The 72,089-nt window shown below is 33.3% G+C and overlaps 5 protein-coding genes and 1 long non-coding RNA gene across 8 annotated transcripts; 4 read left to right on the top strand and 2 right to left on the bottom strand.

The window, feature by feature from the left end:
• The first annotated feature begins 6,381 nt into the window (after positions 1–6,381).
• Positions 6,382–6,927, top strand: LOC104884472 (zinc finger protein 3). Its single transcript, XM_010669121.1, has one exon. The coding sequence runs from the start codon at positions 6,382–6,384 to the stop codon at positions 6,925–6,927; it is 546 nt and encodes a 181-aa protein (XP_010667423.1).
• A 13,107-nt stretch (positions 6,928–20,034) lies between these two features.
• On the top strand, positions 20,035–27,655 carry LOC104884471 (uncharacterized). Its single transcript, XR_008969830.1, has 2 exons — positions 20,035–20,402; positions 22,792–27,655. It is a non-coding gene; the product is annotated as an uncharacterized LOC104884471 (long non-coding RNA).
• A 10,707-nt stretch (positions 27,656–38,362) lies between these two features.
• LOC104884469 (hypothetical protein) lies at positions 38,363–43,404 on the bottom strand. 2 transcript variants are annotated; one of them, XM_010669118.4, is made up of 11 exons: positions 43,169–43,395; positions 40,868–40,951; positions 40,674–40,748; positions 40,242–40,284; positions 40,095–40,152; positions 39,845–40,009; positions 39,689–39,751; positions 39,502–39,596; positions 39,309–39,390; positions 39,112–39,222; positions 38,363–39,006 (listed from the first exon to the last, which is right to left on the bottom strand). In XM_010669118.4, the coding sequence occupies exons 1-11, from the start codon at positions 43,272–43,274 to the stop codon at positions 38,866–38,868; spliced, it is 1,023 nt and encodes a 340-aa protein (XP_010667420.1). In that variant the 5' UTR covers positions 43,275–43,395; the 3' UTR covers positions 38,363–38,865. The 2 variants fall into 2 exon arrangements, 1 of the variants encoding a protein (XP_010667420.1); XR_008969914.1 differs by lacking the exon at positions 38,363–39,006 and having other exon boundaries at positions 39,169–39,222; positions 39,466–39,596; positions 43,169–43,404.
• A 2,478-nt stretch (positions 43,405–45,882) lies between these two features.
• Positions 45,883–50,935, top strand: LOC104884468 (PI-PLC X domain-containing protein At5g67130). The gene is made up of 9 exons (XM_010669117.4): positions 45,883–46,183; positions 46,294–46,416; positions 46,661–46,798; positions 46,895–46,993; positions 47,086–47,389; positions 47,638–47,861; positions 47,952–48,038; positions 49,672–50,116; positions 50,665–50,935. The coding sequence occupies exons 1-8, from the start codon at positions 46,082–46,084 to the stop codon at positions 49,858–49,860; spliced, it is 1,266 nt and encodes a 421-aa protein (XP_010667419.1). The 5' UTR covers positions 45,883–46,081; the 3' UTR covers positions 49,861–50,116; positions 50,665–50,935.
• A 500-nt stretch (positions 50,936–51,435) lies between these two features.
• Positions 51,436–54,475, bottom strand: LOC104884467 (F-box protein At5g67140). Its single transcript, XM_010669116.3, has 5 exons — positions 54,167–54,475; positions 53,893–54,039; positions 53,286–53,421; positions 52,268–52,366; positions 51,436–51,886 (listed from the first exon to the last, which is right to left on the bottom strand). Exons 1-5 carry the CDS (start codon positions 54,289–54,291, stop codon positions 51,686–51,688), a joined length of 708 nt encoding a protein of 235 aa, XP_010667418.1. The 5' UTR covers positions 54,292–54,475; the 3' UTR covers positions 51,436–51,685.
• Positions 54,476–60,801: 6,326 nt separating this feature from the next.
• Positions 60,802–66,905, top strand: LOC104884466 (hypothetical protein). 2 transcript variants are annotated; one of them, XM_010669115.4, is made up of 10 exons: positions 60,802–61,014; positions 62,961–63,019; positions 63,498–63,890; positions 64,096–64,350; positions 64,470–64,520; positions 64,606–64,689; positions 65,091–65,141; positions 65,223–65,327; positions 65,710–65,844; positions 66,566–66,905. In XM_010669115.4, exons 3-10 carry the CDS (start codon positions 63,498–63,500, stop codon positions 66,701–66,703), a joined length of 1,212 nt encoding a protein of 403 aa, XP_010667417.2. In that variant the 5' UTR covers positions 60,802–61,014; positions 62,961–63,019; the 3' UTR covers positions 66,704–66,905. The 2 variants fall into 2 exon arrangements, with proteins under 2 accessions (XP_010667417.2, XP_048503462.1); XM_048647505.2 differs by having other exon boundaries at positions 62,958–63,019.
• Positions 66,906–72,089: the final 5,184 nt, after the last annotated feature.

Genomic DNA, 72,089 nt, shown 5'->3' with positions numbered 1-72,089 from the left:
AATCTTCATCCCTTTCTCACTCATGTGACCAAGTCTAGTATGTCATAACTTAATCTCATCCACCATAGCTGCAACAATCATGTTTGTACCTCTGCAATAGTGTATAAAGTTCATATCTTAGTACCTTTAGCCAAGATCATGGAACTTTTGGATATTTTCCATCTCCCCTCAAAAAACACAATCTTGTAGCCACACGAGTCCAGTTAACTCACAGAAATTAGATTCTTTGCTACGGCTGGAATGTACCTAACATCTTACAGATTTGAAGTCTCCTTCGCAGTCCTAACAATAACCACATCTCCTTTTCCCATGATGTCTAAGGTATTGTCATCAGCAAGATAGACCTTTCCCAACTGTTTTGCTTTGAAGTCATGAAACAACTTCCTCATAGGTGAAGAGTGAAACGATGCCCCCGAATCTAGGATCCACGACTCTATGAGACTATCAACACTTAGAACCAAAGCATCCTCAACCTCATTGGATGCTGAATAAATCAATGAGTTATCACTATCCTATTGTTTATCATTATGGTCAGACTTTCCACCCTTCTTCTTGGGATGTAGGACACTCCCTCTTTGGATGACCTTTCTCACCACAATTTCAACAGGTAATACCAACCCCACCTTTTGACTTACTCTTACCCCTTAACCTTGATCTTCCCTGAAAATTCTTCCCTTTTCCCTTTTGTTTTCCCCTCCCTCTACCCTCAGCGCTGTATGCTCCAAATTATTCTCCATTCTCTTTCCTTTGAATACTCTCACTCAAAATCAGATCACGGACAACATCATAAGCCAATTTTTCTTTACCACAAGAATTACTTACAGCAGTTACTACAGTTTTCCAAGCAACAAGTAAGGAGGACAACAAAATAAGGGATTTCACTTCATCATCCAAGAGAATCTTTACCGAATATAATTGACTTATTATTGAATTAAATTCATTAATATGTTCAGCAACATAACTACCATTATTCATCTGTAACTCAAACATATGGCGCATCAGATATACCTTATTCATAGCCGAGGGTTTTCATACATATCTGAAAGGGCTTTGATCAATCCCACCGTTGTTTTGATGTCCTTGACATTGAAGGCCACAACCTGAGCCAATGTCAATCGCACCACCGCTAGTGCTTGCCTATCGAGTACCTTCCACTTTGCCTCTTCAATGTCATCCCGCTTCGTCTCAGACAAGGATTGATACAGATTTTGCTGATATACGAAGTCTTCAATCTACATCTTCCAATACCCAAAATTTGTGCCATCAAAGTTCTCAATTATGATCTTCACATCCTCCATTGTTAATTACTTCTAGATCTAGACAATAATCGAACCTGGCTCTTGATACCACTTGTAAGTCCTATTGAATATCAATCTAGCAAGTAATGGCAAACTATAATAGAACAACAAAATAAGAAAAGCAATAAAAGACACGAGAGAACTTTTACATGGAAACCCAAGAACTGGGAGAAAAACCGCAAATATACACTAGGAATCAATCATATCGATGAATGTTCAATAAAAAAAACTCTCCAAGATCTCTTTCAAGCTTTTTCTCTCTTGAATATGAGAATAATAACGAATAATATACTTATAAATGCATTAGGAATCTATTTATAACCCCACTCGAAAAAAACGTGTTTCCGCCTCGAAATTTACCACCTTTAATCGGGTAGGGAGGCAATTCGCCATACAACTTTAGTCTCGAACCCGATCGGGTGGGGATCTCCCGATCGTAGTTCACTACAGGGCTCGATCGGGGGTACCCTCCCAACGCCATCGGGCGCACTACCTTTTACCCCTGTACTTTCGTCTTGGGCCCGATCAGGCGAAGTCTCAAACAACATTATTTGACGAATTTTCTTCAACACAACCTCATCTCCACACCCATCCACCACCTTGAGAGCCTCATGTGACAATATACCCAACATTATGTGTATAAAAATTTCACCACCCAGGCACCCACTAATGTTAATAACTCATTTTTTTGTATTCTTGTAAAAAATAGAACATACTTTGGAGTTTGGAGGCCCTTAGTAATATTCCCGAAATGTATTTTTCTGCTGAAGCTAATAAAATGTATTCAATTGGATTTGTACTGGTGTCTTCCATGAAATCCCCAATTCATTTTCACAAATTTGGCGAATTCTGCAATTTCGTGCTTAAAAGCCCCAATTCCTTCAGTTGTTGTAGATTCAAATGAATCATACAATATGGAAAGAAAAGTTAGAATTTTTGGTTTCTAAAGCTGGTATTAGATACATGATTATTTGGTTCAATAAGAAATATATGCATTTGTATAGCTGATATACGGTCCTTCACCTTTATTTAGGCTATGTTCAGTTCAACTTATTTTTGCTTATTTCATATCTAATTAGATCAGATCAGAAAAAATAAGTTCAGATCAGTTCAGATCCTGCTTATATTTAAAAATCATTATTACTATTAAATATCTTTCATTACATATTAGTAAAAATTATACTAATTGAATATTAATAAAATACTCATTAAGACGACTCAAACAAGACCCCACATGACTATATTTTTTTCTTATATATTGAGAAAAATCTAAAAGATAAGATCTTGTAAATCAGATAAGTTCAGATCAGATCAGAAAAAATAAGTTCAGATCAGATTAGATAAGTTCAGATCAGAAAATTTCAGGTGAACTAAACATAGTCTTAGCCTTCTATTTTAATCTATGATAGGGAAAGTCGGAGAGACATGATGATGGTTTTTTTAGGGAAAAGGGATGGAGGGTTTTAAATTAGGGTAATTAACTAGGAGGTAGTTTAGTAAATTTACTTTAAATGATGGGCTAGCTAGATTTTAAATGAATTAAGGCTACTACTTATAATTAGTCAAAGTAAGAGGTCACTTGATATACAATATTTTTGAACATCTCACCAAGTAGAAAAATCCAAAATAGGAGACCACCATGTAAAATTTTCCCAATATTTGACCATACATACGAGTGTACCGTGAGTATGATACACCCAAGACTATATTTTTTCTTATTATTTATTTAAAATCATTCAAATGAACAAAAATGTATTAAATAGAAGAGTTCAAAATGAGCAAAAGAGCAAAAACTTATACTTCCTCCGTTTCTAAATAAGTGCAACATTTCTTGTTTTCACGTTTGCCAACGCATTATTTTAACCATAAATATCTTCAATTATCAATAAGTAAAAATTAGAAAAAGTTGATATTAAAAAAATTCACATTCAGACGAATCTAACAAGATCCCACATAACTATATTTTTCCTAAAATGTAAATCACCAAAGCTAATTAAAGTTTAAACTGTGAATAGTAAACACTATGCAAATGTTGCACTTATTTAGAAACGGAGGAAGTACTAAATATACCATGCATAGATGCATATAGTACATTTGTCGGGTTTATGATGAATATTTGCTTTTTGTTTCTTTGCGTTATAATTTGCGAGAAGAGATGTTGAGTGCGGAGAGAGACACAGAGAAGTGCCCAAAGACTAAAAAAAAGAAAATGATGAGTGAAATGGGTAAGAGACAAACCATATCTGGTGGAGATTGGAGAATAGAGCGACGTTAAAGTTTTATCAACCTCATATATTTTTGATGTGACAACTGCCCCCACCACAGCAACACCCCTTTCGGATAATTCTAGCAAGCTTCTGCAGCTTAGCTTGTTTTACCTCAATTGGGATATGTAATTTATGTCAAAGTGCTCTCAGTTTTTTTTGTCCATACCCTTCTTTATCGCAATCATAATCATAATCCATAACCCCACCAATAATAATACTGCCAACAAACTTGCCAATAGTAGTAGTGTAGTACTAGTGTCTAAACAATCCCAAGCATTACCAGTTACACATGAAGAAAGCTCTCTGTTAAGCAATGAGTAGACAAAATTTTCTGTGCTGAGGAGACTTCAAACCACCCAAAATACTCCATTTGTAAGGTTCTAGCTTATCTAGGCATATGTACTGTAACTTAAAGCTAAAGTGAATCATATGAGCACTTAATAAGGGAGTAGTAGCTCATAACTCCAAATAGTGAGACAAGAAGTCCGAGCTTCATCTAAGTTTCTCAATCCTTTGCCTTAGGGTATGCAGTAAAGGATATAAAGTATGGCAATCCTTTATAATTATATAGAAGGATTTGATGGTACCATTAATAATATATAATATCTTTATTTGAGTGAGCTCGTAAACTGAAGCCTAAAAGAATCGTACGTGTTAGTTTATGGATCAATCAGTTGACTGTCCTAAATTTACATTTAAATAATAACTCACAATGTATGAGGAGTCAAAGTGTTACAACTACAAGTAGAGTTTTACCTTGACATGATGATAATTTTATCTCAATAGATTATTATAGCTTATTTAGGTAATAGTTAAATTTTAAACATCATAATTAATATAATGTTCTTAAAATAGTATCAGACCATTAAAACACTATTATAAAGTAAAGATAATTTTTGTGTTTGTAAGGGTTTTGAATTAATTGACATTATATCTAAAGATAAAGGAGTTCAAATCATGGTATTTTCATTAGCGAAAAAGAATATTTTATTCAATATTTCATTTAATTTACTAAAATCAACACAATTATATATGCTTATTTATCTATTATATACTTTCAACCTAAAGATTTGGAGAATTCAGGGAGAAACTGTTGTGGATTTAGGAGAGAAGTCGAGGTTACTGGTTTTTTTTTCCTATTCTATACAAAAAATTATATAATGTACGCGAATAGATTAGTAAAAATATTACCATGTGGGAATTAACAGTCAAAGGTTTGTCAATGCGCAACTTTGAGGTATACCCCCTCTGTTTTTTATCATTCTCACTTAGAATCTTGATATTATTCATAAATAGAGAGAATCTTCTCAATTTTTTTTAATTTATAAGAAAAAATATAGTAATGTGAGGTCTTGTTTGATTCGTCTCAATTAGTACATTATTGATATTCAATCGTTATAATTTTTACTAATAGATAATGAAAGATATTCAAGTTCAAAGGTTTGCATTGGGAGATGCGCACATGAAAGTGAGAAAGATAAAAAAAACAGAGGGAATCTTGTCTAGAGTCTAGACCTAAGTATTAAGCATGTCGAAGCCATACATGAAAATTATTTCTAGAGCACTTAATTAAGACTATAACCAATCAAATTCTTTTTTTAAAATTTAATCCATACTTACCGTTTTTGGATACTATGCTCATGACCCATGCCTATTTGTCTATATCCTCGCGTCAATCTCTCTTTCATATTTGTTTACCAAAAGCAACTCTAGTTCACTATTTCGCCTTAGAACACTATTATTCATGATTGAAAAATAAAATCATCTACCTCTCTTTCTAACTTTCTTTTTCTAAAAAAGTACTCTTCATAATCTTTTCTCAATTTCTTCTTAACAATGACAAAAAAAAATCATCACAACTACTTTTGCCTACCCAACTATTTTTTTACCCCACTCAACTATTTTTCCTCTCTCATCACCACATCGCCATTATACAATATTTTTATTTTTTTTTAATAATATGAAATATTTATTACTAATTGATAAAAAATTAATTAAATAAATACATAATTAGCGTTTTTAGCATTAAATATATTAAATGTACAAAAATATTGTTTATTTTTTTAGAGTGTAAAAGTGGAAGATTTTTTCATAAAAATAAGCAAAATTATAGAAAATTAGTATAGATAGAAAAAAAATTGTCCAAAATATTACAAAATGCGTCTTTATTTATAGATCTCGAAAAAATAGACTCATTGATAATTTTTTGGCTTTGTATGTTTTAAGATATTGCATTGTTAGTATTTGTAATTTTATTATTTCTCTCTCCTATCAAAATTTGACAAGTATTAAATTCTGACACACGCATCAGAAATCCGATGATTTTTTTTTTTTGCTTTTCTCTCAGTCAAAACGCATCGTTTTGGCTAAGCTCCAGCCAAAACACTGAGTTTTGACTAGAAGAAAAGCAAAAAAAAAAAATTTTACCAAATCAGGCGGTGGGTCCTACTCTCACACCTAATCATAATTTCACTTGTCCCATGCTATTTTTTTTTTAATCATCATTAAGATGACCATTTTAAGATCAAGTACTTGATCTTATTTTTTCAATTATCATTAAAGATGCTCTTATGCAAATAGCATAAAAGTAGTAAGTATCTTTTGTTTTCACTATACCAAATGGATCCAAGCTTAGGACAACCACATATATCGTTCTAATTATTACTACTTTCATGCATGGAGCAACACTTTATAAGCACCTAGGTTGTTTGTGTTTTTGACCTAGGCTAGCTGAGGGAATATATATTTTCAGCTCATATTATAGTATCTAGCTTATAACACATTATCACACTATTCATCTCTTGTTAAAGTGCGCAATGAATAATATGCAAGGTTCCAAAGATTATGATAGCTACTCTTCAAGGCCAAATTCTGTTCCTTTTAAGATATTTATATGTAAATATTGTGGAAGAAAATTCTATAACTCACAAGCCTTAGGCGGCCATCAAAATGCTCATAAAAAGGAAAGAAAAGAAGCTCAAAATCACAAACAAGTGATGAGATCAATGATGATGATGGCGAGTTCTTCATCAACACCGTTGATTCCGGAAGCCTTCATGCAGCCCCGTGGTATGAGCTCGCATCAGATCACAGCAGATCACTACTCTTTTAACGGGAACTTATCCTATGTTAACTGCAATAATAATGGCATGAGTGAGTACCCTGTAAGTAGTAATTATTGGGTTGGGAATAATTGCCTGGATGATGGAGCTCGGTATTCTAATGTGCCTGCGGCAGGGATCACCAACCAATTTCATCATGATGATGGTGCAGAGCATCACAAGGTTGAGAAAGGAAGTAGAAGATTATCACAAGCGTTAGAACTACAGCTGCCTGACCTCAACTTAGATCCCCTTCATTGAAATATGTATATATATATATAATAATGTTCCTATTTTTCAATCTTTTTGACTTGCTCCTACGAAACCAAGATCGAAAAGATTGAAAAATCGGTCATTCGCAATCACTAATGAAAAAATCTTCAAAAAGTTAAGGATTAGTTATCTTTTTAATAAATCGAACGGATTCGATTTTATAAATAATAAATATGCGAGGAAGGTACACATAAAAAGAAGAAGAACTCATCTTTTTCTTTTATCACTTAGGAACCCTGCCAATATATATCTATATATATATATATATAAGGATAGGAGTTAGCTCAAGTGGGTAGAACGCTCCCCCTTGGCACTTGAGATCAGGGGTTCGATCCTTACTCCCAATGCTAATAGCTTTGTAGGGGTTAGTCTTTGGGCTAACTTAATTTTCTAAGTATATATATATATATATATATATATATATATGCGCCTTTGTTTTGATATAGGATTTATATAGCTAAGTTTTATTATTATTGTTATTTTCGTTTAATAATTATTTTGGGTATATTGGTGGGTCCCGCCTTTATTTGCGTATCTTAGGAAATAGGGGAAATGAAGGGTGATTCGAGAATCGGCCGGCACAAATGGTAAATATGCAAGGTAAATCCTTATTCCCTTACCATCCCACTTCGGCCTCATCCTCATTTTAGTGTATGTAAGTTATGTTATATATAAAATTAAGTTTTTGCTTGTTTCTGTAATATGTATTTTTTCTTTTCAAAATAGGGCAAATTGTTTTTGTTTGATGTTATATAAATTAAAGTATCTAAATGCTAGTCATTTGATGTACGGTAGATTTAATATAAAGGTGGTCGATGATTAAAAAAAGCTTAAGCAATACAACAATATTTTTCCTATTTCAATTTTTCTTTTTTGAGTTAGACTTGTACTCATATGGCCATATCTACATCAATATAAAGGAGACCTTTACGTTGCAGGTTGATCAACGAAGTACTTGGTAAAGAGATAGATATGCCTTTTCAACCATTAAAGCAAGTACTTGTTGGCTATTGCATAATTTGCATTACCTCTTAGGCTCTTATATACGAGGGTGTGCATGTTTACTAGCTAGGAATAAAAACACTATCCTTTTCTATACCAACAGTGATAACTACCACTTCTACCAACGATAACTATCGGTTCTTTTTATTTTTTATGTGTAATACTTTGATTTTGCTAGCTACTATTCACATATATACTTTGACTCTAATTTTTTAATATAAAAAACAGAAAAATGACGATATAAAGTTATTCGATTTGTTTTAATAAATATATTCACAATATCAATTTTGTATAACTTTTACATAAATTACCTAATTAGATATATTAATGGTCAAAGTTGTGTATTGACAACCACGAAAGTCAAACCGTTGTAGTGGTTTAGAAACAGAAGAATTATATATTTTGGTGGAAGCTCTTACCCCTGACTCCCTGGTGATAGTTGTATTGTTGGGCGTTAAAAAAATAGATAAATTTGTGTTTTTTTTCCCATAATCTAATACTTTGAGTATAATCTAAATTATCGAGTAATTTCATAATAAAAGTATACGTACTTTGAGTTTTGAATATAATAAATAATTATAGTATTTGCTTTCCAATAAAACACGAGTTACTTTCTATATATATTATCTATAACTCTAATTATTATAATTCAAATATTATAATATCCATGCCATTGAACTCAGCTCAAAATATACTTTTATACAATACCTATTTCCATTATATTGTTCGAAATTTCATATTTCCTTTGTTTTTTTTTACATGTTACACTTTCCTTAAATGGAATGGTGCAAAATACATGTTACACTTTTTTCCCAAAATGGAAAGTTTTATGTTGCAGAATTACCAACTTACCCTTATTTATAACAATTAACCAAAAAAAAACCTACTTAATTTAATCTCATTATATACGAATCTCAATTAATTAAACCTTCCCTTTCTCTCCCACCACCCCTCCCCCACCCACTCCAACAGCACAACCCCTTCCACCACCCCTTCCACCTTCCCTCCACCCTAGCCAAACCCCCTCCCCCTCCCCCTCCCTCTCCCCTTCCTGTGATTTTCCCTTTCCCTTCCACTGCCGCAGCCCAAAAGATAGAGAAGAAAGAAAGAATAAAATTAGGAGATATCACATTAGAAGATTTGGACCATTTGTAAAAGATAAAATTCAACTTAAATGTGAAAAATATCACATCAGGAAACTGAGACCATTAGAGCATTCTTATCAATGAACCCAAATAAATGGTTCATCCTTCTCTCTCCTCTTTTCTCTCTCCTCCACATCATTCTCACAAACCATTTTCAATTTCACTCTTAACCATAAATCTAAAAATAATGATTCATCACTATTTCTCATTCTTTTTTCCTACCCCACCACATTTCTCTCTCTTTAAATAATTCTATGAAGTTGTATTAATTAATATAAAATGAATTAAAAAATATAGCAAAATTGATGTCTATTTATAGAGAATAAAAAAATATGAATTTTGATATATATATATATATATATATATATATATATATATATATATATATATATATATATATATATATATTTCAAATTGTATTTTTTGAAATATTAACGTTACAAAAATTGTAACATTTAGAAAAAAAAAAGCCAATAAAAACCTGCCACATGGCGTGAGGTAATTGGGCCGCAAGAATTCTGACGCGCGTCAGAATTTCTGCAGGCGTCCAATTTTTTTTTTTTTTGCCTTTCCAGCACCCTTTCTTCCAATCAACTAGTGACATGTGGCATGTTTTAGTTTTTTTGCTTTTTTATTTTCTCTATCCACATACAACATGCTGTGATGAATTTAACACACGAACCATTCAGAAAACCGAATAGGTTCGCCTCGATCCATGCACGAATCATTTACCAGTTCATGATTAAGCAAAAAAAAAAAAAAAGATTCATCCTCATAAACCATTTTTTTTTCATTGTTAAGAGTGCTCTTAGCCTCTTAGGCATTAGTTGTATACAACGCTATGTGAAAGATTGAGAATTACTAGAAACAGGAAAAATATCTAAGATATTTACAAGATAATATTAAAAAAATATAAAGAGAGCTTTTCTTCGGTTTCCTTAAAGTTTTATCAAACACTGTATCGTAGAGCATTATTAATAGACTTGATTTTCATAGGCTTAATCACAACTCCTTCTCCTACTGCCCCCACAAAAGATCACTAGTCTAGGCTTTTGTTTGTGAGCTTTTTTTTTTTTTTTTAAGTAATTATATTGTGAGGGTTGCATTATCTTTGCTCCTCATTGATGTAATTTTACTTTCTTACCTATTCATGTTTGCTAAAAGGGCTATTCCAAGTTCCAACAAAATACAAATTATTCAATTATTGTATTATTTTTGTTTTGTTTTTTTGTGAACTCCTTGATGTTATGTTAACAAGAGGTCATCTGATTACTTCGTTTGGTTTAATAACTAGTTTTTATTGCCCGGGCTACACTCCGGGTAAGAAAAAAATCATTTAACAATATAATGCTTTATTTATGATAATAACACTAAATACAACTTAGCCTAGTGGTTAAAACTTTAGTATATGTACTTGAGGTCTTGGGATCAAACTCTATACTCTACAATTTCTTAATTTTTTATTGTACATGGATTACATGGACTAAAACTCCCTAGGGAAAGCGTCACGTGGCACAGTTTCTTGTTTTCGCACGCCTTTTAATATATTTGTATAGATTATTGAAAATATAAGATTTTTAATACAATATTCCTCCCAACTTCCTCCAACCTTATAAATAATATACTTTTCTTTAAGGAGAAATTTTGATAAGTTGGAGAAATAAAAGGAAATAAGAGATTTCAATTTGCCAAGAGTGAGAATCGATCCCAATACTTCTTGACATCGAGAGAAATACTCTAACCACTTAGTTATCCCTCACTCTCACCTTAATAATACACTTAATTGCTATCCCCTCATAGAAATGTATATGTACTTAATTACTACTATTTTGTATACGACTAACATAATATATAGAAGATTAAAAGAAACTCAAGAAATGGGAAAATAATATATTGTGTAATTGAATAATTATAAATCGACTTTTATATTATTTATGTTGTACTTTTCAAGATTCAATCTATAAGCCCTTTTTGGCAAACAGGGTTTAGAGTTTAGCTGTTAAAGTTAGAGTTAGCTTATTAGAGCTTTAACTTTTTACAAAGAGATTTGACTGCGAAGTTGATAGCTTTTTATATAAATGCGTTTGCTAATATTTAGCTATTTGATAAATATTTTATGGTGTAAATGACTTTTAGCGTGTTTTTATTCTCGTGCGCGGGATGAGCACGTATTTGACTACCTCATTGTAAATGTTTTTATTGAAAATACTTTGAAATAGAGAGAAGTCATCAACAAGTCTTTAAATGAAGACTCATAAACCAAATTGGATATTGAAAAATCTAAAGAACAACTTTGGGACTTATCCAATGTAAATTTCCCCATCATGACTCCAATAATAGTCAACGAACCATAGATTGAGTTCAGGGATGACGGTACAAACACGATCAGGAATCACGTTTTCCCATTGTTAGCCTCTAACGAATTACGATTCATGTCAAATTTTATGCAAAGAATAACCAGGGGATATTTTCAGGCACGTTAAAAATTTTAGTCTAAATTGGTTGATTAAACACGTCAAGATGAAAGTTTTTGATGATACGTTACTAATAAGCAATTAAAATTACTGGGTTTCTAATAAATTGTTCAAATTATATGATTAATATTAGAACAACTTCTTAGGTCTTGATTAACAATAATAACATGTGGGTGATGAAAGCATAAACAGGACAATCATAACAATATATACATGTATGAAAAATAAATAAATAAAGAGGTTAGAATGTACAAAAGAACGGATTTTATATTAAAGATCTACATCATAGAAAGAAATAGTTAGTAACTTTAATATCAAGATAAAAAAATTACACCCTCAGAAGTATACCGGTGCGACTTGAGTCTCAGATAGTGAAAACCATCGGCACGACTAATCGTGAAGCCTAAAGATCAACCGAAATACGAGCTTATGTATATGTTTGAAAGTATGTGTCTCAAAGTAGGAGAATGTGAGAGAATTCGTAAGTATTCGGTGCAAAGAATGCGTAAAGTCCAGTTATAAATCTGGGAAATCGAGGCATATTTATAGGAAAATATTTGATAAAAAAGCAGAGTATGCGTTGGGCCGAGAGTGTGTTATGCACACGTCTCTGTGTGACGCACAAAGACATGTGTTAGGCGCAGATTGGTGCGCCAGGCGCACCGCCTGCGTCATACATGTTTTGACAGCCTTTTCCTTAAACGCGTTTTTGAACGATTTTTTTATCCTTAAATTCCATGAATCAATTTTACTAGATAAAATATGATTTTAAAATATTTTTGAAAATATTTATATATTTATGAAAATAATAAATAAAAACAGCTAATTATTATGAGTAATTTAATTGGGAATCTTTAAAGGATTGGGCTTAAAATATTTTTAATAGGATCAAAATACAATTAACTATCAGGAAAAATTAATTGGACTTTAAAATAAGATTTGGATCATTAGATTCAGCTTTTACACATTAAAATAGTTTTGGGTCTGGCTCTTCGGAATGCTCTCCTCTTGGGTCGGAATAATTAAGACCGCGATATGTTTCATCGTTAGGATCTTAAATGGAGAGACATGATTATGTGTCTATAGGAATCCCCAACTTTGATTGAGTTTCAGGAAACTAAAATTCAAAGTATACAGTATTGGGACGAAGAACGATTCTAAATGCTCTGCAGTTTAGAACTGATTTATGTATCGTTGGTCTATGAAAAATGAAGTTAGTATACCGAACAATAACTACAAGCAATTTGATTACCTGCAGAAGAATATTTTAGCAGATCGGTGCAATCAACTTAGGTAAGGCACATAACGATGCAAAGATGCAAACTTAGACGCTCTAAGGATGCATGAGACGCATCACAGGATCATATTTCATGTTAGGAACTCATTGCTCCATAGAAAAATGTTAGTTCGACATAAAAACCATCTTTAACCTGTTTACTAGGAACAAAAGTTAGTTTTAATAAGAATAATATGCTCACTCATTACTACGCACATTGTTCTCTTTGTTGTAAACTTGGTATGCTTTATAATTGAAGGCGCATCATAGGATCATCACCTCTCCACTTATATCATCAAAATTTCCTAGTAGAATATTCTACTTTTTGAGTTCGTGGTGTATCTTGTGGATCAAAGATATAACCATATCCTTGTTGATGATTAGGAGTAGTGACGACTTCCCAAAAGTTCCTTTCTGGTTATAATTTTTCTTCACTTTGAAAACCTGTAGTAAATACTTTGTTCCTGCAAAATCATCAAACTTGTTTGAAACTTGGTTCCATTGTTAGATCTCGAATAAAATATTTAATGATCGCTCAAACGTTTAATCTTCTTAGCAATGATTACACATAATGTGGAGTATATTCCACCTTTTCTATTGAATAAAAGAATCAAGTGTCCCTTAAATAAACATCAACTATAATCAAGACAAATCTCTTTTACAATTTTAATCTAAACAGTTAACATGCCACACAAATTCACACATGAAAAAGTTTTCAAATAATTTGTGGTGCATACCAAATTTTATGAAATTTGAAAAGAAGATAAGATCACATAGTTTTTTCATGCACATGGTTTACAAACTTTATCCTTAAAGAACTACATGTGAGATATACCTACAATCAAGTTCCTTGACGTAAGTTTGTCAACCATGATAAAGTTAGGTTATCATTTCGAAAGATATAAGTAGATCATCTTCAATAATACCTAGTCATGTCATGTTGTTGTTAGGAACCAAAGATCCACAAAGTATGTGTTCTCTTTGACTCCCTTCAAGTATGACATTTTTATTTGTTATTGATGACACAATTTTGTTTGAAAACAACCACAGTTAGCGAACGTTAAAAACTTTTAACAAAATGTGATTCATTAACTCGACAATAAAAATATATACAATGGAACGAGAGCTTAACTTACCAACATTTGATTATTAAACAATCTTATCATTTTACGTTGGTCTATGAAGCGAAAGTTCCTTCATCATAAGCATATAGCGAGAGTAATTTTGATTTGTTTATCACCATATGCTTGGAACACTCGTTGTCGAGCTATACATTACGAGTTTTTCCCCCTTACTAAATATTGTTTGTTCCTTTGTGTTCTAACCAGCTTGAGTGACTCAGATCTATCAAATATAATATCTATAACTCTCGTTTTAATTTCAGAAACTTGTTCCTAATGTGTTCATTCTTTTGATGGCAGAACATGAACTTGTTCCTTCATTTTGGGTTATCATAAACTAAGAAATATAATCTGTCACAACAAGAATATCACTCTTTTCCGTCCGCCAAAATCGGACGCTAAAAATGCGGGATCGGATGGTAAAGAGGTTAGCGTCCGTCGACGGACACTAAAAGGCTGATGCAAAACCCCTGGTCGCTAATTCTCCATTTAGTGTCCGTTTGGCGGACGGTAAATATTTAGCGTCCGACTTTTTGATTTAGCGTCTGAAATTTCAGACGGCAATTAGTGTCCGAAATTTCGGACGCTAAATCAAAAAGTCAGACGGAAATTGCACAGTATAGTAAAATAAAAATTCAAAAATTACTTTATTATTTTTTTTCTCTCTTAATGCTGTAAGGTTTTGGTAAATATTTTAGTGAACACAAAAATGAAAAGAAACATTGAAATTGAAACATAAAAATGAATCTTTATAGAAGTACTTCATATTAATTATAATGGTAAATACAACATATTTTACATGCCAATTGAAATTCCAGTAATATCTAGAACAAAATTACTTGAACTAAAATGTTAAATAAAAAAAATACATCTATTCAACTAATATCTGGAATCAATCTCTTCAAATAATCCTTGAACACATCTGATCATGATCTGCAACCACCAAGATTGAACAAAAATTAATATAACCCCAACATTAAAATAAACATTTAACCATATAATTAAAACCACAACGCAAGCAGTACCAAAATTTAACCCAAGCATAGTTAAATGAGAATAACCAAATAAATTAATCAAATCCGCACCCCATAACCCGCAAACCCGAAACTCACAATCAAAAAACAGAATGACGAAAAATCAAAATAGAAAAAAAAAATTTAAAAACCAGAAAACGAAATTCAAATAAAAAAACGAAATTAAAATACCACAAAACCAAAAAACATTTTTTAAAAAATCAAACTGAAATCTATGCAGAAATTTTTTTAAAAAAAAGGACAAAGATGTTTCGAAAAAAAAAACTCAGATCTACCACAATACTAATAGCCGCATAAAAACAAAAAAAATATTGAAAAATATAAAAAAAAACAATTGAAATAAAAACCCCAGCCCAGACGACCCTTGCGAAAACCTAACCGCCGCCACCCAGAAGCCCTCAGCACCGCCGACCAAAAAACCCTAACCCTAACCGCCGCCGACACAAAAACCCTAAAAACAGCGCAAATCCAACTAATAAACCTAACTTTAAGAAAACAAATTTTTAAAAAATGAATTTTAAAAAGTTTGAAGAAAACCAATTTTAAAAAACGAATTTGAAGGAAACCAACCATCAAAACGGAAAACTATCCAAAAAAAAGGAAATTATGAAAAAAAAAAAACTAGATCTAACCTTAAAATATGGCGAAGGCGTTTTTTCAACTGTTTTCGTGGAGCCTGTGATGTTGGGGATGGATGGCGACGACAAAAAGACGATGAGAGAGAGTGAGAGAAACATAAGGAGATAGAGTGAGAGAATTGGGATGAGAGAGAGTGAGAGAATTGAGATGAGAGAGCAAGACTGAGAGAATTGGGAGATGAGAGAGAAAGAGAATGTTTTTGTTATTGTGTGGATGAAACAAAAGTAGGGTTGGACGTAAAAACAGACGGTAAATAGTGTCGGGCAGCATAACAGACGGTAAATTTCCAAAATCGGACGGTATTTAGCGTCTGGTTTAATTCGTACGGTAATTTTAACTTTACTGTCTGCAAATTTAGACGGACGGTAAATCCGGACGGTAAAATGGCGGATTCTTGTTGTGTGTAAAACAAATCGAAAAAGAAATATTTTGTGCATTTCAATATTAGTAGGTTAGTCAAAAGGGATAATATAATTTTAAAAAAAATTGAAATAAAAATAAAGTTTCTCAAAAAAATTATAATCTCATGTGAAAAGGAACTTCTGCTTTGTTCCTTTGAACCAAGATCAATTTCAAAAGATTTAGAAACTCGATCCAAATTTTGGATTCTTCCTATACCATTTGTTCATTTCAGCGTTCTTGGAACACTATTAATTCCTCCAAATCAAAGTTTGAGTTTCTTGATCTAAAACTAATATTTATGCTTTTGATATTTTAGTTACCTCAATATGAAACCTACAAAATAAACATTAATAACCTGCACAACATATAAAGAGAAGATAATATATACTCCTTCCGTTTCATTTTAATTGTTACACTTTGATATTTTACACTATTCACAAATTTCATTTTAACCATCATTTGTGATTTGTACGCGGATGAAAATATAGTCATGTGGGATCTTGTTAGATTCATCATAACATGTTTACTAATAAGTACTTCTAATGATTTTTCAAATACAAAACTAAAGATATACTTCCTCCGTTCTATAATAAGTGAAACACTTACTATTTTAGAACGTTTCAAAAAAAGTGAAACATACCTTAAATGGATAAAAGAAAGTAACAAAATGACAAGAGTGCCCATCCCAAACTTGTGTGGTTTGCTTTTCTCTCTCCTCCTTTTGATAATAATAAGGGTATTTTATGACTTTTTGGCTTTTGAAAGTGATGTTTATTAAATCTTGTCTCCAATTTCTATGTTTCACTTATTATGGAACGGAGGAAGTATGTCTTCAAAGTTTTGCATGGGCATGCGTGAAAAGTGTAAGTGTGTAGATTAAAATGAAAAGGAGGGAGTATATACTTGTAAAATAACTTCTCTTTTCCAACCTTCTACAAATTTGCATTAGTGACAAGGAACATCAAGAAGCAAATAAACTTGTGAAATATATATACATATTATATAAAAGACCAAGATCTGCACGATGTTGTAAAGGCGTCTTACCCATTTACTTAAGCAAATGTATCACCTTCTACATACCTCTTTTGAAGGCTTTTATTGGGAGGAGCTCATATATGTGTCCAAGTGTTCAAATAACCATTTTGTCATCATTTACTAGTTATCTCCTCTTACAAAGCCTGCAAAATTAGTTACTACTTGGTCTTTGCTACCCAATATATATTGGGTCCTTTCTTGTTAGTAAGATAAGACAAAAATCTATTTTTTCAACTAAAATAGATTTATACAACTATCTGTAGTAGTAAAAATCATGCATCCACATAATAAATGTTCAATATATTCAAAATCCATAAAAAACTATTTGGCAAATAAATGAAATAACAATAAATTACACTACCTACAGAATAAAGTTCTCTTTCGTACAAAAATCAAGTTTCAAGAGTGACAATATGCATTGCTCCATGACTTGTTCCTTGAACCATTTCTAGCATATTGATTCTTTGATATTTAAAAACAATTTGGAAAACTGAATTATGTCTTTAAAAACAGTTTCAATGTTGTCCAATTCAAGATTGCAAAAATAAAACATCATAGCCATAAAGATAGATTTACTAGAAATAATATAAGCCACAAGTTCTAATTTAATGTATGCGTATAAAGAACAGCTCAAGAAAGAGATACTTACACCAAAGGGGTTGTTGATAATCCTTGAGTGGCTTTTAATTGATAATAAAGAGTCAGCATCTAATTGTTCCTTCGAATGACTTAAGGTGGAGTTCCTTTCTCGTACGAGTTCCTTCTTCTTGCAGGAACTTAACTCAACAGAGTTTCCTGCTTATCACCGAGTTTCGGCTCTGATACCAATTGTTAACTCGGAAGGAATACTACAAGAGGGGGTGAATTGTAGTGCGGAACTTATTGTCCAAATTAAAATATTGCGGAATTTAAAACAGAAGATATAAGGAACTCAACGTGCAAGAGAGATTTTTATGTGGAAACTCCTTGTCTTAATACAAGAAGAAAAACCACGACCTTCTCAGGATTTAGACTTTTCACTATAATAGGGAACCTCCTCCATTTAAATCTATTACATGTGCAAGTTCCACTCGAAACTCCAATTCTCTCACAAGTTCCACTAGGAACTTTAACTCTCTAGATAACTCTAAGTCCCTTAAGAGTTCCAACAACTCTTTACAACATGTTTACTCAAACCCTTCAGCCCTGGATAGACATCACCCCAAGTCTACGCATAAACAACAAGAACTTACCCAAGTTCCTAACTCAAACTTGACACAAGAATTCTCTCAAGCTCTTCAACAAGTCCCCATTACGGGAGTTCACTCAAACCCTTTAACCCCAACCTCAAATATAGACGTTTGATGATTTGGTTTAACTCTAGTATATATATAGAAACGGAATAATTGTAAAGGAACATATATAGCAGTCGTATGAACTTGGAACTCACAAGAAATGACTCAAACAATAAAATAGAATTTTTTTTTTATAACACTATTACTTAAGCCAAACCTTATGGAATAATATAAGTTAGACACTACAGAAAGACACCAATCAGACACTATGGATTCAAGACATAAGCCTCTAATTATAGTACGCTCCAGACTTAACCATAATCCCACTAATTCCTCCACTAACAATAAGTTTCCTAATTTTTAGGCACTTAAACATGATCAACTTTTTGGGAGAAACTTGGGGAGAAAGAAGTTAAAGACTTGGACATTACTTAAATCACGTTTACAATAAAAGCAGTTAAAGTAAAATAGGAAACAAAAAGAAAATAAGTACTTGGAGAAAAAAGCAACGTTTTATGAAAATATAATCCAAGAGATATTTTTCCAGAACTCACTTTTTATTTATTTTCTTGTGCAAAAATATTTTACTAAAAACTTTTTTCATAAACTTAAAATAAGTACATGAGTTCCTGTGCGTACAGGAACTCGCGTCGAATTCCTGCACTCACAAAAATCATTATAAGTACTATAAATCTAGGCTTCTTATATTTCAATAACTAATAAGATAAGATTAAATAAACTAAAGATATAAAATTAGAATCCTAAATTAAAATAGATTATATTTAAAACTAATCTTTTATTTAGAAACTAAAATTTATCTTTTATTTAAAAACTAAAACTCAGCATAAAACAACTAATGCATATTATTTGAAAACAATTAATCAAGTAGAGATTTATTAAGAAACAAACTGTAAATAAGTCCTACAGATTAAGATAATAATATGCAATAGACTAACTGACTCTTAAATACTTTTGACTCTAAGTTGCACAAGTTCATTTTGAAACCTTGTTCCATTACCTTTCATGTTTCCAGATACTTACACGAATCTTAGAAAATGAACTCATTCTGCCTTCATGCTCCATGTTGTTCCAAATCAAGAACCGCATGTTGATAGCTCTGATCTACCTCTAAAACTTTTCGACGTGCTAGTTCCTTTTTAAGGAACTTCGCACTTATAATTCCTGTTGGTCAAGAAATTCTCGTTCCAACTCTGAAACTTCAGGAACAACTTCCATTCAGGAACTGCTCCCATTCAGCAACTGCTCCCACTCAAGGGTTGCTCCCACTCAGGAACTACATATTCAATGTTCCTCTTAGGATATACCTAGGCACCCTTCTTGTAGTATTCCTTTCGAATTAAGACCGGCGAAGATGGGCATAGATTGTGGAGTGTGGAGCGCCTACTCCTAATAATCGGTAGCATTTTCTCCTCGCTTCTTGAGCTAAATTTGACTGGATTTTCTGATATATTTCTTAGTTTTCATGTTTATCCATTCAATATAATATTAGCAAGCTGATTTTTCTTATTTGTCTTTTTGTTGGAAAAAGAAGTTATCATTTTTTAGCATCAATGTTATTTTCTTGTCATATAGATGATCCTAATCATCAACCAAACAATTATATCATATAGTCTTATTAATATAACATGGCTTTAGTTGCGGGCCTAGCTAAGTACATGGGATACAACTGTATCCTCAAAATTCAAAAAAAAAATCAGCTTAAAAAAACCACGCTGGAACGCGACAAGGGGCCAAGGCACGGAATTTCATTCTCTCTTACACTCCTCTCTCCTATCTCTCTCTCTCTATCACGCTCCTCTAATTCTCTCTCCTCTCTCTCAATTCTCAAACACGGAATCAAGACTGAACCACACTAACATAGAACCCCAGAAATCGAGAAACGAAAGTACGAAACGAGTAACGAAGAAGATACTCGACGAAGATACCAGAGTGGCTGTCGGCAGACGGTAGTCACGCGGTGTCGGCGGTGACAGAGTTGAGGACTTCGCGTCTTCGTCGCCTTTAATTCGAAGTTCGACACTCGCAGTAATTCACTAAGTTGTTAGATTTTAATTTCATATTTTCCTACATTTATAAGTTTATATATGTTAGATTCTTAGATTAATTGATTATTTAGAGTAAATTGTTGAATGTGGATTGTGGATATTGTTTATTAATTAGTTAGAGTTTGCTTATTCGAATTCAAAACTGAAATTGACAATTATTTTTATGAATTTAATTAGTTAGGGTTTGCTTAATTATTGTTCAATGGATCTCCTTATATGTCATTCATACGCTTATATAAATATGGTAACATAGTTTGCAAAATTACTTATACCATTGATGTTTTTTAGTTGCACAATTTGTTTTTTCACATTTGGCGAGACGCTTTTTTGAACTTTAATATCTCTTATTAAACGTGAGTAAAAATTATAAAAATTTCATATTTGGAATACTCGCATCGAGACAAATCTAACAAGACTCCACTTGACTATGTTTTTTCTATATAACGATGCGAGATAATTTAACAAAGTTGGTTGATGAATAGTGTCATAAAAGCAAATGGTGCAATTAAAAAATACGGAGGTAGTATATTACAAAGAACTTAGAAATATTCCTTTTACCTGTAATTAGTGACAAATTTGCAAAATGAGAAGATATTAGAAGAAGGGAGAAAATATAATAGTAATCAAAGTATTTAATATGTATATTAAACAATCAATAAGAACTGAGGTGTGGTACAAAAGCGGTATTGGAATTGTGTTTTTTTTTTTTTTTAAGGAAGTATACGAATGATTTTGACAACATTATTATATGACACCATTGTGAAGATAAATTTTTATCACTGTCAAAAGTCATCTCAATAATGATGGGAATATATAAATAAAAAGTGTGTTACCCACTTAGCCTCTGTGAATTACTCCTATTAATACCACATGTTAAGGTTGGCCTGGTGAAGTTCAACAGTAGATAAAAAGATTACTTGGGGTAAGGTCGGTTTGTTATCGTTTTTATATTTTCAACTTTCAATTTTTTTCGAAAATATAGAAATTACAAAAAGAAATTTTCCAATTTTTTATTGTCCCTTTACAATATAAACATGTATAGTATAGTAATAATTTTAAGTTCATCCTGCATACAACTTAGTAACATCATACAACTTTAAAATCTTAGAAACTGAAAAATGGAAACATACCATGATAAAGCAAATGATACCATGCATACACGTATACATATAGATATACTAATCTAACAATATATAATTACATAACCAGCTGGGATTGGCGTGAGAGGTTAAGGACCTCTCGCTCCTTAACTAAAGTCTCGGGTTCAAGCCTTAGGTATGGAAAAAATCTTAACTGGGAGGGATGTTACCCTTTGAGATACCCATGCAAAGGAGATTAGTCTACTCGCCGAAGGCGACAAGAAACTCCTAGTAGTAGGACAAAAAAAACAATATATAATTACATAATAACAATTAATGTTATAATTATTTCCCATTAATAAGATATCAAAGAGAAGGATCCAAGTTGAGATCAGGCAACTCTAATTTTAATAAGTTATGATTATCATTCTCAACATGAGAATTATCAACTTCACCTTGAACAAGATGATTAGGTCCATGAGAACTGAGTACTCCATCATCCAGGTGATAACTTCCTGGCCAATAGTTAATCACAGGATGACTACTGGTAGAAGAGTAAGACAAAGAATAGAAAGGTTGGCCTTCTATGATCTGGTGTTGCGCAAGACCATGTGGTTCAATGAAGGAGCCTGGCATCAATGGCTTCCCAAAGTTGGCCATCATCATCATCATATTTCTCATCTCTTGTTTTTGTATTTTTGCTTCTTGCCTCTCCCTTCTATGAGCATTTTGATGGCCACCTAATGCTTGTGAGTTCAGGAACTTTTTCCCACAATATTTGCATAAACATATTTTAAAAGAAAGAGATTTTAGCTTAGTTGATTGCTTAACTTGATCTCCCAAACCAGCCATTTTAAGTATAGTATATATAATACAAAATGGAACTTAGGGTATAACTCAGATATATATTAAATATTCTCTTACCTATCTAGGTCATTGACTAATGAACCCCAACTACTGAGCCAATCATATTATAACGAAAAATTATCAATACAATGTGTGGTTGACATGTCCGATGAGGCACAAAAATATCTTGTATATATTTTTTATTTTATTTTTATAAAGGTAAGATAAAGTCCCTTGTAAAGAAGAGGAGAAATTGGGGATCCCTCCTTGCAAGCTAAGGGGTAACAATAGATCCCTTAACCTCTGGGATCGGAGGTGATGCCAATACCACTAGGCTATCATCTGTTGCTTTAAAAATATCTTGTATATACGTCTTGGAAAACACTCTTTTATCCCATTTTTTTGTATCATCACTCGTATTTTAGTATCATAACTTGTAGTTGTTTTTTTTGAGGTAAGATGAAGTGATCACTTGCAAGGAGAGGAGAAAATTGAGGATCCTTTCTTGTAAAAGATGAGACTCGATTCCAGGATCTTTAAACACAGAGGTGATGCTAATACCACTATACTATCACCTGCTATTCATAACTTGTAGTTGTCATGTGATCACAGATTTTACGTGGCACAAAAATATCTTGTATATATATATTCATTGTAGGGCTTATACATATCTTGATCGGATACCTTTTAAGCTAAAGAATTGAAAAACATTATTTAAAAATAATTCAAATCCTCCCAAAAAATTTATTGATTTCCATTATACTCCCTCCGTTTCCTAAAGATCTTCCCTCTTTTCGTTTAAGGGTGTTTCCAAAAGATCTTCCCTCTTTTGCTTTATTCCTTATTTGGCAAAACAAATTTCCCTATTTACCCTCTCATGTCACTATCATATGGTCCACCATTACATTATTAATTCAATTTTACTCCCTTTCTCTCTCCTACTTTAACCCCTTTTTATTTGTTTATTTATATTAACCCCTTTCTCTCTCCTACTTTACTCACACCATGCCCCACACAACTTGATTTTCCTTGGTATCTGTAGGAACAGTAAGTGAGAAGATCTTTAGGAAACGGAGGGAGTATAAGCTAAGGAAAAGAGACATGGTTTTCTCCCTTTAAAATGACTAGAATACCCTCTAATATTTTAAAACATCGTTTTCTTTTTATAAATATTTAAATGAAAATCAATGCAACTTGCCATATGAGTAAGTCAAAAATGAATTATGCAATCACAATTAATATCTTGACACAATCAATTCACGAAATTAATTATAATCTTCAATCAAAAAAAGTTAGCAATATATCGTGACAACATAATACTTCATATTTACAAAATTCTTACAATATGATTTATTGACATTTATAATCGTTAAAGAATTATACTAAAGTCGTTGACAAGGAATTATTAAATCATCGACTAAATTTTTTAGTGACGGTGTTGAACAGTTAAAATCGATCACCTTCAATCAAGGGAGTGGATGAGTGTGCAAGGAGCCCAACAGCACAGGGCTCCAAAGATATAAGGGCCCTAAGATGTATTATTCTAAAAAATGTACTCCTTATTTGAGGAAATCACGCTAGTTTCCCACCCTTAATAAATTTTTTAGTGATTAATCTTTGAATAATCAACTTTCTATCATCTTATTATTTTATAAGTTAGGGGCCTAATCTTCATGCTAGAACATGAGACCCAAGATTTTCAAGATGACCTTGCCTTCAATTTAAAAAGATAATAACATCTACCTTTACAATTTACATCATTAGCAAAATAATTTTAAATAAAAAAACATGTTAATTCGTATATATAGCTACATAAGGTTTTTGACGTGCATCTCCCGATGCATATGCGACTAGTTTTATACTACCTCTGATTTTATTTAGTTGCAACAATTTCTACTTTTAGGTGTTTTTTATTAGTTGCAACATTTTCCTTTTTAGGAAAACTTTTGGGATAATTTGACTATATTACCTTTACTTTACCTACTCTCTTTCTCCCCATTTAATTACAGTACTAGTAGCAAGGGCAAGTGGGTCAATTATACTCTCTTTTCTCATTTCTTAAAGTTTGTGCAAAAAGGTGAATGTTGCAACTAAATAAAAACAGAGGTAATATAAGTGTTGCACGATTGACGTGGTGCAACCGTAACTACTGCTACGTATGAGATAATTTATGCTAGGACCATAGGAAGATCTTACCTAAATCTTAATGGGTAAGGTTGAAAATCTAACACTAGTAGTAAGAAATTAAATTATAATTTTTGAAATTTGCCCTTTTCTTAACCTCTTCCTCGCAACAATCTCCCGATAAAATCTTCTCTTCTCGTCGTGCTAATTTTTTTGTTAGTGCTACAATTTATTAAAGATAGTATATATTCCTTACGATTTTCAAGTTTTTTTTATTAGAACTTCTAGTTAATTACTTGTTATTTATATACAGAGGTTTTATCCCTTAAACAAAAATATAGAAAGGTTTTACATGCGACTTTAAGAATCTAAAAAAATAAAGAGAAAAAAGTGGCTGAATGAATATGGGTGTACCTTGATTATAATAGTAAAGGGCGTATGTATGTATTAAGTAAACCAAAACATTCATCCATAGGGTGTATGTAGTAAGTAAACCAAAACATTCATCCATAGAATTTATAAATAACTTCCTATATATTTTACTAATTGTTCCATTATGACTTGGTATATTTTAAAAAAGTTTGACCCTTAATATATATCTTTGATTATGTAGCTGTAAATATGATAAATTACTAAATTCCAATGAAATTACAATCGAGACAAATGATGAGATTCAAACATGAGTATGTTTTTCATTATGTATAAATATCAAAACATAGTCAAAATAAAATGCATAAATATTGTCAAAAGTCAAGATTTAAAACTTAAAAAAGGAAGTAGGTACCAAGGGATTAACTTTTTTTTATTGGTAAGTATAAGTGTCATACCGAATTGGATCCTGGCACAAGTTTTAATCAGGCTCAGATATACAGGCAAGGTCCTTTCAAAGTGATGGGAATGTAAGGGAATCTCACTCCCAAAGATCTGATCCCAAAATTATGAGATGCAAATCTTATCAGTAGTACTACTAAAGCCCTATTTGGCACTAGCATTTTAGGTAATAGGTAGCGGTTGTACAAGGTCAAAACGCTATTTAAGAAAATTATGGGTGTTTGGTAAGGTAGTGGTTATAGTAACGGGCCGAGTATATTATAGGTAGCGATTGTAGAATGTTACTCCAAGTAACGTTTGAGATTTATAGATTACACTATGTGCAATAAACACTATGTAATATAGGATAGAATTGTTGACTAATGTCTTAAATTTCTTTATCTCTTTTTGTTTATTAATTGTTTTATTTATGACAATTTATTGTTTTTCATTTACAATAGAGGGATGTGATTTACATTAGCATCATTTCACAATATTTTATATACTCCAAATTCCACAAACATGTTAGTTAAATAGATATATAAATTTAGGATGGAATATTATCTCAAATTTATAGATTTCTTGTCAAGTAAAATATATATTAAGAATCAACTAAATCTCCTCAAACTTAATTTCTCTGGTAATTCCTTTTTCCTCTTTTGTTTTCAATTTTATTTCATTTTATTGGTTTATTGAATACATTATTTTCTCTTTATGAGTTTATTGAGCCCTTGATATGTACTTCCTTTATAAAGTTTTTTTTTTTTTTGGTAAAAACTTTTTTAAGTTTTAAAATTTGACTTTTGAAAATATTTATCCATTTCATTATGACTATGATCTTTTGATAATTGTACTTAAAGACAAAAAAAAAACTAAACTAGACTCAGAATCCCCATATGAGAGAAGGACATCTCCATAATAGAGACTAAGACTTTTTTTATTTGATTCGTAAGGATAGATACCCTATCGAATTAGACCCTTCACAAGTTTAATCAGGCCCTGCTATACAGGCAAGACCTTTTAAAGGTGAGGGGAACTTAAGGAAATCTCAACCCTAAAGATTACTTTGATCCAAAAATTATGAGATACAAACCTTACCATTAGTAATACTTTGAGTTATACTCTCTCCGTTTCAAACTATAATTCCCATTTCATGTTTATGGTCAAACATTAGAACCTTTGACAAAATTTTCTCATTGATATATATTCCTTCCATCCCATAATATAGTGCTCGCATTTCTTTATGGGTACGGTGTCCCAAATTGTTGTGCCTATTTTCTTTTTTATCAATTTATTTGGACTAAATTATCCTTCATTTCTACATAAAACTTTCCAAAATACCCATATCTTTCTTTCAAAATATGAGCCCCTATTTATTGTTTTACACCATTTTATTGCTCTTTCAATTTTTTTTAAAGGAAAAAAACTAGTTCCAACACAAAAGTACCCAAAAAACATTTACTTATAAATATATGTTTTTGAGAAATCCTAAAACTCCTCCCATTTTCCTTAATTCTTGTGAAAAATGAGAAGTGAACACTATATTATTGGACGGATTCACGGAGGGAGTACTATAAAATATATTCGTGTAGAATCATGTCAAATTCGCTTCAATGTATAGTCCTATAATATTTTCTTATAGTTTTTATCAATACATAACTAAAGATATTGATGGTCAAAGACACATAATGCACACTGTGCAAAAAAAAAGGAACTATATTTTGGGGTAAAAGAGAATACAAGGAAGTAATTCTGAAGATTGATACATCTATATATTGAGTAGACCACCCATTAGAAATAAACAATACCAAATAGTACTTGGTCTAGTGGTAAGGAGAACACCCTTCCAACATCAAGGTTGGAGGTTCAATCCCCACTAGAGACACTTTGAGGGTAGGGATTCTCTTTACCCTTCCCCCTTACTCTCAAGTGTCTGACCACTTTTTCTTACTAATTATTAATGTATATCTCTAATGAATAAATTATTCGCTAAATAATTTTTTTTTTTAAAAGTACAGAAAGGTTTATGATTATGAGTGATAGGGAAATTTCCTCATGTGGCAAACTGGCAATGTCAGACATTTCCGAGGCAAACTACTATTAGAAAGATTTTTCTTTTGGCAGTAATCTTTTTGGAGATTTGTGGTATGGATGTGGCGGAAAAGGCCAAGATGTAGTAGGATGCACTTCATGTCGTCCTCATAACTTTTTATTGGACAAGGTTGTTATATACTTCAGACTCCATAGACTCCAGTCCATATACTTGTGTTTCTTTTTCTTTTTTTTTCTTCGCAATCCATACACTTCCACTTGGTATCATATTTTGTACGGAAACCCGCAGCTTTTATTCAGTGCTAATATATTCTGTTGTTCCCGTCCTACTATATAATTCTTGGTTCTTATTTGTTATGAGATTAAAAGTTGTAATACATGTTCGAGGGTAGATTCAAGTTTTAAAGAGGTCTATCTTGGCTATGGACTTATGGTCCACATCGTTTTAACTATTCATATCAAACGTTTCATAATTTAGCATAATTTATTTATGATGACTGAATACTTTAAAACAAGTTAAATTTAGGGGTGATCATGGGCCTTTTGCTAAAATAAGTGGCGTATTTTGAGCACAACTCTCATGCCGGACAGGGCCAATTTTCTCGTGACAAAATCCACTGTTTTAGGCATGCTAAGCAGGTTTTTTGGACTATTTTCGAGTCGTACTGAAACATAGCCTAACTTTCTGAAATGAATGGTATATAATCCGTCTTTTTTGTTCAAAAATCGAGTCGGATCTGCGCTGAATCACGAGTTGAAATATAATGTCCAAAACCCGTTATTTTTTGAGTTGGACCGAATTAATGTTGATCACTTCTTGGTAAAATATTCTTCACAAGATGTGTACAACAAGATTGATGCCTTCAATAATAAGGTTTTACATGTCCACTTCTTTAGAAGAAGAATTCCATGCCAATAAAAGTGCAATTGCTTCAATAATCGATGCTATCAAAGCAGAAGAAAAAATTTGCTTCAACAATTGAAAGTGAAGATAAAGCCATCTTGTGGGCTCGACGAGGATGACTGTTCCTAATTGTTTCTTAGCATTACACTAATTGCAGACGACTCGTTCGGACTTGCTAGCGGAGCTACGGGAACTTATTTGATAGCATCATTTGAAGGTGGGCGCCAATTATATTGACTTCAACTGTATACAAATATTTTTTTTCCTGCGAGGATGAGATCAAAAAAAGTTGGGACTTTCGTCTCCCTTAATATTTTCTCATTACAATATATCATTAATATTTCTAATTATGATTTGTAAAAGTTATAAAAAGTTGATATTTTTAAATGAAGAGAGTCTTTGTATTTTTTAACTTTGAAAAATTAGTCAAAAAAACAACTTTTAAAATGTCCGTTTTATGAAAGCCAACCTTATAAAAGTTTTTTTTTTGTTGCTTACAACCTTTAACTTCAACTTCTTTGCGAAATGAAACCTCGGACCACTTTTTTGGTGTTGACTGTCATAATCCGACATTGACTCAATTAGAACATCATTTAGCAATTTGAAGACTTGAAATATATTACTGTATAATTTTTGGATCAATGATTTTATGAACTTGGATTTTAATTTATATATAATTGAGGGATTTGTTGGATTAATGAATCTAGAAAGAAATAAGAGTGTAAATAGGGGGGGGGGAGAGGAACAAGATGGGTCAATACCGGAAAAGAAGCTCGAGGTTTTATTCGGCAAAAAAAATAAAGTTAAAGATCGTAAGTCACAAGAAAAAACTTTATAAGTTTGTTTTTTCGTAAAGTGGACATTTTGTAAGGTTTATCCTGACAAATTTTCGTTTAAAATTAAATATCTCTAGAAGACCAACTATACTTGTATACTACTAGATTTGCACAGTTAGCAAATACCAAATTTTGGTGATAAAGGGGTAGGAAAGTAATCCAACACTCTACTTTTTTTTTAATCTAGACATTTTTCTTTTTCTTCCATTTTTTTAATCTATACACTTTCCTTTAATATACACATTGTTGCGTGCTTTTATATTCTTGGTAACATATCTCTTCTACTTTCTCCTCTTTTTCAATCGATGTCATCAACTTTTTAATATTCAATCCACTTTTCAATTTCTTTCTCCACCTTTTCAGTTTCTCTCTCATACTTATGTAGTTATGTACCTCATCATTGCCTTCCCCAAGGTGAAGTGAGTAAATTAAAAAGAAACAACGGAAGCAATAATATGAAGTACTTTTTCTGTACTTTTAGTTGCAATAATTTTCATTTTTAGGTGCTTTTATTTACATGCAATATTTCATTTTTAGTAAAAGTTTTGGGATAATTTGACGATTTTATCCTCACTTTACCCATCCCCACATGCGAAAAGTACAGACAATTGGGTCAAATTTTACTATTTCTCCTCTTTCCTTAATATTTGTACAAAAAGGTATTTTTACAACTTAGAAACAGTGGTAATATATTATAGTTGTAAGACTTAACTTTTGCATCATTTATATACTACTTTTGACCACCAAGTAGTACTTGGTCAAGTGGAATTTCACATTCTCAAGGTTGTGGAATCAAACCCTCCACTATAACTAGTTTGAGGGTGGGATTATCTTACCTCCCCCCCCCCAACCACTTCTAAATGGACTTGACTGTATAGCTGGGTTGATCACACTAACTTGTGCGAGTTTCTAATCCAACAAGACACTTCTTCTTACCAATAAAAAAAAATACTACTTTTGATCGTAAGTTTTCACATATATAAGGTATAAGAAAGACAAATACTACTATGCTGATCTTGTTGAATTAGTTTCAACGTATATTTTTAACATATCACCTTCACATCTAGGAAGTCTTCAAGATAATGATAGGGATATGACTTATGAGTATATGACAATACATTTAGAGACAGTGGTGCGTGGCCAGATCTACATTTAGTAAATTGGGTAAGCAAAAGCTTAAAACTTTAATATATTAAATAATGTATGTGCTAAGAATAATACTGATTATCCACTGAACTAGGTAGAACTCTAGAAGCTATCGCTTTGGGTCGAAGCACTAAAAGAAAAGGACCGGGAAACGCGGTGGTAGTCGTCCTGGTGTTTTAGTCACCTTTCAATGACTCCCTTAATTATGTGTGAGGAATTTCTCTATCGAGTAATGGAGAAGCGCGCTACTCCAAAACATGTCCATAGTTGGTTGGGGATTCATTCACTAAATGGCTCAAGCTCATCAAACGGCAAACAAAGATACAAGAATCTAAGAGACTTGTATGTAAAACATTATTTACTTCATAAATCTGCTAGGAGGTTAACTTTTTTTAAGGAGATCTAAGCTTCTATTTTTTTGGCTCAATTTCAGTTTAGGTCGTTCAATCTTCTCGTTCAATTCAATTATTTTCCTCTCACATTATTAATTTAATTCAATTTATCTCATTTTAATTTAGTTCACTTAGTTCAATTCAGAAAAAGAGGACCTAAAAAATAAACTGAGCAACTTCTTTATTTAACTCTCCTCCTATGATTAGGGCTGGCAATGAGTTGAGACAGCTCATGAGCTACTCGAACTAAGCTCGGTCAAAGCTCGGTCAAAGCTCGACTCGAGTGAGCTCAATTCGAGCTCGAACTCGACTCGACAGGTTCACGAGTCGAGTCGGGCAACTCAATACTCGACTCGAGAAACTCGTGAGATACTCGATTAAATTTTTTATATATATACTTTTACTTTTTTTTAAGAAATTTTAACTTTATTTTTCCTATAAAAATACTTGTACTTTTCTTTTTAAAAAAAATGAAAAAAAAAGTGTATAAAATGACCAAAGAGCAAAGTAAAGAATTTCTTCTATAAAAAATAGAACTATATCAAATGACCAAAAAGTTTGAAACGAGTTCGAGTTCGAGCTTGAAACGAGTTCGAGTTCGAGCGTGAAACGAGTTCGAGTTCGAGCTTGAAACGAGTTCGAGTTCGAGCTCCAAACGAGTTCGAGCTCGAGCTCGAGTTCGAGTTCGAGTTTAGGTTTCGAGTTCGAGTTCGAGCTTGAAAATTTGAAGCTCGCGAGTTTTCGAGTCGAGTCGAGTTTGAGTATGAGTTTTCGAGTTTGAGTCGAGTTTAGTCAAACTCGAGCTCGACTCGCATCATTGCCAGCCCTACCTATGATATCGAATATAGATACCCCGCTCACTCACTCCATTGGCTATCGCTTAATTATATTCCAAATTTCCAACATCACATGTCCCATCTTAAATGCCTTTATATGGACGTTGATTGGGGAAATTAATTCTGATTAAACTAGCAACCCAACTTGAGTAAAGTGTTTGCTTCCATACAAATAGGTCAAGTCTTGACAATTTGGTAAGTTTTTGTTTTGGTGCAATAATGACCTAGACACCTCGTGGTGTCGTGGTCGTGACTTGACATTAAAGTTCAACAAAATTTATGAGGATCTATGCTTTCATGAAAGATGCGTTACAATCAAACAATTTTCAGGAGGTTCCACATTTGTAGACTCTGTAGCCATGCCGACATAATTTGTGCGAGCCTGCGAGGTAATATTTTAAACGCCAAAAATCGTATTGGCATCGGCGCATCGCCCTACAATCCAATGCTCCATTTTCGAATAAAAAAGATTTATGATAGGAAATTTTCTGACTATTGATTTATCCTAACGTAAAGCACCCGGCAGTTTTGGGACTAACCCAATCCAATTCGTTTATAACCCCAAATAAGAGTAAAAACAAATTATGTTGTATTTTATATTAAAAAGTTATTTATATATTAAAAAATATATGAAGTATTTCTTGTAAGATATTAACTAAGGTATATAATAGAAGAAAGATAAAAAGAAAAGGTAAAAACAATTAAAAAGGGTGTTTTCATTAAAGTGTGATTGTTTAATCATTGGAGAGAGAAAGAGAAAGTGGGAATAATTACTGAAGAGAATTCATGCATGGACAATGGGGAGCAATGTTGCAAGATAGAAGCAACTGAGAAAGAAATTTAGCAATGGGGAGAATGTGTACATTTTTTTTTTTGGTAAACATGGCTTTCATTCATTAACTAATAAAGTTGAAAATATTACAGTCCGAAAGTAAATGTTCCAAACAGTAGCTAGGGGGATTGGGGAAAATCCTAGTTACAATACTATCACCAGCCATGTTCCTACACTCCTTGGCCAGAAGATCCGCCACATTGTTGTGCTTCCTGCTACAATACTTAATCTGGAGATCCGGTCGTTTAGTGATCCACTGCCTGCACATATTAGTCAAGTTTGAATATAGGTCAGACTGACCCCCTGTGAGAAGGTTGATCGCGTCATTACAATCAGAATATATAATGGCCTTCGGGAGCTTGTATTTGTCAATGAGAACGAGAGCCTCAAGAATTGCTAGAATTTCCGCTGCAAGAGAATTGTTAGCATATGTCTTCTTTCCAACCCCCAAACCCAATGACCATCTCCACTACGAATAACCCCCCAATCCCAGCAACTTCCATATTCCCAACAAAAGATGCGTCAACATGAATCATCAAGAACTCTTTCAAGTGGTCAAAAAAGAGTGGATTCCTAAATAGAGTAGTTGAACCTGTGGCAGCTAGGTAATCCTTCACCTTATCCCTGGCCCTAAAGCACACAATTCGAAAGGACGAAGGGTTTTGGTTTTTAAAAACACAAGCATTTCTATCCTTCCATATTTCATGACACATATAGGGGAAGATGGACCCCAGGGTAGGTCCCAGAATGTTTTGTTAGATTGCATATTTTCCTTAATCCAGCACCTAAAGTCCCTGTGATTTTGAGCAGGCATCCCCGGCCAACCCCAAACCTCGCTACTTTTCGTACACTCCCGTATAATATGCTCACTATTTTCAGGGTGGGTCTGACATCTAGGACAGGTGGAGTCATGGGTCATGCCTCTAATTGACAGGAGATGCATGTGGGGGATGCGATCAAGCCAAAGAAGCCACATAAAGAATCTAACTTTTGGTTCACAACATCCCTTCCAAATCCACGATAGATCTGGGTGCGAGGGGAGGTGAGTTAGTTGGGCCCTATAGGCCTTCTGAAGCATGAAACCTTTATGGTTAACAAAGTTTGGTACGAGGAGATCGGCGGGTGCATCCTGGCCCGGAGGAATTGTGGTGAGAATCCGATTTTTGAGACACGTTGGGAGCAGGAGGGAGAGGGAGGAGAGGTCCCACTGGCCACTATTAATAACAGTATGGACTTTTCTATTATCTTCTTGTGGAGTAAGGGGGCCCTGGACCCTCGCACGCAAGGGACCAATTGAGAGCCAATCATCATGCCAGAAGTCAATACTCATACCGTCCCCAAGGTTCCAAGAGCTATTGTCCCTAAGGAGGTCCCATCCTTGGCCAATACCTTTCCACACGACAGACCCATTTTTGAATTTTGTCACTCGATCTTTGTGCATATATTTTGCTCTAATGCCCCTCTGGGCCAGACTAGGTTGTCCCTGCGCTAATTTCCACCCTAGTTTCGCCATGTATGCTCTATTCATGAGTTTTTGACATGTGATACCCAGACCCCCTTGGTTTTTTGGCAAAAAGGTAGTTTCCTTACTTACTAGGTGAATCTTCTTTTTTCCCCCCTCCTCGCCCCAAAGGAAATTATTACAAATAGAATCCAGGTCCTGCAAGGTACTAGACGGAAGGGACGCGGCCTGCATGTAGTAAGCCGGGATGGTTGACAAGGTAGAGGAAATGAGGGTCATCCTACCTGCTCTCGATAGAAATTTTGTTTTCCAATTTGCTAGTCTGTTCCTGACCTTATCTACAATGAATTGGACCTGGTTACGGGATGGGCGTTTGTGAGAGATTGGAAGCCCCAGGTAAACACCCAAATCCTTTGATTCCTCTATGTTAAGAGTCTCTATGAAGAGTCTCTTGTGCTCACTGGAAGTGTTAGGGGAGAAAATGAGCTTGCTTTTGGCCTCATTGATTTTTTCACCCGAGTCCTCACAGAACCTTTCCAGAACTGTGCGAACCGCAAATGCAGTGTCCTCGTCCACCCGCCCAAAAAGGAGAGGTCATCTGCAAAGAGGAGATGGGAAATAGGAACACGGCCCCTCCCAACCCAAAAGGGTGTCCAGTCTTTGATCATGCAACTTTCATTAATTCTACCCGTCAACGCTTCAAGACATATATTAAACAGATAAGGTGACATGGGGTCCCCCTGCCTAAGACCTCTGGAATGTTTGAACTCCTCTGATTTACGCCCATTTATTAAGACACGAGAAGAGGCATTAGAGATGCAACTCATAATTAGGTCAATAGCAGGAAGGTCTAGCCGAAGGTTCATGAGACACTCCCTAACGAAGGCCCACTCAACACGATCATAAGCCTTTTCTAGGTCGATTTTTAGCGCGAACCAACCCCATTTGCCTTTCTTTTTATTCATGGAATGTAAAACTTCAGAGGCTACCACAAGATTAACGTCGGGACCCCTACCCTTAATGAAACTATTCTGATTATGAGAAATCCAGGATGGAATCAAGGGTTTGAGTCGGTTGACCAGAATCTTTGTAACCAGCTTATACAGAGTATTGCACAGGCTTATAGGCCGGAACTGTTTGACAGTATCCGGGGAATTCTGTTTGGGGATAAGGCATATCAACGCCTGACAAAGATCTTCCGGAACCCGACTCTGCCTAAACCACTCTTTAATATCTCTGCACACATCATTTCCTACAATATCCCATGATTTTTGAAAGAAAATTGGGTGAAAACCATCCGGGCCAGGGGCCTTAAGGGGTTTCATACTTAGAAGGGCAGTCTTAATTTCTAGAGAGGATGGAACACATCCTACAATACCTCTTTGTAAGCACGTTATATAGAGGTATAGGGGTTACAAAGGATAACAACTATTACATCATTTTAGAGGAAAATTTCTGATTTTTCTCTTTGTTCTTCCTCCCTCCCATTCGACCACCATACACACCAAAAGCAAGAGAATTTTCTCTCTTCCCTACTAGGATACATGGTGATCCAAGGGTTGTTCTCGGACCAACTTTATAGGAACGATGTTTGGTGTTCTAACAGATCTCCATTAGAAGTGTAAGAAGAATTCGTGCATCAAGAGATATAATTCTATAATCTTATTAAATTCATGTTAATTTATGCAAAGTTCTTGGGGTCAGATGTTTGGTATATGATACTCGTTTTCCGCATTGAGCATCTAAAGTCCTACAATATATATATGTTGGTTCGTTGGGGGGGGGAGGGTGATGGAACATCATGACATGCTATGGAGAAAACAAACGACAGCCAAGAACCAAAGAAACTGGCAGCCAGATAAAACTACGCCTGTTGCACACGACAAGCAGGGAAATGATGTGAGAGAGAAAGGAATTAGGGGGCGTTTGGTTAGGGGGTTACAGGAAAGGGAAAGGGAATTAGTTGTTTCCATTCTCTTAAATTTTGTTTGGATTGGGGGTTATGTTTCCCCTCTTTTCCCCTCCATTACCCCAAATCCCTCTATTTTGATTCCCCACTATCCCCTCCACTTAGATATGAGGGAATGGCAAACCCTTGACCATCGCCTTTGACCACCCAACCCTATCAACAACCACCTCCACCACCCCACTTCTATAACGCCACCCCACCTCTGTCAACCCAACCCTACCCCCACCATCACCACCGCACCCACCATAACCACTGCCACAACACCCATAAAACCACCAGACTTTGCCCAAACTAGCCACCACAACCACCTAGCCCCTCCCCCCAAAACAACCCACAACCCATGAAAAACCACCCAAAACCTCCTGGAACCAACCCCTTCCCACAAGAAAAGCACCCCAGACCGCCGATGTCCCACCCCAGCCATTCGACAACCCACCCCAACCCATCAATGACCCACCCAGACCCACGAAAAATAACCCCAAACTGCACCATAGATCTGTTTCATTGCCGGAGAGAGAGAGAGAGAGAGAGAGGGAGGCGACACAAAGAGTAGCCGGCGAGAGTTGGCTGCCATCGGAGAAGAGAGTTGGTCGCCAAAACAAGAAGAGAGGGGAGGGGTTTTTTTTAAAACCCTTTTCCCTTGTTTTTACTACCAAACATGTGTTTTAATTGAGGGGTTTTTATTCTTTTCCCCTCCTAACCCATACTTGATTCCTTTCCCTTTCCCCTCTTATAACCAAACGCCCCCTTAGTCTTTTGGCTCCGATACCATGGAAAATCATATTGAGGCTCAAAGACTCTATATTGTACAAACTATTTTAGGAATTCTACAAGAAAAAAGATTCCTAATAGACATACAATACTCCTTTTTAGAAGTTATCTCTTCTATCGATATGTATCCTCAACCGTTATCAACCCAGATCTTAACAGTTAGCATCTTAATTATCAACAATTTTTTAATTAAAAGAAAACCCTTTTAAAACTAGGTCTAAAGATGTGACAGAGTAGAAAAAACTGTGGTGTGGCTCTCCGATCCGCTTGCCCAGCTCCAGCGTGTGCGGCATCTGAAGCGGATGACACCTAGGGAAATATTTTTCCAAACTGATGCAAAGTGAGAATTTTTTCTTATATTAGCATTATCGAGGGAAGAAAAAACTCAAGAATAAAAGGTAAGCACTTGTATCTTAAAATCCATTAGCTTGTGTAGTCGACCAGAATCGGAAGTCTCTGTGTCTTGAACATCGGGACCAAAAAGGATCCCAAATTAAAGTAAGATAACTCAAACCCAGCAAAAATCCAAATTAATACGACTCAAATCCGACTTGACAGACCTGGAGGCCACAGCCCACCACGATTATTTTACTTCATCCATTTCAATTTAGTTGTGATATTTTTAAGATCATGAACTTCTAGGCAATTTTTAAAGAGGAGAGAGATAGAGAAAGTAAGTAAAAGGATCCCATGTGATGGGAGAGAGATAGAGATAAGATATTACCATAAATGAAAGTATTACAACTAAATTGATGTTTCTAAAATAGAAAGTGTCACAACTAAATTAAAACGAAGCAAGTAGTAACTTTACAAGTAAAAAGTTTATATTTTATACTCATTTGACTTACAAATGAATTTTATTTTTCTAGCTAATTTCATTTTATACAAGCACTAAAGTGTACTTTTAAAAAAGAAAGTAGAGGAAATGTACAGAAAGGAAGCGATCTTTCCTATCAAAAATTTAAAATAAAATGAATTGCCAAAGTTAAATCACTATTTTTTTTTTTTGAGGGGAGTTAAATGACTATTTTAAATACTAGTGTAAAGATCAGCACAGGCTCTTCTCATTGTGTTAAAAGTACCCTAATCCGGTAGAAAATATTAATTAAAATTTACATTATAATCCCTCAGTTCTAACTGTTTGTCTTTTATTTATATTTACAGTATATTAACAACTAATTAATAAATAAACCACATTTGATTTGCTACCATTATATCTTTAAGGAGATCTTTCTCTTATTATATTTCTACATTTCCATCATTTTAATGTAGTGCTTCCGTGAATCTTCAAAAAGAAAACAATTAAAGAAAAAAAAAACATTATGGCTACTATGAGAAATTTCAAATTTTAACTAACTCATTTTTTATGATGACCTTTATTGTAGAACTGCCTAAAACAATAGTGCACCTACGACTAAGGAACATAACATATACTCCCTCTGTCCTCTATTAGTTTACCCGTATTTCTTTTAAGGGTGTCTTTTATTAATTTACCCCTTTCTTTTTTTTGCTATTTTTGAAATGGGACTACAAAGTTTTCATCACACATACATTCAACTTTAATATAAAACAATAGTTTATCTTTTTTTCTATGACCCACAACATTATTTCTCCTAAAACTCTGTGCAAAAAAAAGGGGTAAACTAATAGAGGATGGAGGGAGTAATTCGATATGACAAACCTCACGTTATGACAATACAACATGGGAAAGTGTCAATTAGTAAGACATATTCATGCATATATATTTAGCTACCATAACCCATCTAAGGAAGGTTGTTTGAGTAAATGGTAGGTTTAACTCAATAGTAAAACCTACTACTAAGGCCTAAGGGTATACTTGTCATATTTGAAAATTACTTAGAATCCTACAAGGCTTTTTTATATAGAGAGGTAGAATAGAAGAAATAAGAAGATACTTCTATTAGTTTGTTATACTTGTATATAGTGCAGTGGATTACTCATTACAGTTTTGCACGAGTGAACCAACTACCAAGCATCTCTATCACTAGCAGACAAATTATATCGTGTCAAACGAAAGTCTAAAATATGAGCGTACATGAGTTGCTGATACTGCAAACTTATTGAAGTAAATCTGTAGCAATTTCCATAAAAAAAAAAAAAAAAAAAAAAGAAGCAAATGTTGCACTCTTTTAGAAACTGCAAGCATCTCAGATACTAAATTTGATCTCCAAAATCAACCCTTCCAAGATGGAGCACGGAAATGATTGGTGTTTAGAAATAGAAACGTTTTGAAAATGGAGGAACGTGCCCTACGTTTCCAACCATTTTTGCATTTGAGGCTTCATCATCATGGAAACAGCTGAAGTTTCGAGAACGGAGAACATAAACACTTTGGAAAACAGGGTAACCCCAAAGTTTCATGCTTCATACCTTCCAAGTTAGCCTTTATATGCTATAAATCTAGCCATACCATGGAGACTAGCTTCTTTGTAGCATTCACCAATGCGGTCCACAAAGTCATCCCAATTACCCTCTACAGAAGCCAAATCTAGCAAAAATGCAGCTTGATCCAATGCAAGCTGAAGGAAGTATATTCAAATTTCTCCACTGGAAGTGGGACTCAAATCCAAATGCACATAATTTATCTTTCAAACGACAGAGAGAGTAGAAGCAAGTTAAGATACCTGAGCAAGCTCCTTTCCGTTCTTCAGATCCTCTTGCTTTCCTTCTTCTGTCAATTTTTTCTTAACATAACAAATTTGCTCGTCTTTCCAATTTGCTATTTCAGCAACTTCCTGGAAAAATTAGACTTGTAAATCATGATCTATCATTTTTTACGGGGAGGGGGCAACAACCATGCAAAGTGGAACAAATTGCATACCTGGTATTGGAATCCCAAGGTCCACCACGGTGATTTCAGCGCTCCCCTTGCTGCACCTTGAGCTTCTAAGTCACGCCCAATCCTGTAGCATATTATATGAACTAATTACCCCAGGAAATAATACTGGAAGAAAAATAGCAAGGCATTCATGATTTACTTTTAAGCACCGAAGTTTAAGGAAAATAAGACAAACTTCAGTAATATCTGTGCATTAAACGCAGAAGGCCGTCCAAAGCCAGGAAAGTGTTGCTTCTTTGCATAGAACTCCCCGGTTACTAATGCTGAAACCTTGCACAAGCATGCATGAGAAACTTTTATTTTGAAAGAGGTCCACCTAAGGGAACTATATTTACATTGCAAAACAAAGTTAACAATCTTACTTGGTTTCCTTTCTCAAGGTGCTTGTTAATCTTGCGTTCTAAAACATCGGGAAACACACCAACCTAAGGACAAATGCTTCAAACCAGGAAGTCAATTAAGGATTTTATATAAAAAATAGAACTAAAATCTTTACATTAGAAAGATTATTGGATTACCTTTCTCAGAAGGTAGGTATCTAAGTTTGGCAATTTTGATTCTGCGAAGCTCCCTTCTTGGTACAGTTCTATAGCATTAGCCGAAACATGAAGTAGCTCTCTCTTTCTGTCCTTTGGGCTGTTGGCCTCTTCTTCAACCAACATTCTATGGATATACTGGTCAACCTGAGTTAACAAATGCGTAACAATTTGAGGTGGTATAAACAAATTTTAGCTGTCATTGGAACAATATCATGCTCTATCCACTTACATTCTTGGCTAACGGAAACACCCCATGCTTATGGACTTGCACAATCGGCATGTCTATCCTAGAAGCATAGAATATATAAGCACACAAAACCGCATGAAAGGCAAGGAACAAATAAAGGCAGATAGAAAGAGACTGAAGAAATTTTACCCAGATGGTGCTGTTGGCCACCGTAATAGAGCAATCACAATACCTAACAACAAAAACACATTTTGAGCAAGGCAATCAGTTCAGGTTCCATGGAAATTGACCAAAGGCTATATATTGTTCGCGGAAACATTTTCCAGACACAATTGAAATAGTTTTCTTCGTTTGGTTCCTTAAAAAATAGTTAAAGAGAAAAGAAAATAAGGGAGGGGGGGGGGAGAGATGATGATGGGAGAAGAGAATAAGGAATAGGGAAGAAAATGTGTCATTCCTTCCTTTAGAAAGGTAATGATTTTCCATTTTTAAAAGAACTATTTTCCACCCATAGAAAAACTATTCTCCGCCCTTATAAACCAAGCAAAGGAAAATGGGATATGACTTTTCCAGAAAAATGTTTTCCTCCCAATATCGAATTCTTAATAAAAACCACTATACCTGAGCTGTTTCTTGACAAAGGTATGGCAAGGGGGAAAAGCCCATGCTTATCTCCAGGAGAAATCATAGAATCTCCTATGGTCATGCAGTTTGAATAAGATGATTTAGATGAACAGCAATGATTAAAAAGAAACATTTCTAAGAGTACAGCTATATCTAAAAACCCGAAGTTTTCAAAGCACAGAACCTGCTACCTCTTTTCTGAAGCAAATTCAGCAGACTGGGCAAACGCTCAGGAATACATGTTGCAGCTACATCTTTGATAAATGCTATGTGTTCTGTACATCAGAAAATATCAGACTTAAGTACTATACATGGAACTCACATTACAAAGATGCACCTCTCTTTTGTATGCTACTGCAAGTCACTGAGTTAGTACATAGTTTCACAGTCAAACAAAGAAGAGCATGACCATGATGAACAATCATATGATAATGTAGTCTCTGTAGAAAATATAGGTTGTCTGCAAGAGTCAGGCACATCAGTTCATATTTGCAACAAAAATTTCAATGGCCCGCGGCTAAACAAACCCGGGAATTAGTGTCAGTGGCCATGTTAATAAGCTATCAATTCTAAACAAAAGATGAAAAGGTTGTCATTGGTGCCTCACCAAGAGATATATAGTCACTCCATCCTAAATGGCTCACAACTCTCACCTGTAGATTTTGGGGTGTCTCAGCCCCCAGGCCAAGTACCTTCTTTTAAAGTAGGCATGGACGAATTGCCACGCCAAGGTTAAAGCACCTACATAACTTGGAAGAGGCATCTAATGGTAGTAACTCTGTACACCCCAAGTGACATTCAAGATCCGGGTTGTCAAATGTGCTGCCTGGAGTGCATGTTCAAGTGGCTATGATGTAGTTATCCATATATTTGTAAAGGGTCTGAGAACATTGGTATGAGAAAAAAGGATGATGTATTTATCCCGGTAAACTCGGAAATTTAGGGGGAGTGGAGTAGAGTACAATTGCAGATGGTTCTCAGGATAACAAGACAAAAGATCTTGAAGGAATTGATGGCAAATGTGGTGAATAAGATCACATATTAGAAAAACTCTACTCAAGGGGTTTCTTCCCCTCTGTTGATGATTAGGAATTCCTCTAAAAGTGCTTGACATTAGGTAACACGCAGAAGATGGCCTCTTAAGCTCGTCGGATTTGCTTGTTCTGATAATATGGACAATCTGTGTGTTGCTAATTAGGTAAAATTTCTTCCTTTATCATGCAAGCCCAAGAAAAAGGAGAAGGCCACTAATATTGCTGGGTAGAGCCCTTAATAGTGTGGTGCCAACTAAGGATGTATGAAAGAGAAACTTTTGATAAGACAATAAGAATAAGTGTAAACTATGCATAGCTCTTTGAATCTTTTAAGCTATAATAGAAAATGTGAACCCAGAGGAGATCTTCTGAACATTGTGTCAACTTCAGAAAGAGGGAAAAATCAAAAGGGAAAGGAAGGTGACATGAATTGTAGAAGGCGTCATGCAAAAGTTGATATTAAACAACTAACATTCGGGCAGCTCTCCATGGTAGGCTCATTAAATGGGTGCTATTCCCTAGTAGAGGTGGTTGGTGATAAGATGTCAACCTTTAAGGTTCACTTCTACTCTTTGCGCCCCGAATCAGTGGTTACATTGTCTCAAAACCTCGTAATTATAAAAATATTTCCTAAAATACCTTTCATAATAGTTAGGCCATTGTCATACACTTCCCATCGTCACTTCAACTAAGGTATCTTGGGATGTTATATCATAAACCATCACCAAGCAATACAAAAGGTGACAACTTTTTCTCGACATCCCAAATTAGTACATGTAAGGCAGCTCTTCCATGGTAGGCTCCTTACACAGGTACAATTTTCTAATAGAATTGGTTAATGTTTAGCCGTCAACCATTCAAGTTCAATTCTACTCCCTGCGTTCCATAATAGTGGTCACATTGTTGGATCTCTACTAAACTCATCCCATCACTCAATTAATTAAGGGTTTCCTGAAAAGTTCAATCATAAACCCTAATTAACCTTCTTAAAAAAGGTGACTACTTGTATCGGACATCCCAGTTCGAGATTTCATCCTCGAGCTTTATTGGTTCCGAGCTTTATCTCTATATTTAAGGCTTCATCAATAGGTCTTTAAGCTTTGACAACTTCTATAATCCTTGGCTCATTTTCATTTTAGAAATATTACTCCACTTAGTGCATACACTGCATATGTCACAAATTCACAATGCAATCAACTTAACCCTGAAATTGCTACAAACTAAATCAAACATGTTCACATAAAAACTACAGGTCTACAGGAATGCATATTTCACATTTCAATCTAAGTCATAATTTCCCAAACAACTTATACTATTGTAATTTCTTTGAATAATGCACATTAATATAACTAATTAAGCTCAAACCTTGCAAATTTGGTGTAGCATATCAATGTTAATACATGAACAACAAAATTACAGAACAAACAGCATTTCAGAGATATAAAGAGAGAGACTTACCAAACGACGATGAGGAAGAAAAGCATCGAAAGAAGTAAAGAGTAGGAAACGAAGTGGTGGAAATGAACCGTCGCCTGTAGTTGATAATTAAGCCGCCGGTTCTCATTTTCCGCCGCCGGTTTTTTGAGCACCAATTCAAGGAGAGAGACGTAGAGTGAGAGAGTTTGGGCCTAGTTCGAAAAGAAGTTGAGAACAGTCATACTCATAGGATCACTTCGGTTGCCTAGCCCAAGTATAAACCAATTCTAGATTTCTAGTTCCATTTTTTTCTCTCTAACATTCATTTCTTTATTAAATAAGATAATTAACTAATGTAATACTTCCTCCGATCTTTACTAGTTTATCTGGTTTTTTTTCTCCATAAAGTTTTAGGAGAATTAATGTTGTGGGACATAGAAGAAAAGATAAATTATTATTTTATGTTAAAGTTGGATGTATGTGTGATGGAAAGTTACTGGTCCCATTCCAAAAATAGAAACGAAAGAAATGGGTAAACTTATAAGGGACATCCCAAAAGTAAATACGGTTAAACTAATAAAGATCGAAGGTACTATCAAGGAGTAACTCCTAGCTCTTGCTAGGCTACTAGTGCATAGGATACACGGCATATGCTGAGTATAAGATTTAACATCCTAAAAGACAATAAGGCCTAGTAACATCAACACAAGAGCCAAAAATTTTAATAGGTATAAATCATATGTAATAAGTTATAAATTCATTTAATTAACTGAAAGAGAAGGTATTGGGTCAGATGCGTCCGGCCATAATATTTGGTCGGACGACTTTCAGTTGGTTCCAAATTTTTTTCAATTGGTTTCAATTTTTGTTCAGAAGACCAAATGAAAGAAAACAACACAAGCTGAAAGAATTTACACACCAGCTGAAAGAACATAGAGAACCAAAATGAAATAAAAACAACACAAGCTGAAAGAATTTACACACCAACTGAAAGAACACAGAAGACCAAATGAAAGAAAAACAACACAAGTTGAAAGAATTTATACACCAACTGAAAGAATACAATAATCAACTGAAAACGTCAAAAAATAAACAAACCTCTCAAGCGCCTCAAAGCTAAGACCACTAACATTATGATTGTAAATCTCATGAATGAATAGCGTTACAGGAAAGACAAATTTCAAGATGAAATCGAAATGATTAACTCATTTGATTTAACGATTCAACACCGAGTTAAAGCAAGGATTACGTCTCTAAGTTTCTTCTCCTTGGAATTTCTGCAACATAAATTTCTCTGTTTTTTTTTTTTAAAAAAAAAGTTATTTAGTCTTCACTCTCACTCTTTCGATAAATAAGTGAGAAAAAAGGGAAAATGATAACAGTAAGTTGAGAAAAGAATGAATTTATTGAAGAGGTTGAAGAAAGAGATAGACGATGAGTGTAAGAATGGCCGTGGAGGAAAAAAGGTGGGAAAGAGAAGAGGCGGTTGATGCTATTTGCAGATGGAAGGCGGTCGAGGGCATTATCTTGCTCAGCCCGTCCGACGGAAAGTATTGGGTCAGACGGTCTGACCCAATACTTTCACTAACTGAAAACACTTTAAGATAGTAAAGTATTTTTTAATTAGGTAAATATTTATGTAAAACAATCAAGAACGATGTATTAAAGGACGTCCCAAACTGCCAATATATTTTAACTTAAGATTTGAAATGTTTATTCATTAGATCACAATTTATTCGTTTTTCTTGTTTCAATTAACTGATAAATAATACTGGTCGTTTATAAAGATGTTTACTAAACCAGCTACTGACTATTTAGCTTAGTTGCATTGTATATATGTAAAATAAAGTTTATCAAAAGCAATGTTTGGTTGCTTGATCGCATCTAAAGACCAAAAAAAAAAAAAAAACACACACAAGAATAATAGGAAAATTTGACAATAAAGGTCTGAATATAAGAAGATATTTTTTTAAAGATCTGTACTATTGATTAACCAGTGTAGATCTCTACTTTAAGGGATCTTAACTTTTAGCAAGTCTCATTGACTTAAAACTGACGTTTTTTTAAATCTCACCTAATTCCCACTTCTATCCCTTAATTAACCCTTCTGGTATGACCCACATTTTACAATTTATGACCTATTAAGTCAGTTTCAAGTCACTAAAGCCCTTAAAATTAGCTTAGATCTCGTACAATTGAGACCTACACAGATTAATAAATAGCTCAACCCTTATAAAAATTATCGCTGAAAGTTGAAAACACTATTGTCAATTTGTCCTAAACTACACTACTACTAGTTTCTCCTTGGTTGTTTGATCATATTCGAAGGGAAAAAAAAACAGCAACAAACTATATACTAGTACTAATTTACGCTTGGTTACTTGATCATATTCAAAAACAAAACAAAAACATCAACAAAATAAATACTACTACTGGTTTACGCGTAAAAATCATCCTATCTTACATATTCATAATCGAACAATCTGCTATTATCATGATCATAAAATTAGTTTTAGACTTTCAGTATGATGTTTGATTAAACAATCCACAAAACAATCATAATCATGTTCTTGAATTTGAGATGCAATGGGTGCAGACGGACAAAGAAAGCGATTAGCGATTAGCAATTAGCGATTAATGATGAGTGATTACTGATTACTGATTACTGATTACTGATTACTGATTACTGATTACTGATTACTGATTACTTCAATACTTTAATGTCAATCATAAAAAGCCCGCGTTAGGTATCCAAAAAAAGCAAACTAGCACCTTCTCTTCCACAGTACTAAAAACACACCACTTTCAGTCTTTCAGACGTTCCACTTTTGCTTTCTTTTTTTCCCCCCCTCTATGTGGCTAAGAGAGTAAGAGGTTCACACTTTCACCTCTCATTTCTTTTTTCTCTCTCCTCTCTCTCTCTCTAATCTCTATCTTCCCACATTATCAATTCCCATGTTGCTGTATAATTTACCTGCAATTGGGTATTTCCCTTTCTTACTTTTAATTTCTTCCTTCTTCACTCTTTCTTTAGCTTGTTCTGGGGGTAATTGTCAGGTAATCTCTTTATTATTGTTTAATTTATGGCATTATTCTTTAGATTATACCTAAGAATTAAGATCTGCGTGTTAGTATTAAAGCTGAAATCTTGGAATTAAAATTTGCAGCTTTTGGAATCATGTTCAGCTGCTAATGATTGTGCACCTGGTTTGTACTGTGGTAATTGTCCTGCTGCTAATAAACGGCAACCTGTTTGTACTAGAGCTCAAGTTAACATACCCACTTCTATTGTAAGTGTAATTCTTCTTCTATTTAATAGAAATTTTCTGTAAATTTAAGCTTATTATGGTAATTTTCAAAAAAATAAGAAGAAAAGGATTGATGGGTTTTTGTGGGTTTTTGGTGACATGTGATGAAAGCATTGCTTTTGGTAAATGCCCTATAAATTAGTTGATTATTATCTGCATTGTTTTATCAAGAATTGTTGTTTGGTTTTGGATCATTTGTGTCATGTAATTTTGTTTGTGGGAGCAGGTTAGTGGGTTGCCTTTTAATAAGTACACATGGCTAGTGACTCATAATGCTTTCTCAAATGTAAATTCACCACCATTGACGGGTGTTCAACGAATTACATTCTACAATCAAGAAGATACAGTGACCAATCAGCTAAGGGTACGGAAAGCTTTCGCCTTTGTTTGATTTGATCATAGTATAGTGTATTGAATTGATGAAGAGTTATGTTAGTGGTTTGTTTTGGCTGTTGTTTAGAATGGAGTGAGAGGATTTATGCTGGACATGTATGATTTCGAGGATGATATCTGGCTCTGTCATTCATTCCAAGGGCGCTGTTATAACATCACTGCGTTTGTAACATTTCTTCCCCCTCGCATTGGTTTAGCTATGTTGTTTAATTTCTTTCAGAAAAACTAGTTGTGATGTGCTAAGTAATAATGATCCAGGGACCGGCAATCAACAGTCTAAGAGAAATTGAAGCTTATATGACAGAGAACCCCTCAGAGATAGTGACCATTATTATAGAGGATTATGTTCATTCTCCTAAAGGGTTATCTCGGTTGTTTGCAAATGCCGGGCTGGAAAAGTATTGGTATCCCATATCCAAGATGCCAAAGAAAGGTGAAGATTGGCCCACTGTGAACGATATGATTCAACAGAATCATCGTCTTCTGGTTTTCACTTCTGATGCTTCAAAAGAGGAAGCAGAAGGGATTGCTTATCAGTGGAGATACATGGTTGAAAATCAACGTAAGCTTCTTGTAACAGCATCCATGTATTGTATGTGACTCAGACTCAGGTCCTTGTATCAGACACGGGTATGTGACCAAGTGTCCAACTCAATTATGTTTATAGAAAATTTCCAAAAAGTGTTCATACCCATGTCGAAGAGGCAAGGATCAGAGTACCCAACACCAGTAAACTTGAAGAGTCCGAGTAACATATAAACTTAAAAGAGGTGAAATTTAAACTCTTGTTTGCCATGTGATGGTTTCCAGCTGGAGATCCTGGAGTGAAACAAGGTTCATGTCCAAACAGAAAGGAATCCAAAAAACTTAACTCAAAAGGCGCATCACTTTTCTTAATGAATTACTTTCCAACATTTCCTATCGAGGATGAAGCTTGCAAAGAAAATTCTGCCCCTTTGTCTGATATGGTTGGTACCTGCTACAAGTCAGCTGGAAATAGGATGCCTAACTTTGTTGCAGTGAACTTTTATATGGTATTGATGCTGTAATTTCACCTAGAGAGCTCTGAAGTCAAGTTATTGATCAACCATGTTTGGATTTCTAAATCATATTTATCATTTCAGAGGAGTGATGGACCAGGCGTCTTCGATGTAATGGACAAAATGAATGGACAGACTTTGTGTGGCTGTAGCACAGTAACAGCCTGCCAGGTTAGTTCATCTCCTGTTTCTCCTTCATCATGCCTGGACTGGAACTATGTTTGAAGTTTTCTATCTGCTTCTTTATCCTTATCACAACCGATCTGGAATACTTGCTATTGCCTGTGTCTCAAAATGTTTGCATAAGTTGACCAAAACATGCTTATTTTGAATTTAATCCAAGTAATATACACTTCTCCCCTTACCTCTAGTGGCTTTGGAAATGAAGAGATTGAGTTATTACTACTTTATCCCCTTATATCTACATGTGAATGTGGTAGGTATCCACAATTATTAAGGGTATAAAAGAAAAGATGAGTATTTCATGGCATCATGTAAAAAGAATGTGGAAGCTCTTTGGGACAAGCCAAAAAGGGAGAACAGGGCAACAGGCAGACTGCAACCATTAGAATTAAGGGGATGTGAGGTCCAGTCGGGTGTAATTGTGTACACGTTAGGTGAAATCAGGGAAGATGAGATCTGGTAACTTCAGTTCAGAACTTCAGATAAGTTCTGGTGAAGAGAACACATACTAATCAATCAGTTAATTTCTCCAGCATTAATAATGTCATTTTGACCATACTGGCACAAACACTCCGAGTGCAGCTGGATTGCAGGACACATCTCATCAATGAAATACAATATGTATATTACTCTTTCATTTGCCAAGCATCTTATTAGGACTTAATCTCGAATTGCACTGTCTGAAACACAAGAACTGTAGCACTTTCCATTCAGTTTTTCTTGAAGATATGAGGAGGGTTTTCTTGTCTAAAGGGGAATTGGTTTTTTTTTGTCATAGCTGCTTCTGTGGCTGCAGCACCTTGATGGCACGTGTTATTGTATTAGGCATGGTAATAAGAAATGCCCCAAAATATGAAGAGATGAAAACTGAAGTACTAAAAGAGGGGAATATGTGGGGTACAGATGCATTTTGACCTGCAGATTTTTGGAGCCTCTCTTATAATTATCTTCTAGGGCCTAAAATTTACTGCATAAAAAGTCGCTATAGTCCTCGCCCTTTGCAGGCCTGAAGATAGGTTATAGACTGTCAGTTCCTCTCCCTTGCTAGCAATGCATTTGGGCTTCGTAAAATCGCGTGCTCGAGACTCAGGGCTCAAAAACATTAGATTGATTAAAATTCACATTATTGCCCAAATTTACAAGGTATTAGGCAGCAAAGAAAAACATAGATGTTTTGTCACATGATGGTAGTTGCAAATTGTTGATGTAGTATCCATTTGCTAACCCTTGTGTGCTATTTGAACTTGGTTTAGAACCTTTAAATTAACAATCGAATTTGGCATCTGTCACAACCAAGATTTTTCTTTATGTGGTGGAGATAAAGAACATTTCATGTCCTAGTTCTAAGTGGAGGGGAGGGGCAGGATATGGGCAATGATGCATTAATCACCCCACTATTGGAACTAAATACTGTATTGATTATATTATGGAATTTACTGCATCAATATTGAATCAAATAACACAACATTGCAAGATGAGCATCTTCAGTTGATCTTCTCAGATCTAAGTTAAATCTTTGCTGCTCATGATAGGCTTCAAGATGAAAGGTTTCTTGGATCATACTGTTGGTTCTTTCTTCTACATTATTTTTAACAGATTCTTCTTTAATTCAATTTTGCAGCCAGGTTCGCCTCCTGGGGTTTGTAAAAATGTGCCTGCACCTGTTGTAGCTGCTCCTAACACCCCAAGTTTCAGTGGAAGTTTTTCGGGATCTGTACAGTTATCTGGATTTGCTCCACCTGCCTCTTACCCTAATATGTTACTAACTTGTTCATTCCACTTACTAATGTTGCTTTTTCTGTGGTTATAGTGCATGTGACATGAGAGCCATAGTGCACAGATGAAGTTGTATCATGTATGCTTCATTAGAACAGGATTTTGAAGTATTAGGAGTAAAATTCTAGATCAAGAAAAAATATAATAGTTGCTTTTATAAGTGGAAGTTCAAGGACAACTTATATTTTAGTGAAATGTTAGAGAAAGATAACACTCAAGATTACGCTCTTGAGACATATTTCCGACAGAAGACAAGGCGGAGCATCAATGACAATTGATTGAGAAAACAGGTATTGTGCCACAAGCTGCTTCTTGTTTGCCTTTTGCTCTTTAACATTTATGTTCATGTTCTATTTTTATTTTTAGGGGGTTGGAGAGGTCTACAGTCTTTGGGCTGTCGCTCTTTGGACTGCCTCTTTCAGGCCCGAGCCCATATAGGTTATAAACCCTGCTGGAATCCTCCTCCCCACCTCTTACTGGTGTTACCCAAAATCTGAATCCTGACAAACTGTATGACTTAGTCAGACCACTAGCTTTATATGTATGTTGCTCAACTTATTAGTAATACCCATAACTTTTGTTTTTAATATAGCTTTTCAAAGACTAACCTTTAATCTTTTGTTTTGTAACTTTTTCTCTATTCTTCTGTTTGGTGATATAATAAGATTACACCATCATAGACTCATTTCCTATCATATAAGTAGTTCTACTTAGCATTCTGAGATACATATTCCAATATAGAATTACAAGTTTCAGATGTTTTGAACTACAAGTACTTCTTTGAAAATACAATTTAACATGATATAGCATCCCTAATTTCTTAATCTTTTCATTGCAGTTTCTGTGGAGTGGCTCAAGAGATGGAGAAGGCACCTAAATATCTGTAGGGTAAATGCCTAACTGGAAGCCAAAGCACATTAGTATGATTATCTGATGTTAGTCCCTTAAGTGTGTAATGTAGTTATTATTTCAATGTGCTTAGCTTGTTGATTCCTATTACTCAAATCAACAAGCTACATATAAGTCCTTCCATATTGACTACAAAGTTCTACACAAAAAACTTCAGGGAAAAAATAAAACTAAGGGTCATATCTATTCTTAAATATTAATTCCGCATAACATATACAACCTCCATTTCAGTGACGACTTTCCTTATATATAGAAATATTATAATAAGTGATACCAAGTTTGAAATGGCAAAAAAAGATCATTTTTATTACAAATTTGTCACTAAAAAGCAAAATGGGGCTACTACTTTTTTATTTCACCCTTTAAATTACCTTGCTTGTTGTAGCTTCAACTTTCTCTTTCTAGATTCATTGGTTTTCCTCCCACTTTATCAATGTTTACTTATTAAGTAATGCATGAAGTATAAGAGGAGAATAAAAGAGAGTTTCATATTCAGAGAATGTTTATTATTACTGAGAGCATAACAGAGATTGTACATATAGATTAGTAACAGCTGAACCAATGAATACAATGTTGATTGTCCTTATAGCAAATTATACAAAGATCATAATTAATAGCAAATTATACAATGTTGGTTTCCCCCTCCCCTGTTTCATTTATTAAGAAACGGATGAAGTATAAAAGGAGCATAAAAGAGAGGTTCAGAACCAAAGAAATGTTTATTACTTTATTGAGAACATAAACAGAGATTGTACACAAAGATTAAGAACAGCTGAATAGATAGATACAATGTTGATTGTCCTTATTTAGCAAATAATACAAAGATTATAATAAATAGGAAACAAACTGTACAAAGATTTATGTTTTTGCTGTTCATCCATTAAAAACATGTACATGATAATAGATTGAGAATGAGCAAGATAAGATTTTTGGCAACTTAAGTGGAAAAATCATACAACAATAGGTGCAGCATTTGGAAGATGGCCTGTAGGTTTGATTTGTAAAGCAGGGCTGATAGTAAGCAGGCCAATGAAGCAATCAAGAGGAACCCTCGTACCCCAAACATTAATTGATTCCAGCTTCCTGCATTTGTTAACTAGGTACAGAAGTCCATTCTCAGTCACATGGCGGCAACTCCACAACACTATAGTCTGCACATTTAGCTTTTCATGTTGGTAAATTGTACTACAACATCAACATACACTTCCAGTAAATATAAGAAAACTGCTATTTACCTCACTGTTCTCCACAAAACAACGGTATCATATTGTCATTCTTACCCGTACTAGCTTAGTCATACATTTTTCATCATTGTTTTTTTATAATCCATGAGTCACGAAGGCAGTACAAAGAAGGGGAGGGGGGTTTCGAACCTGTGACTTATCGTTCACAGTACCTCAATCATAACCATTAGGCCAAGACATCCTTGGTATTTTTCATTATTGTTAGTAAGGGTGATAATGCCAATTTTACCAATTTGTTTTGTAAGAGAATTCTAGGTGAATAGCTTTGTTTAGAAAATAGTACACGACCTTTAGATGTAGACAATTATTTCCAATGGCAAATAGGGAGTCATCAGTGATAAATGTCCCACCGATGTTGAGGTGCTGCAAGGAAGTTGCTCTTGAGACCTACACTCCAAAATAAGCATTTCCATTAGCATATAACAAAATAAACTTATCAAGGGGATAAGAAACTACTAAGGAAGTATTAGCCCATACTCATTATTGAACATATAATTTAGACGTATGATTCCAAATCTTAAAATGGCTTCTACAAGTGAAGCATTGGGGAACCTATTTGAAAATTCATGTAATATCCTTAAATTTGTGACAATTTTATTCTAATGGATGAGTGGAGTCCCTGGAGGGTGTATTTAGTATTTTACTACTTCATATAGAGTATAGTAGTTTCCGATACACCCAAATCTGATATTGGACATCCCTTGTCTGATACCGTCTTACATAAACACTAAAATCCGCTAACTCAGTTTAGAGATCTCAAAATATATTTGTTTTAATTGTTTGAAGGAATGACAAAGGAAACACATATGGATAAGTGGTGAAATTGTAAGGGAAGGATTAAGGAGAACATGGATTTAATTCTTAGTAACCCCAAAATCCATTAAAGTTTTATAGTTTGATATTTTAGAAAGTATTTCGGATTCTCCAAAATCCAACATATAATCAGATGTTGTATCTCCATACTCCTCTTTTATTTGCAATTAAATATATATTAGTTTATCATTATTTGTTATGTGGAAAATATCCTTCTAGGCATGACAAACGTAAAAAAAATAAAATAATAATAGGACTATTAAGTATTAACTCAATCTCAAATAAAGAGTCCAGTTTTAAGATGTACAGAGTCCCCAATTATATTTGCCTGCCCCTAACTTGTATGAATATACTACTCCCTCTGTCCCAATTTAGTTGTTACATTTGCTTTCTCACAATTTACGAGATGCAACTTCAAACACCAATATTTCGAGTTACATATATGAAAAACTTATAAAAATTATATATTTGGAAAAGCCAGTGAAATTCATACCAATTGCACAACACCCTTGTCAGTGATTCCTGTCATACCCCAAATTGAAATTGAGGTCAAATTGCCAATACACTTTGCCATTGATATCTCAAACAGGCCAATGTCAGTTATCTGACAACCCCAACGACTCCTCGAGCTGCAACAGCAACCAACCAATTTGCACAAATCACACACAGTTTAATAGAAGTGTTACTTACATTGTTATACTTATATCACATCTACATATACAAATTAAATTCTTTTATAGAAATAGTTATAACGTAACATAATAACTTTGATATCCTTTAAGATGCGCATTGTAAAGTATCACAACTAAATTGAAACGAAGAAAATAGTTGATTTTTACTACAATAGCCAATCACCATAATTAAAAACCATCAACTAATAACTATTTTTATCGAACAGACTTATGTCTCAAAAGCTAATAAGTTATAATCAATTCTATATTACCTTATGACCTCATCCAATTAACAATTCAAAGAGTACCCAACTTAGAAAACATAATAAAATAAGTATTATGGGTCTAGAGTCAACCCACAATGATATAGAGAAGTGATAAATAAAAGTTATTATGTTAAGAAAGATGATAAAATTAACAAAGTCATACATATCAAGTTCCTTGAGAGAGAAGGCAATATGAACAAGGCGAGAAGTAGATGAATCATCCATTTTACACCCAGAAAAGCTCAGACTCTCTCTTCTTCCCAAAGATTGCTTCACCCCTTCCCTCCATTTCTTAGACACAGAGCTTGCCCTTTTTTTTTTTTTTTTTTACCAAATTAACAACCCAGAAAAAACAATTTGTTAGAAAACATTCAAAATAGAAAATTAGTAGTTACCCATAAAAGAAATATAATCAAAAGAACAAAAGTTATGCTTACTGAGCTAAATCACTGAAAGAAGTAAGAAAGAAGAAGATATGAGAGAGAAGATCAGTTGGAAGCTTTTCAATTTCTGCTTCTTTTTCTTTTTCTGTCTGTTTTTCCCCCATTTGTGATTTCTTCATCAGAAATTTAGGAGAGAGAAAAATAGAGAGGGAATTTTAATTTGGTTGAGTAATAACTAATAAGAGAGAGAAACGTAAGTAAATTAAAGATAGGATAAGTTGGGGGGAAAATTAGGTTTTTTTAGGGATAAATTTGATGAAATGGTCGTATAAATAAGTATGGTTTATGAAACAGGCGGGACAAGTAACACAGGAAACTTTGCTGTTTATTTATAGATATTTATGACATATAATTAAGGAAAGAGATATCAATATTCGATAGATGTGGTCATTTGGCCTTCATCGCTTCGTCATCTCTACTAGGGATGGCAATGGGTCCCGGACCCGACCCAGACCCGCTAGGACCCGACCCATTTATAAGGGTCTGGGTCTAGAAATTTTAGACCCAATGGGTCCGGGTCGGGTCTGGGTCCCGAAGAACGTGGGTCGGGTCTGGGTCCGGGTCCACATATGCTAGACCCAGACCCGCCCCACGGACCCATTTACATACTAGAAATTTTTTTTTTACCTAAACTCTAAAATTTTATGAGAGACATTAACTTTATAAGTTGTAACATTTTAATATTTTATCAGTTAATTCTTAAAATTTTATTTAGAGAATACTTTAACCATGGATACAAGAACCTATATATATTAGGGGGAAAATTTTTAATTACATATATTTAAAAATGTGATGAAAACTTAAAACTAAGAAGGACCCATTTAGGACCCAGTAAGGACCCATGGACCCGCTAGACCCAGCGGGTCTGGGGCGGGTCTGGGTCTGTGAAAAATAAACGGGTCTGGGTCTGGGTCCAGGTGGACCCGACCCAGACCCGCCCCATTGCCATCCCTAATCTCTACACATTTCTCTTCTCTTTCTCTCTCTTCTATTTTTTTTATGTTTCGTTTTCTAATTTTAGATACTTTTAAAAAAAATAAAGGAAGAATAGAATTGCGAGAGATTTGTAATATTGTATGTTGAAATAGTGAAATTCAATGTAAGGGTCTATTCTCTTCGGCATAAATAAAAAACTAATATGAATCCGGTGCACACTAATTAGTGTGCACCTGATCCATATCACGTGAGTTTATGATAGTTTATATTGATATTGATATGATATAGTGTATGTTAAAATGATACAGTGTACTCCCTCCGTTTCCTAAAGATCTTCCCACTTACTGTTCCTACAGATACCAAGGAAAATCAAGTTGTATGGGGCATGGTGTGAGTAAAGTAGGAGAGAGAAAGGGGTTAAGATAAATAAACAAATAAAAAGGGGTTAAAATAGGAGAAAGAAATGGAGTAAAATTGAATTAATAATGTAATGGTGGACCATATGATAGTGATATGAGAGGGTAAATGATGATTCATAAGCTAATTTCGCTCATTTTTGCAAATCAACAGTGGCGGATTCAACTCATTTGTGCGAATCATTAATGGCGGAATCAATTCAAACATGCTAATCAACAACAGAATTGCAAATTTCTTCATTCAGTGAAATACTTACTATTGGCATGCAATCAGAAACTAATTCAGGTAAATTTTTGCCCTAAATTTATCTAATTAGTGATGCAATTTGTAATTTGTTCGATCATTTGTTCTGTTCTTGTTTTTTTGCTCATTGTTGTTCATTTGTTCGATTGATCTGTTGTTGTTGTTCTGTTGTTGTTGTTTCAGTAGTTCTCTCTCACCTCCTTCCTTCCAAACACAACAATGGAGATCTAAAATTCGCGAAAAAAAAAGAAATTTCCAAATCTGAAATTAAGGAAGAAGATGATGAGCAAATGATAAAGTTTGGGTAAAAGTGTGCTCATTTTCTTAAATGAGTAGAAATGATGAGCAAATGATCTGTTGTTGTTGTTGTTGTTCTGTTGTGGTTGTTTCAATAGTTCTTTCTCACCTCCTTCCTTCCAAACACAACAATGGAGATCTAAAATTTGCGAAAAAAAAAAGAAATTTCCAGATCTGAAATTAAGGAAGAAGATGATGAGCAAATGATAAAGTTTGGGTAAAAGTGTGCTCATTTTCTTAAATGAGTAGAAATGCTTGTTCATTTTGCTCATTTGTTCATTTTACTCATTTGCTCATTTACTCATTTGCTTATTTACTCATTTGCTGATTTTACTCATTTGCTGAAAATAGCCTTGGGTGTACCATGAGCATAGTACACCCAGGTCTACTATAAAGATTCTCCTAAATTGTTGATGATCCCTCCGTTGAAAAGAGTTTTATCATAGTCTTTCTTCCCACTCAACTTGGACATCTCTCTATCTTTCCATTTATTGGACATGTATAGATGTGATGTTGAACATATATAATTAACATTAACATATGGTTTACTATCATAATTTTAGTTTCAAACTATATATAAATACTTCACAGAGTAAATGTAATTCCAAGAAAAGCATATACAAGTTTGTTTGTTCAATTCTTTCCAAGATTCAATGTCCATGGCTGGGTACAATGGCTACAGCTGTATCTCCAATTTTTTTTAAAAAATCAGCTTAAAAAAAGAAAAATACGTGCTGGGATCGCGATAGAAGCCAACGCACGAGATTTCATTCAATCATTACTCTCTCCCATCACTCTCTCCTATCACTCTCTTTCTCTATCTCACTCCTCTCGTTCTCTCTCACGCTATAACAATATAATATAATATAATATAATATAATATAATATAATATAATATAATATAATATAATATAATATAATATAATATAATATAATATAATATAATATAATATAATATAATATAGTAGTGGTAGTGATAATGATAATGGTAGTAGTGGTGGTGGTGGTGGTAGTAGTAGTGGTGGTGGTGGTGGTCGTAGTGGTAGTGGTAGTGGTACTGGTAGTGGTGGTAGTAGTAGTGGTGGTGGTAGTGGTGGTAGTAGTAAGATTTGTAGTAGTAGGAGTAGGATTTGTAGTAGTAATAGTAGTAGTAGGAGGATTTGTAGTAGTAGTAGTAGGATTTGTAGTAGGACTGTCGTAGTAATAGGATTTGTAGTAGTAGTAGTAGTAGGAGGAGGAGGAATATTTGAGAAGTAAACGTTTTGGATAAGAAAAAGCTTTATTCCATCAAGATCACAAGTGATTTGTTACTTTAAATGGAGGCTAGAGCAACATATAGCTGAATTATAGGTAGTTCGGATCCTTTAGAGTTTTAGTGAAACTCTATAAAGTAGAGTTGTATCTAAGCTATACATTTTAAAATCAAGGGCTCATATTGGTGGAAGGAAAATATTTAGGGGTGGATTTTGATGAGATAAAATAAGGGAGTTTTTGGAAAGAAAATATATGAGCCATTGATTTTTTTATTCAATGATTGATATTGCTCAAACTTTACTTTGTAGAGTTATTTTACAATTCTAGAGGATCCAAACACGTAGTTTACGTGCTTAAAAGTACTAGTAGATCACTAGATTGCAATACTTTCATATTTAAGTTTGACAAGTTACAACTCTATTAATTTATAATTCAAATATCAGTTTAAATTAGAATATATATTGATATTTTCAAATTATACATTAAATATAATCCAATTATATTTTGCATATGTGACATTTATATATATATATATATAATATAGTTAGAAATCTTATCAAAATTAGTATATAAGTAGCACAAATGAAAGTCAAGTGTTGCAAGTATATGGAAAAGCAAGTTTTCCTTAAAAAAAGAAAAAAATCAAGTTAGATAACTGAATAAGTATGAATTGGATTAGTCATAAGAAAAATTCGTCATAAACTACCAAATAAAATCGAGTTTTTGTAAAAAAAAAACTACCTTATATGTTTACGAGACTATCCTATAATAATTACTTAATTTGTGACAATTTTATACCTTATTTAATCCTTACAACTGTTACGTGATCTTCAATGACCCCTTTTTTCACTTATTTAACATCGCTTCCCAGCTGATATTTGACTCTAACCCTACTTTTCCTTCTTCCATTCTTACTCGCTCTTCCTCCTTTCTTCTCATTCCTCTAATATTGCACGTCATTCTTTCTCTAAAATACTCCCACCATTGTGTTGGCCTCATCGAACCTGTAGTAGTATTCACTACTAAGCAATAGAAGGAGAAGACGTATCTGGTATGTGAATTCACTTTAAGTATGTGTCCTTTTATTCTTAGTTTGGAAAAATGTAGATTTAAAAAAAACCGTTGCTATATTCTATTTTAGATTCAATATAGTGTAGTTGAGGTGAAAGGAAGGTAAATGATAGGCTAAATTAAAAGAAAATAAGAAAAGAAAAATCAACAAATCTGATGATGATAAAAAAATAATTAAATGACGTGTCCTATTGTCTATAAGTGATCATGGATCAACCTGAGCCGAAATTGATCCAAAAAATGGCTCCTTTCGGGCCAAAGCCTCGGGCTGGGCCAGGCGATAATGCAGCCCGAAATTCTCGCGGCATAACGCGCAAATTCGAGTGGGTTTTTCGGGTCAGGCAAAAATTTAGACTTGTTTTACATATTTAAGTTGCTCGTGACCCAGAATTTTCGCCCAAAGAATTGGGTTGCGTTCGACAACGGGACGAATAATCGTGTCCGAAACTCATCCATTTTTGGGTCGGGCTCATGTTGTTACCTCTACTATTGTCATGAGTGGTACGCCGTAGGTTAGTCTTTTATCCTTTTTGCTGTATTTAGTCTTTTTTGTTGTATATAGAACTTATGTAATAAATAATAATTAATACTAAATAAAAAATAATAGATAATAAATAATAAATAAAAAATAGTAAATAATAAATACTAAAAAATAATAATATAATGAAATATAAGTAATAAATAATACTCCCTCCATTTCCTAAAGATCTTCACTCTTTCCGTTTAAGGGTGTTTCCAAAATATCTTATCTCTTTTGCTTTATTCCTTATTTGGCAAAACAAATTTCCCTGTTTACCCTCTCATGCCACTATCATATGGTCCACCATTACATTATTAATTCAATTTTACTCCCTTTCTCTCTCCTACTTTAACCCCTTTTTATTTGTTTATCTATCTTAACCCCTTTCTCTCTCCTACTTTACTCACATCATGCCCCACACAACTTGATTTTCCTTGGTATCTGTAGGAACGGTAAGTGGGAAGATCTTTAGGAAACGGTGGGAGTAAGTAATGAGTAATAAATAATCTATAATAAATAAAAAGTAATGAGTAATAAATAATCTATAATAAATAAAAAGTAATGAGTAATAAATAATAAGAAATAAATTATTTAAATTAATAAGTAATAAATAATAAATAATAAATAATAAATAATAAATTATTTAAATTAATAAGTAATAAATAATAAATAATAAATAATAAATAATAAATAATAAATAATAAATAATAAATAATAAATAATAAATAATAAATAATAAAAAAATAAATAATAAATAATAAATAATAAATAATAAATAATAAATAATAAATAATAATAATAATAATAAATAATAATAAAATAATAAATAATAAATAATAAATAATAAATAATAAATAATAAATAATAATAATAAATAATAAATAATAAATAATAAATAATAAATAATATAATAAATAATAAAATAATAAATAATAAATAATAAATAATAAATAATAAATAATAAATAATAAATAATAAATAATAAATAATAAATAATAAATAATAAATAATAAATAATGAATAATTTTATCCATTAACAGTAGTCTGTAGATACACATTTTAAAGTAAATTGGAGAGAGTGTAAAAAGTGAGTCTACTAGAATCTGTACTTTTTTCAGTGATGAGGAGAGACAATGTGAGTTTATTTTATTTTAAGGAAGATATAAAGCATAAAATAGAGAGAGTATGGGACAAGAATGATTAAATCATTGTATATCTTTTGTCAAGTGAGAAATAATATAAAGTAGGCAGAACTTTAAAACATATAAGATGGAATCTGAGTAGAACTTCACAAAACGGATGAAATATTTGGTAAGTTTTCATTTTTTGAATAAGGAAGAAGTTACTTAACTAAGTTCCTCTCATCATTAATTCTAATTTGACGCGGAGGTTATATTTCCTAGAGTCAATCAACCAACGTGTATTCTTTTTGCACATTTTAGAAAGTGAAGAGCTAACAATCACAACTTCCTTTACAATACTCCTAATAGTGTAAAACGTCATCGCATTGCCAATCAAATGACCACTAAATGCGGATAAATCTATTAGTAGCTCATAATATAAGTCCTCCAATTAAACCCAAAAAATCAGATCTACTCACTTCTGTAACTCTATATTAGAAAACTGACCACTAGATATTTAGCTATACATACATAACTAGTTTGTGAGAAAAACGGGAAAGTTACCTAAACTTTTATCAATTTAAATTTTAATACGATTCGATCGATTATCCAATATGAGAATACATTGATATTTTATAAGGAAAAAAATTCATGAAGTGGTTTTTTTAGAACAATACTATAGAAATATAATTATAATTGTAACTATCATAATATAACAATAATCTGATAAATATAATAATTATGATGATAAACTCATAAAAGTGTACTTTTATCTACATCAGAATTTGGTTTATACTCTTGTTCCTTAAACCAAAAAATAAAAGAAAAAAGGTTTAAACCTCAGTGTTTACCATCCAAAAAACAAATTAATTAAAAAATAGAGGGAAAATAAACCCTTGAGAGAGGAAGATGAAAAGAGAGAAGGGCAAGTGGAGGTTCTTCTTCATATTTATTTCCATGAATGTCCATTCCAGAAGAATTGGGTGAGAATGCCACGAATCTTTGCATTCATACTGTTTTATTTATTCAATTTATGTTCATTTTTTATTTGTTTAGGTTTTACTGAATTTGTTTATTGTATTTTTGTTGATGATTCTTGCATTCTTCTATTCATACTCTGAATTATCAGCTGTATATGGAAGTGAAAATAATCAATAACATTATTCCACATTTATGGAAATGTATTCTCAGGTAATATTAGGTTGTCCATCTACCCTTTTGATCATTTGTCCCTATAAATTGACCCTTTTTTCTCAATAGAAAGGCATTGCTAAAGCAAGAGATCAGAACTAGGGTAAAACTCACTCTGTTTTCTTGCAAGTTAGCAACTTTCTTTTTGCTCTTTTAGATTAGTCTTATATAATACATTTGCATGGTTCTTTTTGTCATAGTAAACTCCATGAATTGTGCTTCAATTCTATGCTTTTTGTGTTTTTCTAACTAGTTTTGGTGAATTTTTGATATTCTAATGCCTTTTTTGTTGTTTTGTTTTAAGAATTTTGCTTTAGTGAAGTTTCTTATTGATATGTTTGCTACATTATTTTGCTTCTTGTTAATTTGACTTCTACATTATTGTGTATAATATAAACAAGTTTTTTACAATAATGGAGTTATTTAGGAAACTTTTTAACTAACTTCTTGTGGTCTAGATGTATGTGCTTGTTGAATCGTGTCCGATTCCATTGTGTGGCTATGTTCTTGTTCGTTTGTGTTCGATTCCACTGAACAAGACGATTTGGCCACAAAGCCATGCTTCTCTTTGTTGTCTATTAACTCCATTCTTGAGCACAATTGAAACTTGTGTTTTGGTTTTGTTTTACTTGTAATTTTTGGCTTTTCTAGAACATGTTCCACAAATAGGGTTTAATCAATAAGGTTTGGCAGGTCAAGGGGGAGTATCTTAACAGCCAGGATTAATTTATAGGCTTCTAAAAATGGATGCAAATATTTTAGTGTTCTTTTTTTTTTTTTTTTTTTTTAAATGATTAGGCTTTTGGTCTTTGGAGCATTCATGTGTTTACTTAGAGTCTAAAGAAGTATATGTGATTGAATTTTTAGCATATTAGCCTTTCATGTAGACTTAAGTTCAATGAGGCATTTTGCGTCCATGAATTAATAATTAATTATCACAAAAGTTTTATGTTAAGCAACACGATAATTCTTTTTTTATATTGTTGTTCTGCATGGAATTTTAGTTAGTTACTTGCTCCTCCTTTTACGCGGTTTACCTGATGTATATGTAGATTCACATGCACGCAATAGAATACGTGCATTCATACATTAAAAGTATCTTTATTCATTTTAAGCACTAAGAGCTTATGATCGACGTGAAAACTTTTTTCTTCCTTTAGGTATAATGAAGTGACTGATCCTATTAATTACTAATCTCTCCTGATATATTTGAAAGTAACTTGTATTTCGGTGTATGCATAGATGCTGAGTTTGTATGGTTGCTTTAAGGGTTTTCATTTTGTGAAATTCTTGAGATTTTCTTTGAAATGACGGGGTTGATTTTCTGTCCTTACAGAAGGTTTTTAAATACAAGAAAATAAAAATAATAAATCTAAAGATTTCATCTAACATTCAAATAGATCTTTGATTTCAATCTAACTAGGGATTTTTTAATCATGTTGATTACTTTGGCATGTTTATTGTGAGTTGTGACTGTTAAAGTGTTAAGATGATGGAATTCCTTTGTTTCGTTTTTATGTTATTTCGGTGTGCTTTCAATATGTATGACAACGTCCATTGTGATTTTACCTAAGGCTTAGACCTCTTACTGTGACATTTACTTCCATTTTGAGGTTTTCTAACAATGACTTTCTTCTATATTTTTAATTAACTTTAAAGTTCCAAGGTTCTATCTTCCAATTATTTGTGGTTTCTTATACAGTTATATGTTCTCATAATACTTTTGTTTCTGAAGCAGGTTAACTCAAGTTTGAACTTTTCAACAGTCTTAGAATTACTAGTTGTGTGGCAGTTAAGGTACAAGTCCATCTCGATGTGCTCGTAAATCTCTTTGATGAATATCAATGAGTGTTACCCCTTGCTGTGTAATACTTAGCCTTATTATGGATTGTTGGTCCTTTATGTAATGTTATATGTAGCTTAATCAGCTCTTGCATAGTAATCTTGTTTTTTTCATACTACATGTGTTATGTGGTTTTGTCCAAAAAGCATCGATAATGTTTTTGAAGTCAATTAACATTTCAGTTTACCCAAAAAGAAAAATCACACCGTACTTAATTCTAAATTTATGTCACAGATAGATTACTCTTAATAGCTTTTGCTTTTACCTTGATGAATATCTAAATCTTCATTAAATATGTAATATTATCTTTTAAACCGAGTAGTAGGACAGTCTTACTATAGTCATCGAGGGACATTTATTCAGGTAACTTTGTGAGTCTTTTGTATGATCTGCTTACTAACTTTTGAATTATAAAAACATGTTTTCATTCAGATGGATGGTGCTAAGAGAACAGCTGAAATTTCGGAAAGGACTACTTCCCAATTTATTGATAATAATAATAATTCTCAGAATGATTCTGAAATCCCAGCAGGAGTATCAATACCTCCTTTGGGCTCAAATAATCATAATATTCTGTCCATGCTGTTGCCTCCAAGTCCACTCCACTTCAAGCCATTCTCATACATGCCATTCTCATACTCGAACGAATCTTCTGACAGCTTAAGTCCCGCCATAGGGTCGAGTGTTAACCAGCAGCCAAATACTCAAGGCTCTGACATTACCTTAAGTTCATTTGAGGACAATGCTTTTTCAGGAACTGAGGGAAGCCATTCAAAAATAATTGGTTTAAAAGATTGTGATGGTGAAGAGTTTCCTTCTTCAAATGTAAGGAACTATTGATCTCCCTTTTTTTTTATACTGTAAAAGTTTGTTTGTTCTTCATAAAAGTATGATGGTGAAGATTTTAACGAACATTTGGGGATTAAGGAGGCATTTGGTAAATCCACTTGTTGTGGGGCGCAGTCCAATTCCTCCACATCAAGCTCATAATACGCATCTTAATTTGGGTGTTGTTGAAATATCCTTGCAGGAATGGGATTATCACAAGGATGATATTAGGAATACAGAGTATTCATATCTATCAATGTCAGATTCTCCTCACCAACATCGTGCTCCTATGACTGTTGGTTCTTCTTCTTCTGCTGGAAATGTACCTTCTGAAATGGAAGACATTGAGTTTGGAGGGAAGATTGTTCCTGCTACTGCGGTTGAGCTTACTCCTAACATGAATTCTACACATACCGGAGAATCTGAAACTGCACTTACAGCTCCTCCTTCTCTTGAGGTTCTTTTTCCCTCTCTAGCAATATATTTAGAATCTCTGAGTTTTCAAGGAAGAATGTAAATGCTAATATGTTCTTCAAAAAAGAAACTGATAATGATTTGGTTTCTATGTTCTGACAGGACTCTGATGTTCCTCAGGTGGATAGACCATCATATGTATGTCGTGATCTGGTATGAGTTTTTACAATAAAGCTTTCAGGTGATTTTAAACACAGTGTGATCACGATCTTTTTAATGCATACCATTTGCTCAACAGAATATTACAGATTATCTAGCCCAGCGACGTGCTCAGGTGGCTTCTATTGCAAATCCTTCTTTACGTGCCTTTATGGAAGCTCAGGTCTGTCAAGTTACTTACTGTACAAATAAACTTAATTGCATTTTGTTATGCTCCTCCTTTAAGGAAATCTTACATTTAACAAAATCTGATTTTTTGTGAGTACGCAAACTAGATTTTCCATTACGTAAAACTTAGTAATGACTTAATGAGGCCTTGTTTAAGGTATGATAGCGGCTCTCCTGCGTGTCACACCGTTCGACTCACCACTAATTGTTTATGGTTAAACTTCCAAGTTTCGTAACTTCTTTCACACACTGAAGTAGTAAAGTTTTATATTTTTGTAACTCTTTGTATTTTCATATTTTGTTTAACAAATAGTGGTGTGATTGGGTTAGACAGTCATAGTATTATCAATTATGTTACTCTGAAGTGCTGATTGATCTTTTATTTTCCGAATACAGCTAGTTACGCAGACTTTTTACTTGCTCAATAATAACGCAGTTGCTATACAGGTTTTTTCCGCCCCTTATACTACTTTGCTGGTCTCCCCTGTTTGTCAGCTTAATTTCACAATTTTACTTTTTATTCCATAGTTGCAGAATTATAATTCTCTTCCCTTGGAGGATGAAGACAACGCCGATGATGCTGATGAGACTGAGGATGACGAGGAAGAAGAAACTGAGGATATGACTAACGAAGTAAATAATTATGTTAATTGAAATTTCCAAGTTTTTACATATTCATTGATTTTCCCCTTTGGTTTCAGAAAAACCTTATAAAAACTAATTTTTTGCTCAAGAATAAATTTCATATTGACACTCCGACTACAAGCCTTACTAGTTTGTGCAATAATCAATAGTATGTGGTACACAAAACATAGAGCGCTTCCTAAACTATCAAGTCACATTTGATGAAATTTTTGAAAACAGTTCCGAGTATTTGGTGGCATTTTGCAAAGAATTATGGTTATTTTGGAAAGTTTGATTCGTCGTTTCTTTTTTCCTTCTAAAAGTTACTAAAATCATCATTGTGATATGCGCTATTTACATATTCCTTGAAAATTCGATATCTTTGTTTCAGGAGCCCATATTAGAAGGAGAGCAAGAGGCTCTTGTTGATGATGGGCTGGATGAAGAAGCAATTGTGGAAGCACTCAGAACCGAGAAATACATTTCTTCTACAAGTACTATGGCTTGCGGATGCACTGTGTGCTGGGTATATATACCATTGACCTATCTACCTCTTTTCATTCATCATTTGTTATGTTTATGACTTTATGTTATCATTTACTAAACTCGATTTTCCCGATCTCTATATAATTTTTGGGCAATGTATTAGCTAAATTCTAATTTTCAATACAACTATTGAAATAATTTGTATATTGAATGTGTATTAATTAGTGTTCTATAAATTTTCTACTATTTAAAACAATACATTCATTAAGTAGGTTTAGGAGGGAAAACCAACTTTAGTGGCTTTTACTTTAGTATAGTTATAGTTTATTGTTGTTTGTTGCTAAAAAACGGGTTGGTAAATATGAAACCAAGAGACCATATACCAACTTTAGTGGCTTTTACTTTAGTATAGATATGATAGGACAATAATAAGACGCATAAAAATATTGAAAAAAATTATCTATCTGTCCAACCTACGTTTTGATATATGGTCTTTTTAGTACTCCATAGTTGCATAATATTACTCAATGTTATTTACTTAACTTAAGTTTAGGCTTGTTTCCCGTAGCTTATTTTCAGTTCGGTCCAGTTCAATTCAATTCAGTTCAGTCCAGCTCTAGACAATACTTTTACTCTCACATATCACTATTCAGTTCAGTTCAGTCCAGTTATTTTATGCCGAAGAGAACAAGCCCTAAGCTAATTACTTAAAATTCTTCTAAAAAAAAGCTAATTAGTTGAAATTGTTTTTCAACACACAGGAACAGTACAAGGATGGAGAAGATTTGGGAATACTAGATTGTGATTCCAAACATAAATTTCATTACAAGTGCATCAAAAGATGGTTGATGCGCCAAAACTCTTGCCCTCTTTGCAGGATGAATGGCATAATTCTTTGATACATGGCTTATCGTCCTGTTATGCTGTAGGATGTAACCCCCTTCCCTTTTATTTTATTTTTGGATAATTTTTACACAGTTGGAATTATTGTTGCGTAAATTAGAGGGAAATTCAGATACAGTATTTTGTTGTTGTTGTAAGAAATACCATCTTTTAAAAAGATGGAGTTTGTGTTTCTAATTGTACTTTTTCTTCCTTTCTCGACTCTGATATTCTAAAAAAAAATTCATTAGATGGAAATTTTCTATCAAGAAAAAATGATATTTTTTTGCAACATTCTTTTTGGCTTGAGTTTTAGCTATTTGATAGTAGTATTTAAGTATTTGAGAACAAAGAATTAAAAGATGTTTGGAAGTTTCATTTGGCTTTTCTATTTTTGCGGTTCTAGAAAGTTTGTATAAGAAAAAATAAATAAGTTTAGATCAGTTTAATAAGTTTAGATAAGGTATACATTTAGTTTAGTAAAAATAAGTTTTGACATACTCATAAATAAAAGGTCTAATAAATTCAGATAAAGTCTAGTAAGTTCAATAAATAAAATATGGAAAAGTTCAAATCTATTCAAATAAGTAAAAAAGAAAGTTGAAAAGAACATGGCTCAAGTACATAAAGAATTATTTTTGAATCTTTTTTTTATATGTTGGCTAAAATATATTTAGTTACAATTTCATTTTTCTAGTTTCATCTAGAAAGCACAATTTCTCGTGTTCTCATTCAGTCATTTGCGTCATTTGCTTATTTGGAGTACGTCAATTAAAAGCCACCTTAAATGAAAAATAAACAAAATTCTATTTATTTGAATGATATAAAATAGTACTCCCTTTATTTGTTTTTTTTATCTTTCTCACTTAGAATCTTGGTATTATTTATACTTAAAGAGAATTTTTTCTCAAATTTTTTCAATGTATAAGAAAAAATATAGTCATGTGGGGTCTTGTTTGATTCGTCTCAATTCTTACTAATATATAATGAAAGATATTTAAATTCAAAGAGACACATTGGGAGACTCGCACAGAAAAGTGAGAATGATAAAAAAAACAGAGGGAATAATTCATAATATCGCAAGAAAGAGAAAATCCTAAAAAGTATAAGAATGTGGAGTTATTTTCTTGGCAAAAATAAAGGAATTTATATTCCTATGTAGTTTTAATTCTCACAAAATAAAGAAGTTAGAAGTTACCTACCCAAGTCTCTTTAAGGTGACTATTAAAAATTGAGGTGAGAACATACTTAACAACATGCCTAGTTTGTGTAATTATTTTTACTTGGTTTTTTTTGTGTGTGGGTGTGAATGTGATCATTGTGTATATGTGACTAATCTTTCTATAATTGGAAAGTATCATGGAGGACAGTAATAATTCATGTCTTAATTAGGGACAAAATCACAGGTGTTCATTATAGGACTAATTAACCTAAAGATAGTAAGATATTATTACTAATGTTTTCTTTATAGGAATGAAATCATAACAAATATACAAATATGGCAAGAGTGATTTGAGGAGAGAAATTTTTTAACAAAAATGTTGGAAATGCATCCCTATAAATTCAGGGTTTTTTCATTCACAAAATTGGTACCACAGAACCAACATAAATATAAATTGTGATCAATTTTCACACTGGCGAAGATCATCAACAATGAAGAAAAGAAAGCGGAAGAGGAGTCTGGGAATTGATGATTTAAATGCTTTGAAGCATTTACATTTAGATGTAAATCAAATCAGTGAATTACCTGAACGTACGAGTGGTGTCCCTCCCATATCAGGTATACCTTCCTCATTTTTCTCTATGATAGTCCCGCCTATCGTTCAATTTTTACTAGAGACACTTTTGAAGAGGATCCTCTTTTCTTTCCCCTCATGACTCTACTAGAGTATGTAGCTCACTAACTCGAGTTGAGTTGACCTACAAGAAGTTCTATTTCTGATCCAATAATATCAGTAAATCTAATGCTATACTTCTTCTGTTACTAATGCAACAATTTGATTTTTTATTCTCGTTAACGCACAATTTTGATCTTTTATGTATCTAATTACAATTATGTATTTGTAAAAATTGAAAAAAAGTTGATATTTCAAGATATTCATCAAAACAAATTCAACGACATTTTATATAATTATTATGTTTTTATATATCTGTAAAAAAATATAGTCAAAATGGGTTATTTTGCCGTGCAAAAGTCGAAGAAGTAAATTGCGATCCATCATAATGGTCATTACTCATTAGTCATTAGTCTTTGTCACCCATGAAGATTCCCGTTGTTATGTATACCTTGGGATGTGAAGTACATCCCTAAGGGTGCTAATGGAGTCGAGCAGCACTTGAGCAACTCAAGCTCGATTCGGTCAACGCTCGGTAAAAGCTCGACTCGAGTTGGCTCAGCTCGAACTCAACTCGGCTCGAAACCTTAATGAGCAAGAGTTGAGCAAGGTTCTACTCGACTCATTAAACTCACAAGCAGCTCGATAATTTTTTCTTATATATTTTTTTCTAAAAATTTGTTTTATTTGATATAAATTTTTTAAATTTTTGAAAAATAAGGTCCAAGTTACCAAGTCCAATTAAAATTTACCTCATGGTCCATGGTCATACTTAATAAACTTGTAACATGTTTAAAAGAATAACAAATAAAAAAAAGATTTTTGAGTATTCGAGTCGAGCTTATCGAGTTCTAGTCCAACTCAAATCGAGTTTCGAGTTGAGCTTCAAAAAAATGTAACAAGCAAGAGTTTGGCGAGTTTTCGAGTCAAGTAGTTGAGCAGAGTTTTCGAGTCAAGTCGAGTCGAACAGGGCCCTGCTTACGAGGGACTCGCTCAATTAACACCCCTATACATCCCTTTCGAAAAGTTATATTAATCCTTTATTGTAAACTTGTAACAGTGGAAAGAAGACGAAGTAGTGTGCACAATTGGGGGAGACAAACACCATTCTTGAACCACAATTCGTGGTTGTACTGTGTGCTGGGTAAGATACAATGGCATAGTGTTTTTTTTAACATTTTTAATAGTTATTTTTGCGAATAAATTCTTTCACTGAAAAATCATCAAATGTCATTTTACATCTGGAAAAGTCCAAGTTAATCACGATAATTGGCTATAAGGCACAATACAATTGAGTGAAAAAAGCAAATGAATAAATAAATAAATAAAATAATACGACAACTACTACTGAACATGTCAAATATAGTCTACTTGACTCTTGACAATACTATCTACTTGACTGCATCCCCCGGATTATTGTAAGGACTAGCCTTCATAGGCACGCGATGTGTGCGTTAATTTTAAAATTTGTTATTCTATTAGATACTCCATTCGTACTTTATTTATGATTAAACTTAAATGTGAAAAATTCAATTGTTAGATAAATTTAGATATATTAATTTGCTAATGTAAAAAAATAAAAAAGTTGTGAGTGATTGTTAACATTAACTTTTTGTGAATAAATATTGAACAGAAAGAACAAAAATAATGAGTTGGTTTAACTGGATTAAAGAGTATCAAAGGTAGTGAATGTTCAGATTTTTCATGTGCACGTTATATATGCCATCTTTTTTTATAAGGTATAAATATTTTGTCCATTTAATTTTTGATTGAAGTATTTGATGCATATACCAATTTAAACTTGTTTTAAATGGCAAGTTGGAATGAGATTTTTAAATGATTTGCTTTTGTAATATTTTTCATTCCATTAATTAGATCATTAAGGGTATTTTAGTCACTTCAAAAGAGGACACCACACCTCCTCCCTTGGCTTATATAATAGAGATAATAGAGATATGTTGTACTTTAATTCTTGAATGATATTTTACATAAACCTTTTTACCTTGTTAATTAATTGCTATTATATAATAGAAAAAGATAGGTCCAAATATATATTAAAGTTTCATTATATATAGGAAACACTATAAAAAAGTAAATAATTTTTTTCCTTGTCTAACTTCTAAATTTTGATTTCACTACATATACACCTCTATTTTTTATCATGACCCACCATTAATTGTGAATGGTTCTTGAGAATAGTGATTTGTAAGTAAATTTTTGTAAACGTTTTTGTATGTATTGACGTTCTAGGTTATTAGTTTTAGTTTGTATGCTAATTTTAAGTTTTAATAAAGTTTCCTAATTATTTGAGTGATTTGCGTGATTTTTATAAAATGATTTTCTCAATTGTATGAGTGATTTGTAAAGTTTCTTCTTTTAAGTGATTTGTGAGTGATTGTTGTAAATTAATTTTCGGTAGTTTTCTTTGAGTATCAATTTTGATATTGACATTCTGACATAGGAAAAACTAGGTCGTTACTAGCCTCCTAAAATCAAACAAAACCTAACTAAATCACTAAACTAGGTAAAGTGATAAGTAAGGGTCGAAATCCACAGGGACTAAGGAACACCAAAATGTATTGATAAAACTAAGCTAGGCCCGGAATCAAGTCGGAAATTGTCAATAACCAACTAAGAACTACGAAAAAGCTAAATATCAAAGATAACTAAAGTTAGGAGATGGGATTAAACACCAACTAATCATGAAATAGGCATAAGAATATCAAACATAGAGATAATACATGAACACTACTTGAATTAGCTATTGACCCAACACACAACTCTCATCCTACTCTCATAGGCGGAGAAATCCTCAAAGACATCAAATAAGGACTCTCATCCATTACTAACATATCCCGAGGTTCGAATCAATAATAGAAATCAATAGGTTACACTCTCATGCCAACCTAAATCAATCAACTCCATCTAATAATACGACATTCAAATGATCAAAGAGAATGCAACATAGATTAGAAGAGCTAAACAAGCAATAATTTAATCACGCAAGTCTCTAAATCCAATCTCAAATGCCCAATTCAATCATGGTTGGGTTTTCACCCAAACCCTAACCAACAAACTACTCCATAAATACAAAAATAAGGACTTTAGAGAAATTAAACTTTAATAACATGATAATAATCATTAATCTAACATTAAACTAAATAAAATAAATCATAAATAATTAAACTAATCATGAACAACTAATCTAAGAAAAACAATGAAAATAAAACAATAAAAGAGGAGATAGAGTAAGGAATGCTCATTGATTAATGGTTGAAAGTTTCGATACAAATGTCACCCTTGAACCTACAATCTTCCATCTTTCTTTGAGTTTTCTCCCTTTTTTCTCCATAAACTAAACTATGGAGGTTAAACCTCCTTAAAACCCTAAAACCTAAAAGTGGTGAAAATAAAACTAGGCTAATGAGAAAAAACTCTCTTTCTAAAAAGATGACTTAAGATATTTATACTCCTAATAAAAAGGAAAGAAAGAAAAAGGAGAAGAAAATAAAAACAAAGAATGAAATAAAAGGAAAATGGAAGAAAAAAAAAGAAAAGAAAAGAAAAA

The sequence above is a fragment of the Beta vulgaris genome, chromosome 6, assembly GCF_026745355.1.
Source record: "Beta vulgaris subsp. vulgaris cultivar EL10 chromosome 6, EL10.2, whole genome shotgun sequence".
NCBI lineage: Eukaryota > Viridiplantae > Streptophyta > Magnoliopsida > Caryophyllales > Amaranthaceae > Beta > Beta vulgaris.
Note: the sequence above shows the minus strand (reverse complement) of the source record. Positions and strands in the feature narration are given on the sequence as shown.

Bases quoted from the DNA above. Each gene is read 5' to 3' on its own strand.
- LOC104884467 (XM_010669116.3), bottom strand. From the start codon at position 54,291: ATGAAGAAATCACAAATGGGGGAAAAACAGACAGAAAAAGAAAAAGAA. The intron at 54,040-54,166 runs GTAAGCATAACT...AAAAAAAAAAAG, and splicing joins TCTTTCAGTGATTTAGCTCA to GGCAAGCTCTGTGTCTAAGA. The intron at 53,422-53,892 runs GTATGACTTTGT...TTGCTGTTGCAG, and splicing joins TCTCTCAAGGAACTTGATAT to CTCGAGGAGTCGTTGGGGTT.
- LOC104884469 (XM_010669118.4), bottom strand. From the start codon at position 43,274: ATGAGAACCGGCGGCTTAATTATCAACTACAGGCGACGGTTCATTTCC. The intron at 39,752-39,844 runs GTAATCCAATAA...ATTTGTCCTTAG, and splicing joins ATACCTACCTTCTGAGAAAG to GTTGGTGTGTTTCCCGATGT. The intron at 39,597-39,688 runs GTAAGATTGTTA...TGCTTGTGCAAG, and splicing joins ACCTTGAGAAAGGAAACCAA to GTTTCAGCATTAGTAACCGG.
- LOC104884468 (XM_010669117.4), top strand. From the start codon at position 46,082: ATGTTGCTGTATAATTTACCTGCAATTGGGTATTTCCCTTTCTTACTT. The intron at 46,799-46,894 runs GTACGGAAAGCT...GCTGTTGTTTAG, and splicing joins CAGTGACCAATCAGCTAAGG to AATGGAGTGAGAGGATTTAT. The intron at 48,039-49,671 runs GTTAGTTCATCT...TCAATTTTGCAG, and splicing joins GCACAGTAACAGCCTGCCAG to CCAGGTTCGCCTCCTGGGGT.
- LOC104884472 (XM_010669121.1), top strand. From the start codon at position 6,382: ATGAATAATATGCAAGGTTCCAAAGATTATGATAGCTACTCTTCAAGG.
- LOC104884466 (XM_010669115.4), top strand. From the start codon at position 63,498: ATGGATGGTGCTAAGAGAACAGCTGAAATTTCGGAAAGGACTACTTCC. The intron at 64,521-64,605 runs GTATGAGTTTTT...TTTGCTCAACAG, and splicing joins CATATGTATGTCGTGATCTG to AATATTACAGATTATCTAGC. The intron at 65,142-65,222 runs GTTTTTTCCGCC...TTTATTCCATAG, and splicing joins ATAACGCAGTTGCTATACAG to TTGCAGAATTATAATTCTCT.